Source organism: Rutidosis leptorrhynchoides, chromosome 1 (genome assembly GCF_046630445.1).
Source record: "Rutidosis leptorrhynchoides isolate AG116_Rl617_1_P2 chromosome 1, CSIRO_AGI_Rlap_v1, whole genome shotgun sequence".
Classification (NCBI taxonomy): Eukaryota; Viridiplantae; Streptophyta; class Magnoliopsida; order Asterales; family Asteraceae; genus Rutidosis; species Rutidosis leptorrhynchoides.
In genome coordinates this window covers 75,294,604-75,366,692 of record NC_092333.1, presented here as the reverse complement: position 1 = coordinate 75,366,692, position 72,089 = coordinate 75,294,604, and the positions used below count along the sequence as shown (strand labels likewise).

At 32.9% G+C, this 72,089-nt stretch overlaps 2 long non-coding RNA genes across 4 annotated transcripts; one reads left to right on the top strand and one right to left on the bottom strand.

Moving 5' to 3' along the window:
- Nucleotides 1-39,166: 39,166 nt before the first annotated feature.
- Nucleotides 39,167-45,565, top strand: LOC139886466 (uncharacterized). 3 transcript variants are annotated; one of them, XR_011772460.1, is made up of 7 exons: nucleotides 39,167-39,515; nucleotides 39,753-39,799; nucleotides 39,902-39,960; nucleotides 44,180-44,388; nucleotides 44,541-44,967; nucleotides 45,109-45,191; nucleotides 45,353-45,565. It is a non-coding gene; the product is annotated as an uncharacterized lncRNA (long non-coding RNA). The 3 variants fall into 3 exon arrangements; XR_011772459.1 differs by adding an exon at nucleotides 44,467-44,499 and having other exon boundaries at nucleotides 44,600-45,191; XR_011772458.1 differs by having other exon boundaries at nucleotides 44,541-45,191.
- A 182-nt stretch (nucleotides 45,566-45,747) lies between these two features.
- On the bottom strand, nucleotides 45,748-50,632 carry LOC139861788 (uncharacterized). The gene is made up of 4 exons (XR_011763960.1): nucleotides 50,428-50,632; nucleotides 48,802-48,957; nucleotides 47,027-48,270; nucleotides 45,748-46,926 (listed from the first exon to the last, which is right to left on the bottom strand). It is a non-coding gene; the product is annotated as an uncharacterized lncRNA (long non-coding RNA).
- Nucleotides 50,633-72,089: the final 21,457 nt, after the last annotated feature.

Below are 72,089 nucleotides of genomic sequence, written 5' to 3'. Positions count from 1 at the left end.
ACGAGCGCCTCGAAGCCTTTGGCCATATCAAACAACTCATCAAAAGTCTTTACCACCGTTACACTAATCTTCTCTTGATAGTTGTCATTTAAAATTCGGTAGAAGTCTTCCTTCAACATTTTATCATTGCCGACGTACTCCGGGCAAAATTGGGTTTTGGGCAAAAACACAGATTTGAGAGTGTTCAAATCCATCAACCCTTGCCTCAAGGAACGTAACTCATCCTTAAGCCTAGTAAGATCGGCCGAAGTTCGGTATTCTTTGAAAAATTCGGACTTGAATTCATCCCAAGTGAATTCCATGCATTGCTCTTCACCATAAACTTGGAGCTTTGCGTCCCACCATAACTTAGCATCGCCCCTCAACATACCACACCCGTATCTTGTCTTCTTCTCGGGAGGACATTCACAAGTACGGAAGGCCCCCTCCATGTCGGAGATCCAACGGGCACTCTTTAGAGGGTCTCGTTCACCTTCAAAGGTGGGAGGTTGAGAATCCTTGAAGTTCTTATAGAGAAAGTCCCGTCTTCTCACATTATCTTCATGAAGAACTGCCTTAACTTGCTCCTTTACTACATTGACTAGTTGTTCGTCAATCGTATCTAAAAACATTTTCTTAACATCCTCGAGGAACTTCGCCTTTTGACGTTTAAAGATGGCCTCAACTTTGGCCGTGAACTCAACGTCCTCACTCGTACTTCCATCATTGGTGTCGTGTCCATTTCACATCTTCATTCTATAAAACAGAAAAGATTAAACAACGAAACGAATGACTTAACACATGCGCATATACATATACATCACACTACCCCATCTTGCTTAACATTCGTCGTACATCGCTTGTTTGACACGATTTGCACCCGTAACAATGGTAGCTAATCATTGTTATGCGAGCACGTCGCATTAACTTGCTAGTACAACGCCTATCTCGCTTGATGATTGCTAACACAATACAAAACAATTAGCGCAAGGTTAGTTCACATATATCTAAGCACTAATCAACACCCGGTCCGACCCGTCTCCTACAAGTCCCGCATAAAAATGCATACACAATTAAATCTAAGTCTAGGCACCTATCTCGAGTCGCCTAAATCCCTTAGACCATGCTCTGATACCACTTGTAACGGCCCAACCCTCGTTATAACAAAAACACGACCCAAAAAAAAATTTCAGGGCCTGTACAACTGGACGGCATCCAGATTTCTGGACGGCGTCTAGTACTGAAGACCTGGACGGCGTCCAGCCTTTTTAGACGGCGTCCAATTAGGCTAAAAAATTCTGATCAGTTTTACTTTACGCTTGAACGAAAAACCCGCTTCCCGACAATTTCCAACGAAACCAATTATCACAACATATCAAAATAAATAAAGCTAATGGATTTCCAACATCAAAATGAGTTTTACAAAATGGGGCCCACAACGGCTGTTTTATGAGTTTCGTACAAATCATGAGTTTCGACCACATTAGTTTAATTTCCAAACGACACTATGAGCATGGTGTTTGGGGGTTAAACTACCTAAATCTCGGTCAAACTCCAAAAGCTATCAAATTCCAAAAGCGTCCCCTAAACAACAAGCGGGATCTCTAATCCAATCGAATACCCTTACCCTTATCAACGCCGGAGCCTATAAAAAGATAAACAACGAGAGGATAAGCAAAATGCTTAGTGAATGCAATAATTATACACATACATATATAATATACTTACTTGCAACCACTTACACACATACCGCATACATGCTAGCAACACAATTAGCTTACAATTTCAAGTATAAAGCTAGTAACCTCCAATACCGCAAGCTAGCAACAATAAAGGCATATATATATATGCTACACTACAACACATTAACCATGGTTAACCAATTGAACAGGGGAACGGTGTTTAAAGACCGTCGGAGTTCATAACAACCATTAGTGCACTTAACACGTCGTACACTAACCCCATGGGTGGCATCTTAACACGTCGATACTTCACCCTAGGTGGCGTCTTAACACGTCGACACTTCACCGCGAGTGGTGTCTTAACACTTCGACACTTCACTCTTCATTTTATTTGAGGTGGCATCTTAGCACATCGATACTTCACCTCGAGTGGCGCCTTAACACATCGGCACTTCACCCGTTAATCTCTTGGAGTGGCATCTTAGCACATTGATACTTCACTCCGGGTGGGGTCTTAACACATCGACACTTCACCCCGGATGGCGTCTTAACACATCGACACTTCACCCGTCATAATACTTTGAGTGGTGTCTTAGCACATCGACACTTCACTCGTCACGTGAAATATGGTGTCTTAGCACATCGACACTTCACATCTCACGCTACAACAAATAAATACATTATATACCTACGCATATAATTATTCCACTCACCTCAAAGTCTTTTGTGAAGGATAACCGAGCTTGCAAACTTCAATCTAACGTACCTATTACATTATGCACATAATCAATCACAAGATCAAGTTGGTCAACCAACTCACTTACCATTCTAGTTGTCGTTTTGGCCTATGGTGCAAATTTCGACCCATTTGCACACTTAACCCTAATATTGGGTCAACTTCGCCAAAAACCCTAACCCTAGCCATTTATGGTCTTAACACACATATAATCACAATGTTAACTCATTTTCACACTAACAAGACAACTTAGGTCATCAAAGACCCGTTTTATCCATTCGAGGTTTTCCACACCCATTCGGGTCACCACATGCCCAAAAAGCACCCATTTACTTAACATCTAGGTGTGCTAGTGGTTAACTAATCAATTTAAGACTCATAAACTCATTGATCATTTCAAAACCCTAGGTTAGTCATCCTTTGAGTCTTCATGACTCAAACTTACCCAAAATCCCCAAATCACTAACAAATGGGTTTTATACACATCACTAGCCCAAATCCTAACCCTTAAACACATTAAACTAAGGAAATCAAGTTTAGGACTTACCACCACAATCAAAACGTAGCTAGTGAGGAGATGAACAACTTTAATTCTTGAGCTTTAACCCGAAACAAGCTTCTTCCTCTTCTATTTGAGCTTTCTCACACTTGAAACACACTCTCTCTCTAGAATTGAAGTGGATGAAGTTTGGTGGTTGTAAATGGAGTAAATGAAGCTCCAAAAACTGATCTAAGGCTTTAAATTCGGCCTCCAAGTGAAATTACCAAAATACCCACTTTAAATATCTAAAAACACAAAAGCAGGCTCGCCAGGCAATCTGGACGACGTCCAGAATTTTGGACGGCGTCCAGCCCTTCAATCTGGGACGGCGTCCAACATAACATGGAAAAACTGGTTCATACATGAATGTTAACTACCAAGTCACTAATGGGTATGAGTTAAAGGTTGTGACTTTTCAAGAAACCTTTTGACCCATTATAAATACACCCTTTGTGTATTTGAAAAAGGCTCCAGAATTTAGATCCTTTTTACACACTTTCAATTTCAAACAATTAGAAGATATATCTCTGCAATTGTTTGATTGTTATCTTTTAGCCGAGACGACAATCTTATCTTTATCTTATCTCATTCGAAACTTCATGTAACCCGTGGCTAATAGGGTCGAAATATTCGATTAGGAAAGTGTTCACACGATTCAAAGATCAGTCCGGAGTCATTACCGTTTCAGGCACGAAGGTTTTATAACCCCGATTTCTTACATTTGATTCACTATATTATCACAGTTATTTTTTTGTATATGTTTTCGATTAGAAGTGTTAGTTAATTGTTGCTGCTATTGCTAAGAAGTTACTAAACTTGTATGAATAAAGTGAATATACAATAACTTGCCTTAATATATGTGATGGATACAGATTCCACATTTGAGACCTGCTGAATATAGACGGTCAAGGTTATCTAGGAACCGAAGAACAGTTAATCATGCTTATGGTGGGGTACTGTCTGCGGGTGCTGTACGTGAAAGGTATAATTCTTTTGATGTTCTGTTTATTGCTTTGATTAAATTCTATTATGATTTAAGTTGATTTTGTGTTTTTGGAATGGTTAATAGGATCATCAGAGCGTTTTTGGTTGAAGATCAAAAGATTGTGAAGAAGGTTTTGAAGATCCAAAAAGCCAAAGACCGAACTACATCTAAGAGTTAGATTTCAGAATGTACTTGAGTCAGTATTCTTTAAATCCCTTGGATTAATTTTGGATACAAGCTACTACTGTGAAATGTGAAATAGATTAGTGAGGTGTTATTTTGAGTATGTAATTGAGCTACTTTTGTTCGTCAATTATTAAATCTAAACATGTACAAAGTATGTTTTTATTTTGAGTTATTGAATTATGATCATATTAAGGTTCAAAAGACGAGAAGATTATATGTTGTGAAAAAAGTTGGAAAAATGGATGAAAATGAAAGAAGATAAGAAGAGTAGAAGATGAAAGAAGGTGAAGAAAGGTGAAGAAGGACCAACAATATAATGTTATCTAGAAAAAACAATTGATGTAATATTTGACAAACATGAGGGACCAAAGATGTAATTTTGAAAGTATGGTGACCTACAAGTTACCTGTTACAATAGGTTAAATACATACAATAGGAGAAATATAAAAGTTGAATGCATACAATATGTGATCTAAAAGTTGAATGCATACAATAGGAATTTGGTGAAAGTTCAGTGCATTTTCATATACTTTTCCTTCGAAACTTTGTAACTACCTTTTTGATTATTTCAAACTGTAGTATATCTTAGTTGAGGGAATTTGCATTGTTGTATCTAACTTGGTAACTAGCCAGGGGGCCGTTTGTTAGTAAATGTATTTTAAAATCGCAATTTGGATTCCTAAAAAGATTGTTCAAGATCTGTCATTGGTCGCATTTTAAACCTTGTAGTGTCTGCTTGATTTGTTCATTTCATTTTCGGATACAAGTTTTCTCTCCTTTTTATAATAGTTCGTTTTTTCGAAAAAGAAAACATACTTTGTACATGATTATTTTCTGATGAAGCCCATTTTTCGAAAATAATAATAATAATAATAATAATAATAAAAATAATAATAATAATACTGTAATTAAGTATATTTCAAATTATTTTTCATACATACATCGACACGAATAATACTAGAATGGTAAATAAAGTGGAAAAACGAATTTGCATGTGACCACTTGTCTAAAGTAAAAGTTCCGGGGATCCTTCACATTCATCTTATCTAAATTTTGTATGAAAAATGCTTGGTTTTTGACTCTACCAACTTGTTTTTCTGTAAAATGAATTTTAAAATACTTCACTTTGATCTGCATTTTGAAATTTTTTGTACTCCGTACTTTGAAATCTACAAAATTTATAGCAGTCTCGAAACGTTATGTTATCCTCAGGGCCGATTTCGAAAATTTAAGTATCTAAAATGAGATAAAAATGTATTTAAGCTCTAACTAATAATATAAACTATTTAAAAGTATTTGATCCTAACGAATAATATAATCTATTTCAAAAACGATTTTGAACATTGCTAAAATGCAAGTGGACTTTGATTATATTTTCTTATAAAGCATTTAATTGTTGTTTTTGGGTCTACTGTGTTTTGCTTTCGTTGCTTCAATTGTGTTTTCTCAGTTTCTTTGTTTATCAAATCCCTTATTACCAAACATTAAGATCACATTAAAATATGAATATTTAAAAAATACACTTTGTGATGAATGTTATTATTTGGCAGAAAAACGCTCGAAGAAATAAATGATAATATGCATCATGAGTAATGTTTTAATTAAAGTTTTTTTTCCATCGTTTTTTTCCATCTTATGTGAAGTTTTTTTTTTCAAAATATAGCCCGATTTAGAGTTTAAGATTTAGGGTTAGTGTTTTGGATTTAGTCTCTAAACCCTAAACCTTAAATTCTAAACCGTTAGTGTAAAAAATTAATTCTAAACCTTAATTTCTAAAACCCCAAACCTTAATTTCCATACCCTAAAGCCTAATTTTCAAACCCTAAACCCTAATTTTTATACTCTAATTTCTGAACCCTAATTTTTAAACCCTTAAAAAAAACTAAACTCTAATTAAAACATTACTCATAATGTATGTTATCATTTAATTCTTCGAGCGTTTTCCGCCAAAATAATAACTTTAATCACAAAGTGTCTTTTTTAAATGTTCATATATTCATGTATATTGTCATTTGAAATGAAAAAAAAAAACAAAAAAAGAATTATTTCTCCCAAAAAAAGTGTTTTTCTCTTGATTTAAACAATATATATATATATATATATATATATATATATATATATATATATATATATATACACACACACACACACACACACTATATATATATACACACACACACACACTATATATATATATATATATATATGGATAGGATCTAGTAAGAACTTTTTTAGTGTGAGAAATCTAGGAACTCTAAATACAGTGAAATTCGAGCAAAAAAAAGTTGCGGGCGAGCAAAAAAACAAGGAATTCGAACAAAAAACAAGGAATTCGAGAAAAAAAAATGGCTGGCGAACAAAAATGGAGCAATTCGAGCAAAAAATTGAGATGCTGAAAATGTAGAACACAAAAATGTAGAACATGTTCGAATTCATCAATTTTTGCTCGCCCTTCAATTTTTTTGCTCGACTTTTAAATTTTTATTCGCGCTTCCTTTTTTTTGCTCGGATTACTCCAAAAATTTTCGAATTCAAAATTGTAGAACCAAAAATGTTGAACCAAGCGAAAAATGCATGTAAAAAAAATTGATCGACTAGCTGTTTTTTTGTTCACCCGCCAAAAATTTTGCTCGAATTTCGATTTCTCAGAGTTCTCACACAAAAAAAAATTTCATTTGATCCCTCTACTATATATATATATATATATATATATATATATAGGCAGGATCAATGGGGAAATACCAATCGGGGGGAAGCGGAGGGAAGCAAAAAAAAAAATTTCGTATTTTTTGGAATTATTTTTTTCCGGCATCAAGATCACACAAAAATATGAACATTTAGAAGAGACACTTCGTGATGAATGTTATTATTTAGGCGGAAAAACGATCGACAAAAATAACATTCAAGATAATATTGTTCGTGAAGAATATGAACGTTTTTTTTCTTCATGTTTTGTGAAGTAAAATTTAGCCCGATTTAGAGTTTAGGGTTTACGTTTGGTGTTTTGGGTTTATTCCATAAACCCAAAACACCAAACCCTAAACTCTAAACCGTTCGTGTTAAAAACTCAATCTAAATCCTAAATCTAAAGCCTAAATCTAAACCCTAAACCCTAAATTTCTAAACCCTAATATCTAAACCCTATTACCCCTAATATCTAAACCCTAATATCTAAACCCCAATAGCTAAAACTCAACATACGCTCGAAAAACACGATAATTGTTATATATTACTTTTTCGAGAGTTTTCCCGCCAAAATAAAAACATTTATCACAAAGTGTCTCTACTAAATGTTCATATTTTCATCCCATCTATAATGTTCGTGAACAAAATTTTTTCAAAAAACGAAGAAAAAAAAAGGTTTTGCTTCTCCCCGCTTCCCGCCAATTAGTTACTTCCCTCTTGATATATATATATATATATATATATATATATATATATATATATATATATATATATATATATATATATATATATATATATATATATATATATATATATATATATATATATATATATATATTCGAATTAAAAAGTTGAGGGACTCGGATTACAATTTTGTGTATAAACGAAGGACCAACGAAGCAAAAAAGTCAAAGAAAATAGTAAAAAGACGATTTTACCCTCACATGCATGGTACATGTCAAAGGTTAACGGCCAATTTAGACCGAAGTTAGACGGAGGGACTCGGATTGCAAAATTTTACATTTTTAAGGACTCGAAAATCCAAAAAAAAAACTTGAGGGACTCTGATTGCAATTTCGTGTATAATTAAAGGACCAACGGAGCAAAACAGTCATATATATATATATATATATATATATATATATATATATATATATATATATATATATATATATATATATATATATATATATATATATATATATATATATATATATATATATATATATATGATGTTATTTCTTTTATGTATTGAAAGTTGAGAAAAATTCAAAAATAATTATTGTGGTTTGTTATTTCTTTTACTAATAACCCCATTGATGTTATTTCTTTTACTAATACTAATATATATATATATATATATATATATATATATATATATATATATATATATATATATATATATATATATATATATATATATATATATATATATATATATATATATATATATATATATATATTAGTATTAGTAAAAGAAATAACATCAATGGGGTTATTAGTAAAAGAAATAACAAACCACAATAATATATGATGTTATTTCTTTTATGTATTGAAAGTTGAGAAAAATTCAAAAATAATTCTTGTGGTTTGTTAAAAATATCGGCACTTGTGTTTGAGTGGTATCAGAAAACTTTGTATTGAGCGGAAAGTAAGCGTTTGAATCTTTCTCATGGGAGTTTTTCTTCCAGATCCATTCAGGATCAAACATAGTCCACTTGCCCATATGGATTAATGGATCATGTTCATGTAATGCGGTTCAGTTTTTCTTCCAAAAGCGAGTGTTTGGAAAATGATCTGGTGTATTGTTTCTTATCCGTGAGTGATTACAAAGTCTTGCCTTAAAAACTTCGAAATCGTCTTTAACCATTATTTTAATCATGGATAGTCACGTGATTTACACTTCAATCAAGAATATCCTCTCTATTTAGTGGGCGTCAAATTTTTCTGTTAAATCCAGTCACGTGAAGTTCATGTGGAAGGCATACGAGGGTATGTTTGTCTATTACTCCTTGTTCTTCATAAAGCCAAACCCTAATCAAATCTCAAATTAATAAACCCTAATCAAAACTCTTATCAAACCTTAAACCACTCGAACCCCAAATTATTTTGTTCTTATCAGTGCAAAATTACTCAAAACCCTAATCAAACCCCAATAAAACCCTGATGAAATCCTAATTAAAATCATTGAATACACTGGAGTATTTTCCTAGGCAGCTACCGTCGGAGTGATTTTCAGGTCCGACAGCGGCGGCGGCGGAGAGAATGATGACGTCGCTGCAATTTCGACCACTAACCCATGACTACGGTCGATTCCTTTAGTCTACTACGCTCGGATCTGGCCGATTTACACATGTAATTTCGTCTCTAAAACCCTCTTACCTTCTCTCTTTAAAACCCCCAAAACTTACTTTCTCTTTAGCAAACTCAATAAACTCAGTGAGCCCATGGTGGATTGCAGTAGTTATAGTTATCTAAATTAAATTAAGAAGTTTGTGATTTGGAAAAACACCAGAGAGAGGAAAGTGAAGTCCTTTTAAGGTTTTCTTATATAAATGTATGTTTCTGTTACTGCTGTACTTGCGATATCTTAATGAAATTAAAATGTTACTGATGTGTCTAATTGCAGGTGCAATGTATAAATGAAATTACATGTAAGTATTTGATGGTGAGGTTTGTAACCAAGGTCGTAAAAGTCGCGAGTCGGGGACGCATCGGTCGAGACCTAAAAAGGACGCGTCGGCCGAGTCGGGAACGCATCGATGCATCGGTCGTTGACCAACGTTGACTTTATTAATAATTTCTTAAATATATATTTATATATGTATAAAATAGTTGATTCTGTACTATAAATTTCTTAAATAAGAACTTGAATTTAAAAAAATCAAACTTCAAACTTAATTAATGTTACCGAGTACATAATCAGCAAGGACACAGAGAAAAGAGCGGCCCAAAAAAATGAAAGCAAACCCAAATTTTAAAACATATCACATATTGACGAAAAATTTGAGTGATTTTGACCGTTTTTGACCAATTTTAACGGACTTTGATCGAACTTTTAGCTTTAACCGTCTTTTGAGTCGTTTTCAGAAAAAACGGGACGGAGAACCCAAAAAATCGACGCATCGGCCGACGCATCGGCCGACGCGTCGGCCAAGTCGGCCGACTTTTACAACACTGTTTGTAACAGATGAGCTGGTGGGATGTAATTTTTGGTGGGGTTGTTTGAAGGAGACGATTGGAAGTGAAGATGAGTTTTAATTAGGGGTGGTCAGTATTTGGTTTGAAACTGTGTAACCCGAAAACCAAACCGAAACCAAACAAGAAAAAAACCAAACCGAATTTGAAAAACGGTTTTCGGATCGAGTCAAACCGAAACCGAATGTTGAATTCGGTTTTCGGTTCGGTTTTCGGTTTTGAATATTCTGAATTCGTTTTAACCGAAAACCGAATTCAAAATATTTATATATTTAATTTGTATATTTATGTTTTAATGTCATTATAATTTGGGATCTAATCAATAAAATATGTTCTCACTCATATGACGATTTGGTAACTTACATTATAATTATGTTACTCAAATTATTATGTTCTTTTTCTTAATAACAGAAGCAGTAAACGTCATAATTAAACTGTAAATATTAATAAATCATCGAATTCTTAATAATTTAATAGTACACCATTGTTTTAGGATATAAATAACGAAGAAATCATTAACGCCACAATTGAACTACCATCGTTCTCAGTTTTTCCTTAATATTCGGTTTTAACCGAAAACCGAACCGAATCCAAATTCGAATTCGGTTTTCGGTTCGGTTCGATTTTCGGTTTTGCTCAAAAAAAAATTAAAACCGAATACACCGAACCGAATAAACCGAACAACAGAAAATCGAACCGATGAACACCCCTAGTTTTAATGGAGTAATTTGATTGATGATTTCTCCGATGAAGATGGACGTCAAAGATAAAGGGAGTTGTAAGACAAAAACACCCTCATATGTTTCGCACTTGACTGGATATAATGAGAAAATTTAACGCTTGTTAGTTAGAGGGACTGTCCATGATTGAAGTGCAAATCACATCATAATCCATGATTAAAAAAGGCTTCGGGACAAAACTTGATGTTTTCGACAAACCATGGAGATTATCCTTGAAATTTTGTTTTTTTAAATTTTGAAACTAAACCCACCAAACCCCGGTTTTTCATTCACATACTCATCAAACACCTCTATCATATCATTTAAACGATCAAGTACACACAAGTTAAGCAATTAGTTTTGTAAGCTTATTTTGTTTTAGTCACCTTGTGACTCATTGATTTGGTTAAGTGAGTAACAAACAACTTACGGATAACTATTCAGACAAAATTTCAGGCAAGTGTTCAAGTGTGATAGTACTATTGCTTCGGCCGTTGTATCCTAGAAACAGACTACGTGTAAACGACGGAACTGTTTTAAGAGAACCGTGTCAAACATGAGCCTCGACTCATCATTTGTTGAATAATATCTTTTGGTTCTTTCAATGAGATAATATCCTTTTAATATATTCATCGTGACACATATCCATTCGGCTTCGATCACATCTATCTTTATGTCAATCACATGAACATGATGACATGATGATTTTTTTAATTTAATATGTCCATTTTGACACACTGATTCATGCTTACAGCGGCTGAGATAGAGGGATGTACGTAGATCCTTTATCACCCGGCCTCAAGTTGATCCATAAATTATATATGAGCCTCCATTATATATTTGATAGCCCTTATTTGACTTCGCCTCTACATACTTAATCGCTCCTTTTTAGTGTGAATTAAGGTGCTAATGCAATTCAGGATGTTAACTGTAACTAAGTTGACTTTAAATTTATCATTGGTAGAGTTGCACTTGTAGTGCTTTCGCTCAAAACTACATTTTTAACTTATTTTTTCCAGAAATGTAATATGACGTGAATATATATAGCATTCACACATTGACAGAATTCGCACGTTTGTTTAAGCGATAATCAGAAATATAAATATACATTACGTACTCAATTTTAATGCGGCTTGAGATTCTTACAAGCTAGAGATTTCATGTTCAATTTATGTGGTGGACATGGAATGGTTTGAATACGTTCACATGTTAACTGGTTAGACCACGTACACTAAAGTTAAGTTACTCATCCCTTCATGTCCTATCTATCTTTCGCGATTACTCTAAACTTGAACTCATAATTAATGTTATGATTAATATGACCTTTCACAATAGCGATAGGTCAACGACCAACGACCCTTTTAGTGCTCTCATTCCGATTTTGTTGCTGTTAAATGGCAATTGTTGCTTCATATAAAAGCAAGACGTAAATTAGTAGCTTAAAAAACAGTGGACTAATTGTTGAAGCACACAGATTTAATTGATTGTAAGGTCGGAGAGTCACATGCAAATGGTGTTGGAAGTTGGTAGATGTCCTATATTGTCTCCCTCTACTACCTTACAAAACCACTTTTAATAACATTGATGTGCATTGACATAAAGGCTGATAATCCAATGAATCACCTTCTTATCGATAATATCCGATGATAAAGCATGTGAACCATATAGCTAATATTCAAATTCAAATTAAATACGTGTTTTGATTGACTAATGTTGCGTTTGATAAAATAATGAATGGTCATAAATGATAGATACGTGTTTCGATTAAATAATGTTGTGTTTGATTAAATAAAACTAAACCGTACTTGAATTGTTCAAATGAATGATTGAATTATTTCTGATTGATTTTCAATACTATATATGATATCCAATTTGAATGAAGAAAATGATATAAAATAATTGTATTAACCTTTAATTTTTAAAAATAAAAAATATAGTTTATTAAATATTTTTAATATAAATTAAGAGGTACTACATAAAAATGAAGGTGTTAAATTGTTCAATTATAAATGGTTCACTACACATTTTCTTCATCATTCATCATTTTATTTATATAGAATTTAAAAGCAAGCGCGTTAAATGTTAAACGGTTATTCAATACTTAACCATTTCATTTAGTTGTAATCAAGCACAATTAAAATCTTTTATTATAGAATTTCATGTTTATAAAATCTAAACACATGAAACGTAACACACTTAACCATACGATGAATTAATGAATGCAAGGTCAAAACTGAATAACTGTAAAAAGTACTTTGGAATCGGATGGTAATTTTTCTATTAACAAAATTGTCATATTCACGCATTAATCATTTATACAGTTCAAATATGTAATGGAAATAACCAAATCATTGCTAGTGATATTCAACATGATATTTGATGATACTTGATTATTATGTATTTCTACTTTTGAGATCGCACACAGATAATTTCACTTTTTCAATTTAACATATACGATTTCTAATAGTCATTATTATGTCGTATGAAAATTGTGTTAATGATTTCTAATTTAGAATTATAGGTAACATATGTGTGTCTATTTATGTTATTTATTTAAGAGATGAAGTTATGAATATGTTATATACTTTTATTTTTGTTTCGATGTATGCTATATACTAAAAAAAATAAAAAATTGGCGTAAGCTATGAACTTATCGTTTATGTGTTATTATCAACATATATAAAGTTTTGCTATGATAAATGTTAGTGTATAAATGTAAATCCCTAGTTCTATTGGTTATGTAACATTTAATGCGGTCATTGGACATTATTATAACCGTGCTTTGAATATCGGATGTTGATTATGTTTTGTTAATATTTGATTGTGACCATCTATTGACTATGGAGACAGTCAATCGACTGTGGGAGACAGCCTCGACACTCATCGACTGTCAATAGAGGGTCACTGCATATATATATATATATATATATATATATATATATATATATATATATATATATATATATATATATATATATATATATATATATATATATATATATATATATGGGTTATGGGTTTAATTGTTATGTTACACACTCCATACTAACTCTTGTCGTGATATACCCATTTGTAATCGTCCCAATACACACTCAACACAAATAACAATTCTAAGTGTCGATCTAATCTCTTATAGGTTTGATTCTTCGATCCCAAAAGTTAGTGTTTATTCAATTAAAGCTTGTTATAGTGATTTCCACCTATATTCTCTACGTCTACAAAGTGGTATCACAGCGTAAGGTTGCTGATTCATACGTTTTTAATCGGAAATTTTTATAGTCGTTTGTGGGTTTTCTTGAAAAATTGGGATTTTGATCCAAAAGGTTATTTTACATTTAAAATTCGTGCTTTTGAGTGTGTTTGCGATCATAAGTGTTTTCTATAAGTTCCTATCGTAAAACTTAAGTTTTTCCCATCAAAAGCAGCCGTCTAGGTCGATTTAGGTTCGAAAACCCTAATTTTCTAATCAGATGTCTGACGAACTACCATCGACCGACCAACACCTTCCATCGATCGTTGGACCATAGTGGGTCAATTGTTTGTCTCGTACACTCAATCGATAGTCGACCTTCGATCGTGGGAGAATTAGTTATACCAATTGACAGTTCGTCATAGACCATCGATCGACGTACTTGACCTACTAACGATAGTCCACCATCGACCAAAGGAGATTCTGTAATACCCTTCGATTGTGTGACTTAGTCCATCGACCGTCTGAGTTTTGACCATCGACTGATAGTCTGTGACACACACTCGACCGTAAAATACATAAGCACATTAATTAATCTTAATCAAAATGTCTGAAACAAGTGAATACGCTAACAATGATTACGCAATGGATATCACTGGCACAAGTCTTCAAAAACTGTTGATTTTTTATAATGAAGCAGGACGTGCGAATAAGGTTCCCAAGTTGGAATCACTGAATGATTATGTCCAATGGAAATCATGATTTCCAAAATTTTAGAATTTATTTGATTAAAGCTTGTTCTAGTGATTTCCACCACTATATCGAGTTTACGCTTGTTATAAGATCCTTATCTACGTCTACAATAAATAAGGTATTTATTAAACATGCTAACGTTGTTAATTTTTTCGTTAAAACATAGTCATGTGAAAATCGTCAATGTTAGTCAACATCCATCTCGACCCCGTCTTGACCGTTGCGATGCTCCAAGGTCGCGACCATCTTAACTCCGTCTCGCGTCTTTTTCAACCATGGACTTAACTGACTTTTTAACCACCGTCTACTTCAGGGACTATACATGCCAAACGAGCAAACCACAGAGATTGTACTTGTAATTTTTTAAGTTCAAAAAATGACCCATAATTAGTTTTATTGGTCTAGCAGGTAACCAGTCACATTTTGTTTACATTGACATACATGTTATAAGTTTATGAACAATGGTGAATCCAAAATCAAAACTCAACAGGTTCCTGAATTTTTTTCCCAATACGAATTATGTTTGAAGGGTATTTTAGTCGTCATTTACTTTCAAAAGTCTATAAATCCTAAATATATATGAGGTCCTATAGTTAAATTTAGTGGTGTCTGATAGTCCTCCAAATGAACATATATTTAGGCACAATATCCTTCCAATATGTAAAGCTTTTAGTTGCAATTGTTCTATTTTTATGTAATATTCGTTTAAATAAATAAGTGCGAAGACAAAAGAAGAAAACGACAATTTAAAGACACAAACGACCAAAAAGCTCAAAAGTACAAAGTACAATCCAAGTGGTTCAATTTATTGATAAGAAACGTCTAAAAGTTACAAGAGTACGAGCCGCGAAACACAAAGTACAAGATATCTCCGCGTACGAAAGGACGTTCGAAAATCCGGAACCGGGACCTGAGCCAACTCTCAACGCACGACGCAACGGAGCTAAAATTACAAGTAAACTATGCACATGAATATAATATAATATATAAATAAGTCTTAAAATTATATATATATATATATATATATATATATATATATATATATATATATATATATATATATATATATATATTATATTATATAATAAAACGTCGGAAAACTAGAAAACAAAGTGATGTATGCTGGCCAGCCTGTCCATGCGATCGCATGGAAATAACAAAGGGAACCCATGCGATCGCATGGCTCCCAAACTCAGCTCACATCTATAAAAGGCAGTGAATTGGACGAGTAATATATACCTTTTTCTTTTCCTTTCTATGTAACGTAAATATATATATATATATATATATATATATATATATATATATATATATATATATATATATATATATATATATATATATATATATATATATATATATATATATATAATATAATTTTAATTTTAAGTTAATAATAATATGGTTATTTTAAGAATGTTTTAAGGGTTTTAAAGTCGGAACTCTGACCGGGTAACGCTACGCGATAAATAATCACTGTAAGCTATGTTCTTCCTTTTTAAATTAATGTCTTGTAACTAAGTTATTATTATGCTTATTTGAGCCGAAGTAATCGTGATGTTGGACTAAAAATTAAGATTGGGTTATTGGATTTTGTACCATAATTTGGGTTTGGACAAAAGACCGACACTTGTGAACATTGGACTATGGACTATTAATAGATGGGGGGTATTGTCTAATAACGAATGACAACTCGTTGGAATCTGTCGAACCTATCTTCAAATTAGTTAATCTAATAATTATTAAATGATTATGAATGTCCTATTTAGTGACGTTTATACGACATCTGTTACAATCATTTAATTTAATCAATTGGATTGGGTAATTTATTATTCAGTATGGCCAAGTGAATAAATTAATGTATCATGGACTAATTAAAACAGGGGTGGATTACATACAAGGGTAATTGGTGTAATTGTTAACAAAGTATTAAAATCTTGAATTACACACAGTCGATAACCTGGTGTAATTATTAACAAAGTATTAAGACCTTGTTACAGTTCAAGTCCCTAATTAGTTGGAATATTTGACTTCGGAAATAAGGTTAATTTGACGAGCATTTTATAATTATGACCGATGGACTATTATGGACAAAAACTAGGTAGGTATCAAATAAACCAGGACAAAGGACAATTAACCCGGGTAACAATTAATTAAAATCAAAACGTCAAACATCATGATTACGGAAGTTTAAATAAGCATAATTCTTTTATTGTATTTCTCATCGTACTTTTAATTACTATCATTTTATTATTCGCAATTTTATATTTCCTCATTGTTATTTATTTTACGCATTTTAATTATCGTCATTTATCTTTACGCTTTATTTAAAATCGACAAACCAGTCATTAAACGGTAAAAACCCCCTTTTATAATAATAATAATACTACTATATTACTAATATATATATATATATATATATATATATATATATATATATATATACACACACACACACACACACATATATATATACAAATATAGTTTTAAAAATATAACGTTAAACTTGGATAGTTTCCTGTGGACGAACCGGACTTACTAAAAACTACACTACTCTAAAATTAGGTACACTGCCGATAAGTGTTGTAGCAAAGTTTAAGTATATCCCATCTATATAAATAAATAAAACTTGTGTAAATTGTATCGTATTTAATAATATTTCGTAATAAAAATATAACTATTTCGTATACTACCTCGCAACACATCAAGTTTTTGGCGCCGCTGCTGGGGAACGCCAAAGCGAAATGGTATTAAAAAAAAAGATTTTTATTAAGCTTTAATTCATTTTTATAAAAATACGTTTTGTATAATATAATCAAAAATATAAAAGAAAAAGAAAAATATATATCTATATTTTTAAGTTTAGCTAAATTTAAAAACTTTATATTTCTTTTTATTGTGAAAAGTTATAAAAACTAATAAGTAAATTTTTCTTATTTATAAGTTTTATATAAATATTTTACAAAAATTAAAAACAGAAAAAAAATAAAAATAAAAAAAAACATAAAAAATTTAAAACTGAAACGGGCTGATCACTGTTGCAGCCCAAAACCTTCGGCCTGGTATTCGAGTCCATGCGGTCGCATGGTCAGACCAAAGAAACCTCATACGGTCGCATGAGGTGAAAAGACAGCTCTGAATACCTTAGTCGTACGGATTAGGGTTAGGTTTTACTTATTTAATTAATATTTAATTCTAGCTTTAATATTTAATTTGTAATATTTAGTTTAAATTAGTGTTATTAATTATAAATTGATACTTTTATAAAATACATAATATAAAAATAATATTTTTATAAAATTGTATTTTTATAACTTTAAACTTATTTTATATTTTGTATTTTTTTTATTAGTTAAAGCGTAATTGTATATTTTTCGTTCGTAATTTAGTTTTTGCCGTAGTATTTTATATTTCTAGATTTTTAGGCTTTGCCGTAAAATCCCTTAAGTGCTTTTTCTTTAGATTAAGATTTAGGTGTTTTAGAATTTTGCGACACCATTTTAAGATTTTGGTACTTTTTAAGTTATTGCCGTTTTGGATATAGAATTCCTTTTAAGCTTTAATACCTTTAGACGTAAGTTTTAATTTTTAGTTTTTAGACTTTTAAATTTCGATGCTGCAATTTTTTTATTTTTCGACCTTTTATTTTTCGACGTTTTTCGACGCGCTCTTTTTCTTTCTTATTTCTCGACGCTCTAGTTTTTAGGACAAAGAATTTTCTTTATTTCTTCTCTAAAAATTCAAAACGAAAAATTATTTTAAGCGGTTAAATTTATAGACATCCAAAATTTTCTGATTCGTAGTAATAGTTGGATTTGTTAATGGCGAGTTGTGGGCTTCCGATTTAAAGGGTCCTGGCTACCTGCTGCATCTATTGGCTATTCGAAACGTGGGCAAAATCAGAAAAGTCTATTAATTTGATAACTTATATAATTTTTATATTTATAACTAATAGGATATTCAGTGAATGCACCGAGCAAAACGTTCACCACCTTTCATACGTTCACCACCTGTAACTCGATCAAGACATCTAGCCAACATTGTCGCCGTTGATTTTTCTTTAGAAACATCATCTAGTCGAATAAGTACTCCAATTCAAATTTCCGATAATCTATTTTTTGAACCCGACTTCACTACCGAGAACCCGGAGGATATTCAAGGACAATTCCAAGATCCTGAACCACTAATCATTCCTCCTGAACCACAAACCGTTAAATCAGAATCTTCTAGTGATTCGTATTCAACAATTTCAATTATGGAAGTAACGGAACCTCTAAGTATGGAAGATCGAATGAGAGCCACATGCACGGGCCAAGGTCACGCCATTATTAAGCCAGATATTAATGCGCCAGATTATGAAATCAAAGGACAAATCCTACACATGGTAACTAATCAATGCCAATATTGTGGTACGCCAAAAGAAGATCCAAACGAACATCTTCAAACCTTTAATAGGATATGTACTCTATTCAAAATCAGAGAAGTTGAGGATGAACAGATCTATCTCATGTTATTTCCCTGGACTTTAAAGGGAGAAGCCAAAGATTGGTTAGAATCGTTACCTGAAGGGGCGATTGATACATGGGATGTTTTAGCTGAAAATTTTCTTAAACAATTCTTTCCGGCATCTAAAGCCGTGAGACTTCAAGGAGAAATTGTTACGTTCACACAGAAGCCAAATGAAACTCTATATGAGGCGTGGACAAGATTTGGAAAGTTGTTAAGAGGATTTCCGCAACATGGTTTAGACACTTATCAAATAGTACAAATATTCTACCAAGGATGCGACATTGCTACACGAAAATACATCGACATAACAGCTGGTGGTTCCATTATGAAGAAAACCGCAACTGAAGCTTACAAGATAATTGATAATACAGCCTCCCACTCTCATGAGTGGCACCAAGAAAAAGATATCTTTCGTTCATCTAAAGCGTCTAGAGCCGATTCTAGCCATGACTTTGATTCCGTTTCTGCAAAAATAGATGCTTTCGAGAGACGAATGGAAAAGATGAATAAAGATATTCACGCAATACGAATTAGTTGTGAGCAATGCGGTGGGCCACACTTAACGAAAGATTGTAATGTTGAACAAACGATGGAACAACGTGAGAATGTTTCCTACATGAACCAAATGCCGGGAAATAACTATCAAAATAATTATCAACTGCCAAGGCCAAACTTCAATCGAAATTAAAATATTCTTTACAATCCAAATGGACCCAACAATAACTCGTATAACCAACAAGGTCTGAATAACCAACCAACTCAAAACAACACTTTCAATCAACAAAGACCTAGCTTGTATAAACCACCACAACAAACCGAAGAGAAAAATCCAAATCTGGAAGAAATGATAGCAAAGCTAATGGAATCTCAAACACAATTTATTACATCTCAAACCCAAACAAATAAGAGGCTTGATCAGTCATTAAGAACTCAACAAGCTTCCATTTTGAATCTAGAAAAACACGTAGGTACTCTTGCTAGCTTGATGAGTAAGAGGGAACAAGGAAAGCTACCGAGTGATACTGAAGTAAATCCTCAGAATGAGAATGTTAATATGGTTTCAACGAATTCTGAAAAACCAAGATTAGATGATGGGAAGGTTTTAGATGTGAGTAACAATGAAGAAGTTACAACACCACTACCACCCGAGTATGTAAAGCCAGTGGTGGCACCATACAGACGACCCATCCCGTTTTTAAGAAAAGGAGTTGAGTATGAGCAAGTAATAGGTAATAAAGTTTGTGATACCTCTGGAAAGAAGAAGAAGAAGAATAAGAAAGTACAAGAAACAAAAACCGTAAAGATAAACCCGGTGAAGACAGTTCCACCAAAACCTCCACCCAGGGTGGGTGATCCGGGTGAATTTATTGTTCCTTGTCTACTTAGTGATTGTATCATGTATGATGCACTAGCAGATTTAGATGCGAGTGTGAGTGTTATGCCTCTTTCATTATATAAGAGATTAGGAGAAGGTGAGTTAAGTCCAACAGAGATGAGTGTTCGACTCTTTGATCAAACCATTAGGCACCCAGTTGGAATTGCTGACAACCTACCCGTTCAAGTAGGTAATTTAACCTTTCTAGTCGAATTTATTGTCATTGACATAGAAGAGGACTCAAACATTCCTCTAATTTTAGGTCGACCATTCTTAGCGTCCACCAGGGCGTTATTTGATGTAAGAGAGGGTAGAATGACACGTAGTGATGGTGAAAAATCGGTCACCTTTGTGAATCGAAAGGCTAAATCTCCACCAACCAAAACCGTTGAACCAACAAAGATGATTGGTAAAAACCACATTGTTTTACCAACTCTAACGGTAGTGCTTAGCAATAATAAAACTCCTAAGTGTGGGGAAGATGAAGTAACACCTAATGATGACCTGATAACAAAGAACCCCGTTGTTGATGCGAAATTAAATGACTCCGTTATTAATAGTTTAATGAAGAAACTTATTAAACGGATTCGCGATGCTAGAACTAAGGGGAACGTTAAGTTATGTAACCTGTAACGACCCAACCCGTTATCCTTCCATAAACGTGCCATAAAAAAATTTCTGGGACAGTTCATCTGGACAGCGTCCAGTAATCTGGACGGCGTCCAGTTGTGAAGACCAGGACGGCGTCCAGCCATCTGGGACGGCGTCCAGTTGTACTAAAAAGTTCTGATCAGTTTTTCAAACACACGCGAGCGGAAAACCCGCTTCCCGACACTTTTAAACCAAAGCACTTTCACAATATGTTATAATAATTAAACCTAAGAGTTTTCCTTAATAAAACCGAGTTTTACAACCCCGGGCCCACATCGACCCAAATTACCACAAGTGACCATTTCGACCCAATTTAGTTTATACAAAACATAGACCGAGCATGGGATTGGGGATACGCTACCCAATCCTAATCGAACCAAAAGCAAGTCTTCTAAAGCAAACTACGCAAGCTCACTAGTCTCAACGCTTACCCGAGCCACCGCATCCATGCAATCTATAAAGATGTAAACAACGAGAGGGTAAGCTAACGCTTAGTGAGTGAGAATATACTACATACATATATATACATAAAATGGACACGCCACACAAAATATCAAATTCCGCATACCGGAGCATCCAAGCATAAAGCAAACTAATCTAAGCATACCGTACGATCACTAAGCAAAATGCTAACAAAGTCAACAATAAGGTAAGTTCACCAACGACGATGTGAACAACGCCAATGAGCTACACCCGGAGGGTTAGCTACATCACAACAATACATTAATATATATAACAATATGTAAACGTCCAAGGTTAACCTCTCACAATGAAGATTGGCCGAACTACATGAGCCTTAGTAAATCCGCATACACACGAGACTACTATCTTCAATATCCCAACATCGAGGTTGGCCGAACTACACGAGCCTTAGTGAATCCGAACTACACGAGATCACTACCTCAATAAGATGACCGAACTACACTCGTCATCGTGAATCCGAACTACACGAGACTCACTTCCGATAAGATGACCGAACTACACGCGTCATCGTGAATCCGAACTACACGAGATCCACTTTCACAACTCAAAACCCACGGTCACGGGATTATAAAATCCACCACATCGGGGTTATCCACATCACAACAATATCAACCCTTCGCCATTGGGGTTATATACTCCACATCACAAACACGTGTGATAACGTACACACAAAACGTGTACCTCGCCAAAGGTGGTCAACCAAAACGCACAACCTTGCCAATTGGACCTAAACGCAAGTCCATCAAATCCACCTATATGTGAAGTGAGCTCTATAACCGAGAACCACTTCACCCGACCCGCACCCATCCTACACATACATATGCATATAGGATATTAACACTCACCTTGTCGCCTCGAAGGATGCTACCGAATAATCCGCAACTCGCCGATGAAATGTACCTATTCCATTAACACAATACAAACAACACAATTAGGGTTGACTTACAAACCAACCCAATTGACACTTAGTGCAATTTCGACCCAAATGCACTTCCAAGCACAACAAGCGCCCAAACTAACCAATAATCACTAACACTAGTGAAAATGGTCCTAACACACCGATTAAACCCGAACACAAGTGTTAAACATGTGTCTTACCCATTTTGACACCAAAACCCTAATTTTGACCCATTTCAAAATTAGTTAATCAAACACACCCAAAAGTGTTCCAACACTTCCATAATCACTAATCCTAGTGATTAAACTCAAGATCAAAGCCTAATCAAGGCCAAAACGTCAACCAACCCAAAACCCGCCAAGTGACAAGAATAACTAGTCACCATAAACCCATTTCATCATCTAAGAGGGTTTCACAACAAACCTAGCTCAAACCCTAACTTGAATATCAAATCTAACAAATGAAATTTGGAGTTTGAACTTACCAATACTACCACAACGTAGCTAGGAGCGAGATGAACAACTTTAGAACCCAAGCTTTAGCGAGAATCCGACTCCTTCTTCTCCAAATCAAGCTCTCTCTCTCTCTCTCTAAACCCTTACTCTCTCACTAGAACAAGATGAGAGGGTTTGTGTGTGTGATAATGGAGCAAATGAGGCTCCATGAACTGATCTTGTGGCCTTAACTCGTTCCAAATGTGAAAATACCATTTTGCCCCTATAAATATCTTAAAGTAAAACAGCTGGCCCGTCAAACAAGTTGGACGGCGTCCAACATTTTGGACGGCATCCAACGCTTCATTACTGGACGGCGTCCCCCAAATCTGGACGGCGTCCCACTTAGCTGAACAAAACAGAAACTGAAACAGAGTGTTACAACTCTCCCTCACTTAGAATCGATCACGTCCTCGTGATCTTCGTCACTTAACCCAAACGGACCACACTCCCCGGTCCTCAAACATAAGTCCCAATCTGACTTTCCTAAGCAACTCTTCCCAATGAATCACCTTTAACAACTAAAATCGTCACACGCGATTTATCAAATCATAATTCGAGCACTAAAACCTTCCTCATTCCCTCACATCGGGAAAACTCATCCAATCTCGAACCGAGATATCAACCCTCTAGCGTACCATTACCAAGTACAAATTCCAAAGTAACCACATACCAACATAAGGTCAACCATCTAAACCGACGAAGACCGAACAAAAGCGAACCCTTACGGATAACACTTACCACTTAACATCCTTTGTGCAACACGACCAATACGCAACTACCGTAACATCATAATCCAACGGCTAAAACCGATAGCGCCCAAAACGACTATGGCAACGCTAATCCCAAGGTGTACAAAATCGACTATCGTCACATCCGTAATATCATGTGAGCGAAACACGGCTATCGCATCACTAATCATACAACACGGTCCTCACGACCCCACCATTGGCGTATAAAACAACCAATAGATCAAACAACATGGTCCTTACGACCCCACCATCGGTGTATAAAACAACCGATATATCAAACAACACGAACGCTGGCCGAAAACTACACGCGCCTTAGTGAATCCGAACTACACGCGACTCACTACCTTCCTCGCACAACAATCGGGATTGGCAGAACTACACGCGCCTTAGTGAATCCGAACTACACGAGAGTCACTATCCCAAAAGAATGACCGCAACCACAAGCGTCACTTTGTGAATCCGAACTACACGAGACTCACTTCTCAATACAATGACCGAAACCACACGAGTCATTTGTGAATCCGAACTACACGTGACTCACTTCCACAATAAGATGACCGAAACTACACGCGTCATCGTGAATCCGAAAATACACGCGATCCACTTACAAATCTCAACATCGGATGAAGTCAGTGGACCCCGTCAACGGTCATGCTTCACCGATATAACACTAGTCCCATGATGAAGTCAGCGGACCCTGAAGGTCATGCTTCACCAATCACATAATCCCATGATGAAGTCAGCGGACCCCGAAGGTCATGCTTCACCAATCAACGCCCTTTTGGCCTCGAACAACGAGTAGCGTAACATCGCGCTCTGCTACGCCATAGTGAATCCTAACGGATACCACTAACCATTCACACAATCGAGCAAGAACCACCTATATCAAACATAGGTACAAAACAATAATTCTCTAGAAGAGAATCCGACACACACATCCCTTAACCGAGGGATTTCACCTTGCTCGCCAAACACGTCCATTATCTCTCAACGAGATTACCACATTATCACCTCGGCGATAATTTACATCCACAACCATAAGTACAATTTAACCGAAATTGTACTCTACCACAAATCGACCAAAACTAGGTCTCGACAAAATTTCCGGATCTACCAAAAGCATCATCTGAAATCTCCCACTAAAACTTCCTCGAGCTGGAGTGTAACTCCCCCACTTGGAACTACGTTCCATATCCATAACTCGTACAACCGTACAATGCTACCAAAGGTAGACTTTACAAACAATTGGGTTCACACGACCCATCTCCACATCTTGCTCCAACCTTGAGCACACGAAGGATTTCAATCAATCCTTAAACACTTTGAACGAAAAGTGTACCACGATTACACAAACCATACCCTCACAATCATCCAATTGCTTTAGTTTGTCAAATTTCACCCAGTCACTCATGTACCTAAGGGTTTCACTTCGGTACCCTAAGTACAATGTAACCACAACACATTCGGAGTCGAACACCACGCTAGTAGGTATAAAAAAGGCATCTAATGTCGCGTCACGTAGACTCCTTTACCAACATACATCGAGATCCAAAACACTAGATCTCAAGGGTTTCAATCCACCCGACGAACCTCATGGTTCATCAACTTCAACACAAAAGCGAACACGCGCTTAACTACCGAACACCAAAACTCATTTCCATGGCTTGGTAGAAACATTTCCTAAATACCAAGGAATGCTTGGTTCTGTAATGACCCGGACTTTTTCGATCAATTTATACTTATAAGATTAATATTTACATAAATTAAACCTTACCAACATGATAAGCAATCCAAATTGTTGAAACTTATGTTTTCGAAAAGAGTTTTACACAACGTTTGACCGTCTAGTTGACCGATGATATCACGAACTATATAACATATGATAATTATACGTTTGTGTATATATATGTATATATACATATTTAACATGATTTATGGATGTTTTAATATCTCATTTTGTATTAATAACAATAAGTTATAAGTATATTTTGAAACTACTAACTTAAGTTTTCAAAACAATAACCATACGTAACGTTATTTGACATAAATACTTATGACCTATAATGTTTATACATATATCGTATAAGTAATGTATTTAATCACTTTTTAAGGATTTAAATACATAAAACAATATAAGTATATTCACAAAAGATAGCTATATTTGAATCCTCGTTCCGTTTTCACAAGATTTCTATACGTATATCTAGAGTATATGTACCCGTATCATACCTAACTTCTATACGTATTTACTATTGGTACATACACATCAAATCACCACCAACCAGCCCTTGTTCACGCCTTATGTATAAGGTAATTACTTTTGTATGATTGCTTGACTAATTACATAAAAATACAACATGAAAACTTGTCTTTGTCTCCCTTGATTCACGTTTTTAAGACCATGGGGGGGGGGGATCATCATTTGATTCAAATTCTATCTTCATTTCTTAGTTAAACACCCACACACTTATAAGCCTTAAACCCTTAATCAATTCAGCAAAGTTACCATGAAGATCTAGCTTCAAAAACATCACTTAATCACCATAAGAAAACCCTTACAAAAACACTTCAAGAATCCTTCCAAGAACACAAGTTTACTTTCAATCTTTCATCCAACTCCATCACTCTTTTGGTTCTAGATTTTTACTCCTCTTTTACAGCAATCTTGTCCAAGTAACTTGAGGTAGTAACTTTGTTCATAACCTTATTCGATTATATAGCGATCTTATTTTATGGTATAAAATTTTAACAACAAGAACATAGTTTGAATGTTTTCAAACTTGTTTGCAAACTAAATAGATCCTTCTAACTTAACTTTTAAAATACTTCAAGACCTGTAATATATCATAAATATATGCTAACTTAACAAGGTAAAACTTGGTTTTTCAAAGAACACCTTAAAAACTGAATTTACGACGTCGGAGTGCAACCGGGGGCTGTTTTGGGTTGGATAATTAAAAACTATTTTGAACTTTGAATTGGAGGCTTATTTTCTGGAAAATTGATATTTACTATGAATATGTTAACACATAAAAATTTCATGATTTAACTCAAAGTATAAGTATTTTTAGAAAAATAATCATTTAAGGTTGTTTACATGATGGAAAATGATCAACTTCATGAGTTTCACTAAAGTTTGACCTATGACCTGTGATTTCGAATACAAACTAAGGTATTTACAGTTCATATTATTAAAGAAGGACTCGATCCAAGGAAGTGTTAAGTTGAACCAACGAAAACGGAGTTGTAACGAAGAAACTATGACCAAAACAAGATCGGATATCCAAAACTAGTTTAGCCACGAAAATAATTGGAGAAAAATTTAATAAATCACATCTTTTTAAAATAACATGATATTTTATATATATGTACTCATAATTTAATTTTATATATTTCAGGATCACCCGTAAACAATACGAGAAGATTAATCATAAGATCCCATGATTGTACGCAACACGTCATTTGACAACACCGGTACTTTATGTACGCAACACGTCATTTGACAACACCGGTACCGTGGGTCAAGATTAATCCCGACCAATATGAATACAATGGGGTTTTATTTATTTCGATGGGGGTTTTATTTATTTACTAAACACCTAAATATGAACCATTAAAATTGAATTGCTAACTACGGACTAAGAAGACATTAAAAGTATTATAAGTATATATATGTGACGATTGTTTAAAATGAAAATATATTGATATATTATATATGGATAGGTTCGTGATATCAACCGGAGACCAAGTCAAAATATATATATCTTCAAGGCAAAGTGAGTATATAGTCCCACTTTTAAACTCTAAGTATTTCGGGATGAGAATACATGTATTTTATGTTTTACGTTATGGACACAAGTAACTGAAAAATATATTCTACGTTGAGTTGTACCACTGGCATACTTCCCTGTAGCTTGGTAACTATTATTTACAGCGGTATTGTAAACGTGAATCCTGTTGATAGATCTATCGGGCCTGACAACCCCAACCGGACTGGACGACCAGTATTCAACGGTTGCACAGTACTTCGTTTCGTGACTACACTTGGTACGGTGTAGTAAGATTTCATAATAAAGGGAATATGCGACGTGATTAAATGTTAAGTATGGTTACCAAGTGCTCAACCACTTAGAATATTTTTATTAAAATGTTTACATATGAAATCTTGTGGTCTATATTTATACCGCTGCCGGCATTAAACCTATATCTCACCAACTTTATGTTGACGTTTTAAACATGTCTATTCTCAGGTGATAACTAAAAGCTTCCGCTGCAACATGTTGAATTTAAGCAAGATCTTGAGTATGCATATTTGTGTCAAAAATAAAACTGCATATCCGAGGAATTGTAATATAAAATATGCTAGAAATCGTATTGTTATCATCACATGTAAAGTTTGTAAGTCTAAGATTATCGCTAAACGATAATCATCTTTATATTGTCTAAAGCTTGTATTAACATAAGAGTTATGGTTTGTAATGTAAAATAAATGCAGTTGTTCTTTTAAAAATGTCGCATATAGAGGTCAATACCTCGCAATGAAATCATACGTTATCTAACTCGTTCTTATGGTTAAGGACGGGTTATGACATGTGGTATCAGAGCGTTGGTCTTAGAGAACCAGAGAATTTGCATTAGTGTGTCTTATCGAGTTTGTTAGGATGCATTAGTGAGTCTGGACTTTGACCGTGTTTGATTTCGAAAACTATTGCTTATCCTTGTTGGTTAAAAATTAATATGTAAATATTATGTAGTATTAACGTGCTAGTTGTTATGTGATAGATGTCTGGCTTAGAACTTATTATCACATTTAGCGACTCCGAACCAGACTCTTCAGATGGTGTTCCAGTCATTAATCTATCCGATGATGAAAACGACACCTTTGGGGAAGACTCACAAGTTCCAGATGAATCAATTGAAGAGGAACCGGAAAGTGATCCTGAGGAGGAAGAAATACAGGAAATTACGAAAGACAAGTTCGAACGAGGAAAGAAACGAAAGGCTACTGAAATGGAAATCTAAATTCCGAGTCTAGAGAGGATGTTGTGGAACCAACTCCACCAGATACTTCCACACCTATTCCCGCTATTCCTATTAGTTCTATCCCGACATCCAGTTCTTCGGTTCCTCAGCCAAAACGCAGGGAGACAACCAGGATAACCTTTAAGCGATTTCTTTGAACACGAACGCTTTGGGTTAAATGATGCGCTGTTGTTTTAAACCATGAGATTATATAATGTTTTGTATAATATTACTAGTGTGGTTTGCTTAATGTTTGATGCAAGATAAGCATATGTAAAATAGTGAAGTGTGAAATGCAATAATTTTCCATGGTTAAGTATTATTTGGGTGGTAGTAATTGATTTTCGTACTAAGCTATTAAGTATGAACTTTAACGGGTAGGTACTACCCTAGATATAATTATAAAATGCTAATAAGAAGAAAAGGCTTTTATAATAATAACTGGTTCATATTATTAATAAGCTACGATGTACTGTAAATACATACTACATCTATAATATTCCATGTGAATAATTATTTTTTTCATTCTTATTGAAGATTATGGCGTGATTGAACCGAATGACGGAACAAGAAATCCAGGAACTCATCAATCAGCGAGTGAACGACAGAATGTTATGGGTCGAGGCTGCAAGAGGTGCTGCAGTTAACCCAAATCCTCGTGTGAGGTGCACTTACAAAACTTTTCAAGGTTGCAAGCCCTCATCATTCAGTGGAACAGAAGGACCGGTCGGTTTAACCCGGTGGATCGAAAAGATTGAGTCTGTGTTTAAAATCAGTGGTTGTATTGAGAAGGACATGACCAAATATGCATCGTGCACCCTACAAGATAGTGCACTCACGTGGTGGAAAAACTATGTGAAGGCCGTAGGAGGAGATGTAGCTTATGATACTCCTTGGGAAGAATTCAAAACAATGCTAATCAACGAATATTGTCCAAGGAACGAGGTTAGGAAGTTGGAAGCTGAATTACGAAGCCTGAAAGCTGTTGGTACTAAACTCACCAACTACAATCAGCGATTCATGGAATTAGCTTTGCTATGTCCCGAATTGGTACCAACCGAAGAACGGAAGATTGAACTGTACAAAGACGGTTTGCCTAAAAAGGTCAAGGCAAATGTTACAGCATCCAAACCCAAGACTATTCATGAAGCTATCATCATGGCGAACGAATTGATGGACCAGATTATTCTGGATAAGAACACCGATGTCAAGACATCGGGAAACAAAAGAAAGTGGGAAGGTAATCATCAACAATCTAACAAGAAACAAGAAACCACGCAAGGTGCGGGTAGCGGTTCAAACTCAGGTTACAAAGGACGAAATCCTTTATGTAACAGATGCCACAAACATCACTCTGGTTATTGTAATGTGGTGTGCAACAATTGTAATCGAAAAGGTCATCTTGCTGAAGATTGTAGGGTTCCCGCTACAAATACAAACGGTACCAAGACTCCTGCCACCAATGCAAATAGAACTGCCTTGGCCACTGTTACTTGTTATGGGTGTGGGAAATAGGGTCATTATAAGAGCCAGTGTCCGAATCCAGAGAAGAATAATGGATCTGCACGTGGAAGAGCATTTGTTATTAATGCTAGAGAGGCGTGTGAAGACCCGGAGCTTGTTACGGGTACGTTTACCATTAATAACTTATCCGCATCTATTATATTTGATACTGGTGCTAATAGAAGTTACGTGTGTAGAGACTTTCACACTAAATTGAATTGTTCATCATTACCTCTAGATGCTAAGTACATGATTGAGTTAGCTAATGGTAAACTAATTAAAGCCGATAAAATTTGCCGTGATTGTAAAATAAATTTAGCCGGAGAAACATTTAAGATTGATTTGATACCCGTAGAATTAGGAAGTTTTGATGTAATAGTCGGCATGGACTGGATGTCCAAAGTAGGAGCTGAAGTTGTGTGTGCCAAGAAGGCAATTCGCATTCCTTGTAAGGATAAAATGCCGGTGATGATTTATGGAGAGAAGGGTAACTCAAAGCTAAAACTCATTAACTGTTTGAAAGCCAAGAAGTGTTTAGAAAAGGGATGTTATGCTATTCTAGCACATGTTAATAAAGTCGAAAAGAAAGAAAAAGAGAAGTGCATCAACGACGTGCCTGTGGCAAGAGATTTTCCTGAAGTTTTTCCGGAAGAGTTGCCGGGATTACCTCCATTTAGATCTGTAGAATTTCAAATAGATTTAGTATCAGGAGCTGCACCAGTTGCCCGTGCTCCATATAGACTTGCACCGTCCGAGTTAAAAGAACTTCAGAGTCAGTTAAAAGAATTACTGGATCGTGGATTCATACGACCAAGTACTTCACCGTGGGGAGCTCCAATTTTGTTTGTTAAGAAGAAAGATGGATCTTTTAGGATGTGTATAGATTATCGTGAATTAAATAAGTTAACTATCAAGAATCGGTATCCACTACCGAGAATTGATGACTTATTTGATCAACTGCAAGGATCATGTGTTTATTCGAAAATCGACCTAAGATCGGGCTATCATCAATTACGTGTCAAAGAAGAAGATATACCGAAAACTGCTTTTCGAACACGTTACGGTCATTACGAATTTTTGGTCATGCCGTTTGTATTGACGAATGCGCCAGCTGTATTCATGGACCTCATGAATCGAGTTTGTAATCCATATTTAGATAAGTTTGTTATTGTTTTCATTGATGACATTCTTATCTATTCCAAGAGTGAGCAAGAGCATGAGCAGCATTTAAGGTTGATATTAGAGTTGTTGAGAAAAGAACAGCTATATGCTAAATTTTCTAAGTGTGCTTTTTGGTTGAAAGAAGTGCAATTTCTTGGCCACGTTGTTAGTAGCAAAGGAATTCAGGTTGATCCAGCAAAAATTGAAGCCATTGAAAAATGGGAGACTCCTAAGACACCAATGCAGATACGCCAATTTTTGGGTTTAGCCGGTTATTATAGAAGGTTTATTCAAGATTTTTCCCGAATAGCTAAGCCGTTGACAGCGTTAACGCAAAAAGGGAAGAAATATGAATGGACTTCTGAGCAGGAGAGTGCATTTCAATTACTGAAAAAGAAGTTGACTACGGCGCCTATTTTATCGTTACCAGAAGGGAACGATGATTTTGAAATATATTGTGACGCTTCGCGACAAGGTTTTGGTTGCGTTCTTATGCAATGGAAGAAAGTTATTGCATACGCATCCCGACAATTGAAGATTCACGAGCGGAATTATACGACGCATGATCTAGAACTGGGAGCAGTCGTGTTTGCATTGAAGATATGGAGACACTACTTGTATGGGGTTAAATGCACTGTGTTTACTGATCATAAAAGCCTTCAACATATTTTTGATCAGAAACAGCTGAACATGAGGCAACGTAGGTGGGTCGAGTTAATAAACGACTATGATTGTGAATTTCGTTATCATCCCGGGAAAGCGAATGTGGTGGCTGACGCACTAAGCAGAAAGGAACGAGAACCAATTCGAGTACGAGCGATGAACATAAAAATTCGCATGAATCTCAACTCACAAATCAAAGAAGTTCAACGAGAAGCACTTACTAAAGAAAATATAGGAAATGAAATAATGAAGAAGTATGAGAAGCAACTCGTTATACGGGAAGATGGAATTCGATATTTTGCAAATCGTATTTGGGTACCAAAGTTGGGAGGATTAAGGAAGTTGATATTGAATGAGGCACATAAGACAAGATACTCGATACATCCTGGAGTTGGAAAGATGTATCAAGATCTTAAGACACATTATTGGTGGCCTAATTTAAAGACAGACGTTGCAACATATGTTGGGGAGTGTTTAACTTGTTCCAAAGTCAAAGCAGAACACCAGAAGCCGTCAGGGTTACTTCAACAACCAGAAATCCCAGAATGGAAATGGGATGGTATTACCATGGATTTCATCACGAAGTTACCAAAGACTGCCTGGGGATACGATACCATTTGGGTAATTGTTGATCGTCTTACCAAATCTGCACATTTCTTGCCTATAAAGGAAACGGATAGAATGGAGAAACTATTACGATTATATATAAAGGAAATTGTTTCAAGGCATGGAATACCTATTTCCATTATATCTGATCGTGATAGTAGATTTACCTCAAAGTTCTGGCAATCACTACAGGAGGCACTAGGAACTCGTTTGGATATGAGCACCGCATTTCATCCGCAAACCGATGGGCAGAGTGAAAGAACGATTCAGACTCTTGAAGACATGCTCAGGGCATGTGTGAACGATTTTGGAAACGGATGGGATAAATATCTACCATTAGCAGAATTCTCGTATAATAATAGTTATCATGCGAGCATTAAAGCTGTGCCATTTGAAGCATTGTACGGAAGGAAGTGTAGATCTCCTATTTGTTGGAATGAAGTAGGAGATCGACAATTAACTGGTTCCGAGATCATACACGAAACGACTGAGAAGATAGTACAAATCAAGGAGAGGTTGAAAACAGCCCGTAGTCGCCAAAAGAGCTACGCCGATGTCCGAAGGAAACCATTAGAGTTTCAGATCGGTGACATGGTTATGCTAAAGGTGTCACCTTGGAAAGGTGTAATACGTTTCGGTAAAAGAGGTAAACTGAACCCAAGATATGTAGGCCCGTTCAAGATCATCGAACGCATTGGACCGGTAGCTTATCGACTCGAGTTACCGCAACAACTCGCCGGAGTACATAATACCTTTCACGTCTCAAACCTTAAGAAGTGTCTTGCAAAGGAAGACCTCACCATTCCTCTTGAAGAAATCCAAGTTGACGAGAAATTACAATTCGTAGAAGAACCAGTCGAAATCATGGACCGTGAAGTTAAACAACTCAAGCAGAGCAACATACCAATCGTTAAGGTTCGTTGGAATGCTCGAAGAGGTCCTGAGTTTACTTGGGAACGAGAGGATCAGATGAAACAAAAGTATCCACACTTGTTTCCCGATGATGCAAAATAGGTACAATTTTAAAATTTCGGGACGAAATTTATTTAACGGGTAGGTACTGTAATGACCCGGACTTTTTCGATCAATTTATACTTATAAGATTAATATTTACATAAATTAAACCTTACCAACATGATAAGCAATCCAAATTGTTGAAACTTATGTTTTCGAAAAGAGTTTTACACAACGTTTGACCGTCTAGTTGACCGATGATATCACTAACTATATAACATATGATAATTATACGTTTGTGTATATATATGTATATATACATATTTAACATGATTTATGGATGTTTTAATATCTCATTTTGTATTAATAACAATAAGTTATAAGTATATTTTGAAACTACTAACTTAAGTTTTCAAAACAATAACCATACGTAACGTTATTTGACATAAATACTTATGACCTATAATGTTTATACATATATCGTATAAGTAATGTATTTAATCACTTTTTAAGGATTTAAATACATAAAACAATATAAGTATATTCACAAAAGATAGCTATATTTGAATCCTCGTTCCGTTTTCACAAGATTTCTATACGTATATCTAGAGTATATGTACCCGTATCATACCTAACTTCTATACGTATTTACTATTGGTACATACACATCAAATCACCACCAACCAGCCCTTGTTCATGCCTTATGTATAAGGTAATTACTTTTGTATGATTGCTTGACTAATTACATAAAAATACAACATGAAAACTTGTCTTTGTCTCCCTTGATTCACGTTTTTAAGACCATGGGGGGGGATCATCATTTGATTCAAATTCTATCTTCATTTCTTAGTTAAACACCCACACACTTATAAGCCTTAAACCCTTAATCAATTCAGCAAAGTTACCATGAAGATCTAGCTTCAAAAACATCACTTAATCACCATAAGAAAACCCTTACAAAAACACTTCAAGAATCCTTCCAAGAACACAAGTTTACTTTCAATCTTTCATCCAACTCCATCACTCTTTTGGTTCTAGACTTTTACTCCTCTTTTACAGCAATCTTGTCCAAGTAACTTGAGGTAGTAACTTTGTTCATAACCTTATTCGATTCATATATATATAGCTATCTTATTTTATGGTATAAAATTTTAACAACAAGAACATAGTTTGAATGTTTTCAAACTTGTTTGCAAACTAAATAGATCCTTCTAACTTAAATTTTAAAATACTTCAAGACCTGTAATATATCATAAATATATGCTAACTTAACAAGGTAAAACTTGGTTTTTCAAAGAACACCTTAAAAACTGAATTTACGACGTCGGAGTGCAACCGGGGGCTGTTTTGGGTTGGATAATTAAAAACTATTTTGAACTTTGAATTGGAGGCTTATTTTCTGGAAAATTGATATTTACTATGAATATGTTAACACATAAAAATTTCATGATTTAACTCAAAGTATAAGTATTTTTAGAAAAATAATCATTTAAGGTTGTTTACATGATGGAAAATGATCAACTTCATGAGTTTCACTAAAGTTTAACCTATGACCTGTGATTTCGAATACAAACTAAGGTATTTACAGTTCATATTCTTAAAGAAGGACTCGATCCAAGGAAGTGGCAAGTTGAACCAACGAAAAAGGAGTTGTAACGAAGAAACTATGACCAAAACAAGATCGGATATCCAAAACTAGTTTAGTCACGAAAATAATTGGAGAAAAATTTAATAAATCACATCTTTTTAAAATAACATGATATTTTATATATATGTACTCATAATTTAATTTTATATATTTCAGGATCACCCGTAAACAATACGAGAAGATTAATCATAAGATCCCATGATTGTACGCAACACGTCATTTGACAACACCGGTACTTTATGTACGCAACACGTCATTTGACAACACCGGTACCGTGGGTCAAGATTAATCCCGACCAATATGAATACAATGGGGTTTTATTTATTTCGATGGGGGTTTTATTTATTTACTAAACACCTAAATATGAACCATTAAAATTGAATTGCTAACTACGGACTAAGAAGACATTAAAAGTATTATAAGTATATATATGTGACGATTGTTTAAAATGAAAATATATTGATATATTATATATGGATAGGTTCGTGATATCAACCGGAGACCAAGTCAAAATATATATATATATCTTCAAGGCAAAGTGAGTATATAGTCCCACTTTTAAACTCTAAGTATTTCGGGATGAGAATACATGTATTTTATGTTTTACGTTATGGACACAAGTAACTGAAAAATATATTCTACGTTGAGTTGTACCACTGGCATACTTCCCTGTAGCTTGGTAACTATTATTTACAGCGGTATTGTAAACGCGAATCCTGTTGATAGATCTATCGGGCCTGACAACCCCAACCGGACTGGACGACCAGTATTCAACGGTTGCACAGTACTTCGTTTCGTGACTACACTTGGTACGGTGTAGTAAGATTTCATAATAAAGGGAATATGCGACGTGATTAAATGTTAAGTATGGTTACCAAGTGCTCAACCACTTAGAATATTTTTATTAAAATGTTTACATATGAAATCTTGTGGTCTATATTTATACCGCTGCCGGCATTAAACCTATATCTCACCAACTTTATGTTGACGTTTTAAACATGTCTATTCTCAGGTGATAACTAAAAGCTTCCGCTGCAACATGTTGAATTTAAGCAAGATCTTGAGTATGCATATTTGTGTCAAAAATAAAACTGCATATCCGAGGAATTGTAATGTAAAATATGCTAGAAATCGTATTGTTATCATCACATGTAAAGTTTGTAAGTCTAAGATTATCGCTAAATGATAATCATCTTTATATTGTCTAAAGCTTGTATTAACATAAGAGTTATGGTTTGTAATGTAAAATAAATGCAGTTGTTCTTTTAAAAATGTCGCATATAGAGGTCAATACCTCGCAATGAAATCATACGTTATCTAACTCGTTCTTATGGTTAAGGACGGGTTATGACAGGTTGCACCAAGTCTTACGCCCTTCGCCCATTAATCAAAACGTCACCATAGGGTACTTCCATTAGGAACGTCACCTATATCAATAATATGCACAACACAATGCATCTGATAAACCCAAACTCAACGGCGCATAATAAATAATCAAAGGACATATTTATTAAAACGAAACGTACCTTAACGTCTCCTTGCCGCACCCGTCCCCGCCAACTTGGGACATTCCGACTTACGATGTCCTTCTTCTTGGCAATTGAAGTACACCATGCCATCACCCTTCGGCACCGAACATTCCCAAGACTTGTGACCCCTCATGCCACAATTGTAACATCTAAACGCACTATAATCCGATATACCCATCCGTGTACCACCCGTGCTCACACTCGGACCCTTAGTTCTCTTACTCGGAGCACCATACGAAACAACTCTTCTCTCACTTGAAGGTTCACCAATCTTTGATCGCGTATACGACTCGAAACCTCTAGCCACGGCGAATAATTCTGCAAACGATTTTGCGTGACCCCGTCTAATCTTATTCTTCATGTCATCATTCAAGGTTCGATAGAAATCTTGCATCAATAAATTATCATTCCCCAAATACTCCGGGCAAAAACGAGCCTTCGCCATAAGGGTCGTCTTGAGAGTATTCAAATCCATAGAACCCTGTTGCAAATTTCGCAACTCATTACGCATTTTCGACAAATCGGCTGAAGTTCGGAACTCCTCGAAGAATTCCTTCTTAAACTCGTCCCACGATAACGCGATAAACGGTTCACCACCAACAAGATCAATCTTACCGTCTAACCAATCCTTTGCCCTACCCCGCAACAAACTAGTAGCGAGTCTTGTCCTCTTCTCGGGAGGGCATTCAATAGTACGAAAACACCCTTCGACATCCGAGATCCAAGTTGTGCTTATCAAAGGATCCGGTTTCCCGTCATATATAGGGGGTTTAGTCCTCATGAAGCTCTTAAGACAACGCTCCATTTCACCACTACCTTGAAGTTCGGAATACTTCCTATCCATTTCTTCTCGTAACGCACTCATTTGCTCCGCAACGGCGGCCGCAACTCTAGCGTTAAACTCCACGTCGTTCGTATCGATCCCGTTTCCCGTCGCCATTCTAAGGAATGCAAAGCGATTAGATCACGAACGTATAAAGCACATATACAACACCGCCCCATCTTGCTAAACACTCGTCGTACATCACTTGTTAGACACGATTTGCACCCGTAATAAGGTTTGCAAGTCCTTATTACGCACACATGCCGTATCAACTCGTTAGTACAACGACCGCCTCGCTCGATGATATAAACAATCACAAACAAAATCCTACGCGATATAAGCACACGCAAGAATTATCATCACAACACAATTACATATTAATAATATCCGCATTACTAATATAAACGTTAGTCCACCTATAAACAAGGCACTAACTATAACTCATTCCGACCCGTAATCCTACAAGTCCCGCAACAAATAAGCACACACAAAAAGTCTAAGTCTAGGCACCTATCTCAAGTCACTTAAATCTCTTAGACCATGCTCTGATACTACTTGTAACGACCCAACCCGTTATCCTTCCATAAACGTGCCATAAAAAAAATTTATGGGACAGTTCATCTGGACGGCGTCCAGTAATCTGGACGGCGTCCAGTAATCTGGACGGCGCCCAGTTGTGAAGACCAGGACGGTGTCCAATCGTACTAAAAAGTTCTGATCAGTTTTTCAAACACACGCGAGCGGAAAACCCGCTTCCCGACACTTTTAAACCAAAGCACTTTCACAATATGTTATAATAATTAAACCTAAGAGTTTTCCATAATAAAACCGAGTTTTACAACCCCGGGCCCACATCGAACCAAAATACCACAAGTGACCATTTTGACCCAATTTAGTTTATACAAAACATAGACCGAGCATGAGATTGGGGATACGCTACCCAATCCTAATCGAACCAAAAGCAAGTCTTCTAAAGCAAACTACGCAAGCTCACTAGTCTCCACGCTTACCCGAGCCACCGCATCCATGCAATCTATAAAAATGTAAACAACGAGAGGGTAACTTAACGCTTAGTGAGTGAAAATATACTACACATATATATACATAAAACGGACACGCCACACAAAATATCAAATACCGCATACCGGAGCATCCAAGCATAAATCAAACTAATCTAAGCATACCGTACGATCACTAAGCATAAAACAAACTAATTTAGGTACATTTGAAGAATCAGTTGTAAAATCAGTTGAAGAAATTATTAGATATAATATTCAACTAGAAAACTAATGAACAGTAACTTTCACTTACACACATACTAATAGCAAAATCCCTGCACTCTCATTGGTCCACGTCTGCATCTTTTTAACTACTCACGATTTACACACACTTTTCACACACTATTTTCACACACTTTGGTTTTTCACACACTATTTTCACACACTTTGGTTTTTAAGTAAAAAAAAAAAAACTGACGAATCAAGAATCAGACAATGGTACAACCATCCATTCTTCCTCTCCATACCTTCTATTCTTATCTGTAACCACCACTACTTCTGGTCAAAAAACAAAAGAAAAAAAAGGGCATTTTGACGTTCTATTTCGATATCATATGAGTTGAATCAATCAAATATACCTAATTCGATTCATCCCCTTTTGATCGGTAATTCTATTTCATTTTATTCTGATGTGTTCGTCATACCTTTGGCACCCACCATTGCCAGATGCCGCTGCAACCGCTCGCTTTTGTCACCATCTTCTACCACCGGTCACACCTCCCTTCACCTGAGGTATTTTCTAGGGTTTGTGTGTTTGGTTTTTATTGCAAACCAGCTTTTATTTGCGATTATAATGAATTTGGAACAAAGTAACAATTACCAATGATCATACAGTCACGGCGTGAAGTATATGAAAGTTTTTGATATATTTAGGTTTGCTTAGGGTTTGTTTATTACTTGAATTATTTCTTACAAATTGAAAAAAAAAAAAAAAAACTAATTGCTCTATTGTATCTTAAATTTGAAAAGGAAAAATGAAAGAGAAAGCAAGACGCTATTCGTTTGCAATCCAGAAGGTAAATGACAGTGATTTGAGTATTTTTATAATTTGATACATGTTTTAGCATTTGGGGGTTATATGGTTTCTTATAATCTGATTTGTGTTTTTTTTTTTTCAGTTTGTTCATGGGGTTTTCATCAAAGCTTAATCTGTTGTTCGTGTGTTCTGTTGGTAACGGTACTTCATTTTATTATAATGTTGTTTCTCTTATTTTGATTCCTTAAGGCTCTAGTTATTGAGTCGACATCAAGCGTCGATTTATTGGCGACTTGACTGACTCTTAGAGCCTAAATTAAATTTCAGGCAGGATTTAAAACCCATGGAAATTTGATTTTACCATTTTCATGGTGTCTCAATTTTATTTTTAATTTTATTTAATTTTATTTTTAAAAACTTTTTCCTACTTATTGGCCGGAGGTCCACTCGGAAGCAATCTCTCTATCCGTCGAATAGAGAGAGGGATGACTTTCTCTACTTTTGAGGGTGTTTTCACTCTGGGTGGAGAAATGACTTGTCTTTATTCTCGGATAGGGGAAGGATTGTCTACATCTCACCTCCCCATACACCACTTATGTGGTATTGGGTTTTGTTGTAGTTGTTGTTGTTCTTATTTTGATTCCTTTTGTGTTTGTTTGATGTTTGTTTCTCACATGTTGTGCTATGTTCGCTATACTAGCTTTTAAGAGCCCGTGCGTTGCACGGAGGACCCTAATCAAAACTAAGTATAAAATATGAATGAAGTTAGTAACAAACAACACAACATCTTCTATATAAAACATATAGGTTGACATTTATAAAAAAAAAATATTTTGCATTCAACCAATCTACTTAAGTTTATCTAATGAATGTTGTAATATTTATTAAAGTCCATCAAAGTTGTTTGGAAAATAAAATGAAATGTACGCGTAACACTTTAGTCGTTGGAACAATCAAAGTAAAGTGGTCTGCCGCGCTTCGCTGCGTTTAAACGTTTGTATGCATTCGATAATATTACGCATATATAAAATAGAGTTGATATACAATTGATAATAAGAAATATTTGTAGAAATATGACTCAATTCAAATGCATAAACATGGCTGGCACATAAAAAAAAAAAAAAATAGTATTGATAAATAGTAAGTCAATACATAAAATACATTCAAGAGAATAATAAAAAGAAAGGAAAAAAATAGGTACTCGTGTATTATTTTATCAGCCTCGCCAACATGCGGATTGAGATAACAATAAGTTGATGTACCATTGAGTTGGATTTAGCCTGAAATGATATAAAAGTACTTGCTAGCTTTGGTGCATAACCATTAAAGGCTTAGCTACAAGAGAAGGGGCACACACACTATTTGGTAGTGGCTGCTTATATCTGGATTTGGCATCGGGTTCATACAAAGCGGGTGCTGCCATTTCAGGATACAATCCAGAACTAAATATCAAAGAGAAGCCCTGAAAGAGGAAACTAAAAAGCATGGCAACAATTGATAAGATATGAACCTCTGGTTAATAAGTGTTCGCAGTCTAGAATGTTGTTTTAATCAATGTCTTCAGCTCACCAACCATTATACCCCTAACAGACTTGGTGTCCCCATATTTTGATAGTTGTTCATAGTCCCTGTAAGCAACTATCTTTTAAGAAAATAATGACTTCATAAAACAAAAACTTTGAAGGTACAAAATTAATATCACTGATTGCAAAATCCTCACAAACATGAAGTACTCAGAGTCAAAAGTTATCTCCTTAAAAAGATCCTATTAAAAGCGAAAACACTTACATGTCCTGCACCAAAATTTCAACAGCTTTAGCACGATCATTCCTACAAATTACTCATAACCAATTAACCATAACCATGCATAAAGTTTGAAAATACAACTGGTACATGTTCAGTAGCTTCAAGATCAATAGATGCAATATAAGGTGTGTACATAATAACATGTTTCAACTTGTATTACTATATACTTAAAGTCAACAAAATCAGAACGTATACATCTATTATCTATGCATATATACCTAATTTGCACATCTATGACTTTTCAAGGCATCATAAAACTTAAAACTATGCATCAATGAGTATAATGTAGACTTTGTGAATATGCCAATTTATATGGTTATTAAATAAAAACTTGATTGTTCTTACAATTCTGAATTGTATTTAAAACAACACTACATCATATAATATACATAATAATGAAATAACATTCACACAAGCAGGCAAGTTCTAATGTTCTACTCGACAAGATATCAACCCATTTTAATAATATAAGTTCAAAGGTTGCCTCATCTATTTTTGTTGTTATAGTCTAATCCCACCATTACAAACAATAGAATGCATTAAATAGATTGCATAACAGTATAACACATACTCATACATGTTCAACATGTCATTAAGAGTAGTTGAGAAAACATATAATACCATACAATTACATTAAGATCATGCAGCTGAGCCACTTTTTATACCAACATTTTTCCCTCTGTAGAATCAAATAAAAAAAAAACCAAAAAGATGTAAAGCTCTGATGTGGTGAACGTATATTAGTCAGAATCATCATTACAGTTAGAATGGCATATGCAAATCATGTCTAAAAAGGTGTAATAGATTGCAAACTAACTTCATTCAGACATTTCATAAAACACCTTTAGTGCATTCTCATATAATCACTATATATCTTGAACTTGCAACACCTACATTCAATTTAACTTTCTTATTCTTCATCTTCATCACAAACAAACCAAATGTAAATTATTTCTCCCCATTCCAACTAACCATTCAATCTATTAACATCTATTATAAAATTTGAACCTAATTTAATTATTGAAGCCTACGATTCAATGCAATTTTCAATCATAATATTTAAAATTATTTCTTATCTTATACGGAGTATTTCCTAATAATGAGCTAACAGCCACTAATTAGATATCCGGATTAAGCAAAAAAAAAAAAAAAAAATGTAATCGTTACCTGTAGATACGACGGCAAAAAAAAAACCCCAACTAAAGCAGTTTAAGCTGTGTAAAAGATTCAGATGAAAGAGGTAACGGAAGTCATTAACAAAAATTAGCTGAACTTGAACAAAAAAAAAAAAACACAACAAAATCTAACAATCAATTGCAAGATACCAGATGAGGATGAATGGGTCTTTGCAGCAAATGAAGAGGGCAAAAAAGGCAGTGTTTAGGATGTAAACAATGGAGATTTCAGCCGATTTGATTGCCAACCGAAAAGATAGAAAGAAAGTAAACCCTAATTTTTTCACCAATCGCCACAAATGAAAAAACATAAATTGATCCGATGTTTTGAATATGAATCGATGGTGAACGTGAATCGATGTTTTGATCCGATCAATTGGCAACTGAATATGAATGGATTTTTGATGGGGGAATTTTTTTGGCCATGTGTCGTACAATTAGGGGTGAGTAGGTGGATTAATATAGCCAATAGTATAGTGACATGTAAGCGATAAGAGAAAAGGGGAATGGCTGTGTGACATGTGGCACTATGCCACATGCTTTGTAAGATGTAGAGATTATTGTACGTTCGTTATACTGTTAAATAGTAGAATGTCAACTAGGAAACGCATAAAAAAGATAATTCATGGATCTTTCCAGAGTGCTCCCATTGTTTAAATGGCAACTACAACAACAATATATAAGTTCGGTTAAATATAATTTATGTACATAGATGTAGCTATAAATGTTACTGAATTGACCTTCACATGATTATGCTGTTACCTTATTATATAATCTGAAAAGTAAATTGTAGTTTGTGTTTTTGTTCGACACTATAAACGTATAGGTATTTAATTTTCTTTGTCGTGAACATCACACTCTGCATTTGCATAGTTTTGATAAAGTTGTGTGTTTTAGTCATTTGGTCTGATTTTATATGTTATGTCGTGTAGTTGAGAAAGCTTCTTTAGTGTTTGCCGTATAGCTCAATAATGGGCACACGTTACTCTGCACATAGGACATCCTAAAGCTGAATAATGACAGAAGTTTAGCTAAAAAGTGGAGACAAGTTAACTTTCTGCTACTAAGGGTTACAACTTAATTTATAATATATATCTCAAGGCATAGGTTTTACAAAATGTCCGAGATGAATTACGAATACTTAGAGTGACAAGGAACTGAAGAAATCAAGAACTTAAATTACAACTTTGTGGGTCAAGTAATTTCTATTGCATTACAATCAATTTTACTTTTTAATTACATCAGACCTTTAGTTTGAATAAAGGTTCATTTATGTCATTGTTTGTAACTTTTGATATCATTCAAGTTTTGTTCTATCTCTAAAGATACATGCTCGAGGTATGAAAACACAAAGTGTTTAAACGTGAGTCAATAACATCACAGTAAATTCGCTTTCGAACTTTTATGTTAGTAATTTTTTTGTTCTTATAAACTTGCAGTGGTTTCGCCAAAAGGTTCATGACATTATGACAAAATTTCAGACGTTGAGACAAAAGATCGCTGAAGAATACACAAATGGGTCAGTCTGATTTGACCTGTAACCTAACTCAGTGCCTAACTCGCCCATTTTACCACATATAGTTCTAATTTCACCACATAATCTGCACCAATGATTGTGCCAGTTGATTTGAATGCATTCGTAGTTAAGGTAGGAATTTCACTTTTTGTAAATCATTTTTTTTCTGCAGTGTGATTATTTGGTTAAATGTGTTTTTTGTGTTTTTAGAGATGGAACTTGACATTTCTTATTTGGCAACAGGTATTTGAGAAGTTCTTTTGTTTTTGTTTATCTTTTTTTAGGTAACATGAGTATGAACTTTTTGTTAATTTGTCTCATTTATCACCAACAATGATCTAAGGCTTTAGAGGAGCGCAAGAGAAACATAAGGATTGCATGGAATTTTTGAAATATTATGTCCTCCTGAAGATAACTTCTCAAGCTTATTTAAGAAGTAAGTTCTGTTTTAATGCTTCAATTGCTATATATTTTAGTCACATAAATGGTTGACATGTTGATACATTTCGTGGACTTGCATTCTGCTACCGAGAATGGTTAATTTTAAATATTTGCATAAATTTTAGATGAAGTCACACTATTAAACAATTGCAGTTGTTGAATGTCTTTATTTTGCTGACAATATTGTATATTGTATAATTTTGGCTTTTTGTAGTACCCGATAACGAAAAAACGCAGGTATAAATGGAAGGTAGCGAAATTAATCGTAAGGTGTTCTGATATTTAATCGCTTTTTTTATGTGTATCGTTTAATTTTTTAAAAGTGATTGGTAGCAACACTGAGAATATTATTGAAACTAAAAGAAACATAATTACAGAGTTTACATATTCTCTTTATTTGGTTGAATGCAGGTGTTGCAAGTTCATGATATATAGTGATTATGGAAATGCACGAAAGGTGTTTGATGAAATGTCTGAGAAAACTTATTTATAAGGTATGAATTCTATTACACGTTTTTTAGATATGATTTGCATATGCCATTCTATCTGTAACGATGAATTTGAGTAATTTAGGTTCAACACGTTAGAGCTTTACATTTTGTGGTATTTATTATAATTTTGTTTTTTTTTTTGGTGTTCTTATATGATTTTGCAGAGGGAAACATGTTGGTTTAAAAAGTCAATCAACTCCATGATTTTAATGTAATTGTATGGTATTATATTTTTTTCTCAACTACTCTTAATGACATGTTGAACATATATGAGTATGTCTTATGCAATCTATATAGTGTGTTCTATTGTTTATAATGGTGGGATTAAACTATATATAACAAAAAAAAGGTGAAACGAACTGAACTTGTATTATTAAAAAGGGTTGTTATCCTATTGAGTAAACATTAGAACTTGATTGTCTGTGAATGTGAATGTTATTTGGTTATTCAATATATTATATAATATAGGGTTGTTTCAAAAACCCATCAGAATGGTATGAACACTCAAAATTTTTATATTATAACCATACTAGTTTATAACCCGCGCATTCGCGGGTATTTTATCATACACGATTCTAAAAATATATATTTTTAATAAGTTACTTATGTTAATATAAGTAATAGTAGTGCAATATATGTGCATAATAAATCGACAAATATCAAGAACATAAAAATTAGGCACACAAGTAAATGACTATAAATTGTGACATGTTATAATTATCAAAGCAATTCACCCAAACGATCCGACATTTCAATCCTCGAGACATGTTTGGTGTATCGATGCTTTGCTTGAATAGATCAACTGGAAGTCCATATGTTGCAGTGTTTTCCCTTTTTATCATGTCGCCGATCTCACTGATATAAGAAAAAATGATACAAAACATGATATTAAAAATTCATTTTTGCGTTGCAACACATAATTAATGATGTAATGATGAAGATAGTGTCAGTTATAATTGAGCTATCACCATATCATACTATTTAAGCATACAGTTACATTGTGATGCTAAGTTAGTTCGATAAGTTTTATACATACCAGAAGAATCGGGTTGTCGAAGGGTAACGCTGGAAAATACACTATTAGTAGAAATAATAGTAGAAAGAATGCATGTTGCACGTGGTCCTTTTGAGGAGAACGATATAACCTTCATCGTCACATCCTCATTGAACGAAACAAAAATATAAAAATAAAAACTAAAAAATAATAAACTCCGGACGAATATATTGTAAGAATATACAAATTTGCATCACCTCAATTAATAAAAAATGTTTATTTTACCTCCCCTGTATTGATAGTTTGATACTAATGATATGAGGCATAAATATTAGCACCAAGAGAACTTTAAACCCTATCGCCTAAGCAAAAAACGTTGAAATGTATATCTCGTTATTGAGTAATGTAATATAACCTGAATAGTTAGATCTAGATCAAAATTACACTTGCAGCCGAATCTGTCATCTCCACATTCAAGGGTAGCCTTGCTTTCAACTCCATATCTTTTGTAACGTTAGATCTTCTCAAGTTGCTAAGAATCAATGTAAAAATTTTCATACGGTTTTCAATATTAGCACATATTCACAGAAATTTCAATTGCAAGCATTCACGAACGGGGTATATCTCTTGACATGTTGACTGATTCCCATAGTTGCGGACTTGCGGTAAAGCCTCCTTGACGTAGTGGATGCTTACCAAGGTGTAGTCTGCACCTTTCTTACATTGTGACAACCAAACCTTTTTCTAGCCACAAAAAAAGAGCACACAATATCAGCAATAGAAACTATCAATTTATCCAATTAGTGCAGTCTACAAAATTAACTTTCCAACACAGTGGTGATACCTTTGATTTTTGGAGTCTGTATATTGTGAAAGCTATCATCAAAGAACAACTGAAAAGCCATAAATTAATCAATGACAACCTACTGTTTTATGAGGGTTAAATTCTCCATCTTAAATGCCTACTGAAAGGCATTTTCAAATGGTTTGCAGATAATAGGAGCCTTTTCTAGTAAACCAACAGGTTCTTTGTCGTTAAAACCCCATTAAATTTAGCTGTGAGGCATCAATTACCCTACGAAAAACGCATTCGACATCAGGTTCTTTTTAGCTGAAGTTCAACATTTGAAAAAAGTGTACATACGTTAAATCTAATTAGTAGGGTTACAAATGAAAAATTAAATGAAACTAAATAGTAGTTTGACCTGTAAAAGTCAAACTGATATGTACAGCGAGTTTCAATTCGTGCTTACAGGTTTCCTTATCTAGAAATAACTCAAACTCCTTCAATTCCATGATCTTCACATTCGAATGCCCAACTCACTCTATTCCATCTTTCACTCCCATTATCAAATATCATAACCATTTTCCACCATTTTGCAATGTACAATTTGACTTAAAGTTAAAATCCACATATTTAAAACTATTGCAACTACCTCAACTTACATTCCATTTGGCTTCTAAAATTTCACACTTGCTTACACATCACTATATCAAAAAGTACTTTTCAAGCCATACCTAAAAGCCTTACTGTGCCCACAAACAATATGTACACTGTTTTGACCAGTTTGACCACATGATGTCAAGTCAAACTGACCCGATTTTTCTTGTTTGTCTTATATACTACTCGACATTAATAATTCAAGCTTGTCCTATAATTTAGGATACCATAATGCATCAAACATGAAAGATTATATTAATACTTTAATATAAGTGCAAGACACCAAACAAAAAAAAAAATTTAGTACCCATCCATTTAATCGACCATAATCACTGACCATAAGTGTTCTGTATACCATAACTATTTTTTACCTTTTGAAGAGGCATGATACCAAAGTTAGTGACCATGCGTGTTTTGGACAAACATGGTGTTACCAAAAGTTTACCATCAGCAATTGTCTAACCCATCACAGAATCAAACATGACATATTAAAATAGCCAATAACCAAAAAGAGAATAATCATTGCAATGAAAATGAGAACTGACATCAAAAGAGCATGATACCTGAAATTAAATGGTAACAATCACGTAGACCACAACTTATTTTATATTTAAACAACCGTAATAAGTGCTTAAATAGTCAATAAACTGCAAATTATCAATAATAAAAAAATGTTAGTTTACTTTAGACAGAATATTTCTTTCCAACATACTATTCAAACTATGTAATTCATTATAGTAGTTACAGTTTATTACTAACTGAGAGTTACTTTTTAGCTAACAGTATCAAATGGTGCGATAGAACCATACAAAAGCGTCATTTACATATTATTTATAAAGAGATAAAGAAGCTTTGATCAGTAAGTGCTGCATGAATAAAACAGTATCAAACAAATACTTTGTAAACTGCCACATCTTGAACCAAAATATTATATTTATGCAAAGAAGTAATCATTTTGATCGTATCACCTATTTATCAGCAATGCGTAGGTATTTATAGTTTAGAGATATAATTTGTGAACTATAAACCATACGTGCTCATCCATGTCATATCTAATTCCCCACTTGAAGAACTTTCATCTTAAAGGCAAACTTAATTCGCAAGGACCAAGAGACCACAAGTAAACCACAAACTACTATTTTGGTTATTAAGTCGACTTTGGCAGTTTAGCACATTACCTTAAAGTCGAGTATGAAAATGCAGAGTAGAACAACCATCATAATGTATGCAGCTTCCACTTGACCAATGTTGGTATAAATGTAATTGTTGTAGTCCTGAACTGCGTAAATGCTTCAAATATGGGGATTGTGATGCTTATAATGTTCCCATGACTCCTGAAATCGAATAAAGTATATGAATGAGCTATTTCAGGAATCAAAACAATAAGTTGTAGCAAAAAAAAAAAAAATACTTACGGGTACATACAATTAACAATTCAAACCATGAAATTTCTATTTAAGAAATGCATAGGATCATGTGTTCCTTATATTCTTTGTTTAGTTATTAAACTAGAGTTAATAAGACCTAATGACCCACAATGACAAATGGAATGCTGTAATTTGACAAATGATTACAGAAACCATATTATTATTACAATTATAATCGAAACATCAGTTATTTATATAACCCATTTGACCCCTTTTGAGTTAATGACTTCATATAACTTATCACAGTTGACCCGTATGATGTGAAAACATAACCCATATTTGCGCATCTGTGTATTAATGACTTATCCAATAAGCTACTATAACGAATAACTAACAAAACTCTCTCGTCTTTATGCTTATTGAGGTTCTGTGTATTAATTTTTATCCTTTAAGCATATCAATCAGTTAGGACAACTAACAGATCAACCCACATGTTATTTATTAAGCAACTCATAATCAAGTTATAAACTTTACACAAAATCTCAACTAATAAAAACAATAAGTTAGATCTCACCTAAATATAATATCCTAAATATAATATAAGCATAACAATAACAGATCAACCCACATGTTATTTATTAAGCAACTCATAATCAAGTTATAAACTTTACACAAAATCTCAACTAATAAAAACAATAAGTTAGATCTCACCTCATAAACAGATCAATATCCTAAATATAATATAAGCATAACAATAACAGATCAACCCACATGTTATTTATTAAGCATCTCATAATCAAGTTATAAACATTACACAAAATCTCAACTAATAAAAACAATAAGTTAGATCTCACCTCATAAGAAAGCAAATTGAATAAAAGCAATATCATTAAATCCATCACACCCCGAAAGCAAATAGAAAAAGAATTGTACCTCCATTAATAAGCATAAGAATAAATGAACACTGCATACAATAAGCATAACGATAACGAATCAATCAACATGTTAATTGTTAGGCATAGCAGAGTCAGAGTAACGTGATAAACTTTACACAGAACCTCAACACATAAGGTTGTTATCAAGTCATTAAAAATAAGGTTCTTATCAAGGTTTTAGCACATTTAGAATTACGAATTCATATAAACACTGAATAAAGTCTTACCTGACAATCAATAAATATGATACTCCGTAAATATTTTTAAAACGTAGTTATTTTGGTGGGTTCATACCCAACTGGTTTTGGGGTAGAACCTTATTATGGTTTTTTTTTACATGCTCATATCAAGCAAATCAAATACTCCGTATCAAGAATGATCTTCAAATGTTCATTATTTTAGAGGATGATATCAAACTAATCAATTAGAAAAAATGAACTACAAAATTTAATAAACAATGAACAACAAACTTTCATTATCAGTTAATCTGAAAAGCAAGGACCTTTATTATCATTTTCGAGACGATTCATAATCTTGTGCAATAAAATAGATACACACCGAAATAGGCACCATTGACCAATACTTGTAAAAAGGCAATAAATTCGCCATCACCATCGGCGTCGTTGAAGCAAAATAGCATCTGATTTGTGAGTTTTGAAACCCTAATTAAGAATGGTGGAAACCGATACAAGGGTTATTAGGGCTAAAATAGCATTTTCAATTAGGGCTAAAGGGTAATTAGGCATCCTAACTGCCGAGGTTAATCCTTAATGACGCCATAAGTATTTTAAATGGCTGAGATTAAATGTTTGGAAAGTCATCTAAGGGTGAGATTTTGCCATGTGGACTTTTTTCCTGGCTAATGATATCATAATAGTTTTCTTATCATAGATAAGAGAGATAAATTGGCATATTCACAAAGTCTACATTTTCATACTTCAAATACTCGTATACTCATTAATGCATAGTTTAAAGTTTTATGGTGACTTGAAAGTAACAAATGTGCAAATTAGGTATATATGCATAGATAATAGATGCATAAGTTCTGATTTTGTTGACGTTAATGCTTCATATGATATTAAACACTTCAATGGAGACTTAAGTATACACTACACAGGAATTGTCCACCTACATGATTCAAATCAAAATGCTTGAACGTCCTTATAGTTTGTATTAACTATTTTTATTTGATCGTCCATCTTTACATATATGCATATAAATTAACAATTGGCAACTTTTGGTCATGATACGCTGTTTTTGTATACGATGTATTATCTCTGCTATTTTAGGTTAGAGAAAGAATTAGGATATGTCTTCAATACATGTTTCTTATAAGAAATGGTGACGAGCGAGATTGGGATCAGCTGGAAAAGTACCTTTCTGGATTCACAAAGGTTGATGATGATGGGTACTCAATGAAAATCTTCCTTGAGATAGGGAAGCAAAAGTACCTAGAAGTTATGAGATAGGGTAGACAGGTTGTACGGTTAACACCTTTGAATTCATCCGTACACCGCTCAAAAGTTTAGAAATGTTTTGCATCGTTAGGTTGTTGTATACAGGTAATATTCTTCTTCATTTTCTTTTTATATTGTTATGTATTTTTTTATTCATTGTTTCTTTCTGACCGTGATATGTGATTGTTAATGTTTTGTCGGAGGTTGTTTTTTTTATTGAATTCTATGTTTTATGGATAAGTATTTTCATGTCCTATAATTGATATCGATAACTTCGTACTCAAACGACATCTAAGAAAAAGGGAAAGAAATAGTTTTCATGAAGACGGTATTGCTTGCAAGTTTTTCACGCTTTGGGTTCGTGTCGTGTCTTCTAGACTGCTATTAGGCTAGCAATGTTATATCGTAAAAACTGGTGACAACCGTCCTATTTTGGGTTTTCCATTGGTGCAAACATGGCTGCAAATTGTAAGAGTTGCACTGCAGTTTAATAAAAAAAATTGGTGTTTGGTTTCCTTTTTAGATGTAGCATGTAGTTTAAGTGAAGCCTTCGTTGAAAACGGATATCCTTCCAGTCATTGCCTTTATAAGTTACTCCGTATTTGTTTGATACTTATTGTGGTTTGATTTGTTTATGTTATCAGATATCTTCTGTATTGGGAATGATTGCACTGTGCTATTTTCTCAATAATCTTGGAAGGAAAGTTTAACCAGGTATGTTGATTAGTAGTTTTTGATGTACATATTGCAGGTTTAAGAATAGAACCTTGCAGCAACAAGCAGCAAAAGATATAATGATGTTCGTATGAGACAATATTTTGTAACTAGAACAGCTCCTTATAGCAACTGAAAATCTATTATGATTATTTAGTATGAAGCTTTTGTAAACACCACCAACTGCAGCCTTATAATGTTCATATAGTAAGAGTAGCCTTATCGGTGTGGGGGTAGAAAAAAATGTAGTCGAGAGCATGGCTAATTTATTTGGGTGCAATGTGGGATCAATCCCATATTTATATATTGGCCTCCCCGTTGGTGGTAATTTGAAAAAGATTGAAAATTGGAAACCGGTTATTGATAAGTTTGAGAAGCGTATATTGTATAATTTTGGCTTTTTGTAGTACCCGATGAGTAGCAGTTTTTACTTGAGGAAAATTGCTTATCCTTTCTGATAAACACCAGAAGGCACAGTTCGGTCGCACATCTCTTTGCTCACAAATTGAAGGTTACATGGATGTCATTGTTTTAGATGCTCTTTAGCTGTAGATAGCATTCAGTTTTAAATATTAGCATTCAGTTCTTGGATTTAAGATATTTAAGAAAATATAGTGTCACATATATATTATCAATTTTGACTTTTGATTGTGAACAACGGTTGTTTTTTTATTGTTAGGGTTGTGATATCTCTGTGTTCCGTGGAGGTGTTCGCCAAAAAGAGTTCCATTACAGGGGGTGAACGCCCATTGGCAGGTACACATGCTTCTTAATGAGGTAACCTATTATATTTAATAATTTAATCAATTAGGTGCTGAATTTATTTGTGCTTAATTAGGTCTACAATGTGTTTAATTTGATCAGCAATTGCTCATACTTGAGTTTTTAGATATAAAATGTGCTCAACCAGAAAGACGTGATGTTGATGGCTCTGCTGCAATCGTTATGTTCAAGTGCGGTTTTGAAGGTAGATATGGGACGTGCTATTCAACAAGTGGTACTTCGTAATACTTGATAAACATTTATGTTCAAGAACCTCTGTCAAAAGGCTTGAAGTCAGCTACAAAAGGATGTTAGATAAATATCTAAAGGCCCATAAAATATTTCCGCATTATGATCACAAATATATTTTACTTTTTACTATGCTAGCCACTTATTTTATGTATACTATATAGAACATAATATTTCTATCCTTACTCTATTGGATTAGCTGGGTGTAAATTGTTTTTTCATATATAGTGTTTGTTAGCTAGCTGTGTAAAATGTGCAGTGGGAATTGCTAGCTAGCGTTAAAATCGCATAAACCTTAGAGCAGCAACGCGCGAACTCTCAATTCTTGTTAGATTTCAATTCTAAAAAATCGATTTTTTTAAATGTTATAAACAAACTTTCCTAAATATAAATAAGTGAAAGGATGGAGCAATGGTTAAATATGGATTCACTTAATCAAATGATCACCAGTTCGAGTGTTTGTAGCTTATTCCATTTCTCATTTTCATTTCTCTTTTAGTTTTTATACCTTTTAATCCTCCCCCTTTTAGTCAAGTTTTACCCTTTTAATCCTCCCCCTTTTTAGTTTTTCATAATGCACCATTTCATGTTTTTTTATTTTTTATTTAGTTCTCCCACTCTCATTCTTTTATTTTTAAATTATTTTTCTAATCTAACCTTTCTTAAAATAATTATATGACATTTTTTTTTTAATTTTTCCTTGACCATTGTTTATATATTTTTTATTTAAAAACTTCAGTGTTACTTCTTTTTTTCTCCCTTTTTCTTTATAATTTTTTTTCTACTCCCACACTTTACTACGGAGTATTAAATAACAATAATATTCAAATTAGATTGATTTTAATTATTGATTTGTAACATATATTCTCTTTGATTTTGTTAGGGTTATCAACGTTTAGTACAACGAAAAGCTGATTAATTATGTTATACATAAAAAATGAGAGGTTGGCCGCCGCAGCGCGCGGCTAACCTCGAAACTTGTTATAGTACATTTCATAGAAAATCAATTTGTCATATATAACTTTAATATCACCGAACGTGTTTGTTATGAAGAAAAATCAGTCACTAATTTTTGTTGAAGAAGAGTCAGTTTCCACTTTTTGTTGAAGAAAAAGATTAAATGAAAGAATTCTACTTGGAATGCAACTCAACGCCAATTAGAATGACATGTCATCACGTGTTTTTTTAAACCAGGTTAAAAGGCTTAGTCGTTTATATTAATACAATTATATAAAAGTGAAAGTATATCATCTATTCGTAACTTTAACCTATAAAATTAAATTCTCCAACTTACATTTTATGCATTTTTTTGTTGTTGCCAAAATACAAAATCAAATAATTCAATACGGGCAACAAAACGTATACCAATTTCTAGCATTTTTATCTTTGTCTTGTTAGTTTTTGTTTAGGTCTTTTTTGTTGAATAGTTCGGCTCGAGCAGATTAGGTGTGACAACCCGGAAATTTCCAATCAAATTTAAACTTTACCTTTATATTATTCCGACACGATAAGCAAAGTTTGTTAAGTTAAATCTCAAGAATTTTAAATTGTGTTCATACATTCATTATAACCTCGACCAAATTCAGACGATTCACGAACCGTTATATATAAATAAATATGTATATATATGTATATATATATATTATAACTTGAGAATATTAATAAAGTATTAAACGTATAATACTTTACATGATCGTATTTATTTCAATATGTTTATCGATGGAATTAGAAGATAATATCAAATTGTTGATTTATCAGATACATTATGATATGATTACGGGTCTATGTTATGAGGTCCACTGTGATTTAAGAAATCTATTCTTTTTGACAACATTCGAAAAATGGTAAAGTGATTTATAAGTAAGAACGTGAAGTGTAAATAACTTAGATGTTGGATATCGACAAGTTAAGTAACTCGACATTTTTCATTAAGATGATTTCATACGTTTATTTAACCTTTGAACTTTATCACATGCTTCACCAACAAACTGTAATTTAAAAACTTGAAACCTATTATGAATATATATGATTCTACTTTTTTAAAACATTTTATGATATAACGATTTCCATTATTTTAACCTTTAAACAAAATGATTCTTAAAAATATATTTGGTTTTGGAAAACAAAATTATTATATTTATTTGATTTAGTTTCAAACGTACAAAAACGTTTTCAGTTTAAAAAGAACTTTATTATTAAAACGTATATAACTTTTATAAATATCTAGAACCACTTTTGACAACTCATTACTTAACCAGTATGATAAAGATAATGATATTTATATTTTATTTTATTAAATATATATAACGATTTAAATTAATATTATATATATTTATACGCGTATTATACGTACATAGTTTTATGCTTTTACTATACTTAAACTTTACCTTTACTTTATTTTTACTTTACTTTAACTTTAATAATTTACTTTAATAATTCATACTTTAATAATTCACTTTAATAATTCATACTTTAATAATTCACTTTAATAATTCATACTTTAATAATTCACTTTAATAATTCATACTTTAATAATTCACTTTAATAATTCATACTTTAATAATTCACTTTAATAATTCAAAAATCTATTATAAATAGAATTCAATAGGTTTCATTATTTCATAGAAACTTGAAAATATTTTTCTCTAAACTCTCTCAATCGATTTACATATATATATTTACTCTGTATTATTTCAAGATATTATTAGTATACATAAAATATTACGTCAGAGTGCTGTCCGAGTGATTTCGAAATTGTTTTTCGAGTGGGATTGGATTAAGGAAATTATGGGTTATAGCTATGGAGGTGATTGGTATGGTTCATGGGTATGCTCGTGAGGTCAATATAGTGTTTATCATCTCCGTTGCGTCTACGTACCTTTCCTGCAATATTGAATCTCAATATTGATACGTGAGTACTCATAATTTAACTTTTACATACTAATAGTGTATCCCTGACTAGTGCTCGAGTATATAGGATTATGCATGTTTGTACTTTTGATATTGCCTTTAGTTAGGTTATGTTGAATCCTGAATTAGTTATATATGCGACTGAGATAAGGTATAAGCTATGCATGTCGTTGGAAAGCTAGTGAAAAATTAAGAACTTTTCATTTAGATATCGAATGATTTCGATGAACGGATTTGAAGTTATAGTCCATCGAATTTTTGTATTATTATTAAAAATGATTATTATTATCGTCGTTATTATCGTCGTTCTAGTTTTATCTTATTATTATTATTATTATTATTATCTTTATCAATAAAGGGATTTATCATTAAAAATTATTATTTTTTTTATTATTACTATCGTTATTATCGTTAAAGTTATAATTAGTATTATTATTATTATCCAATTATTATTATTATTATTATTATTATTATTATTATTATTATTATTATTATTATTATTATTATGGTATTATTATTATTATTATCATTATTAATATATATATCATTATTTAAAAATGGTTATTGTTATTTTTATTATTATTATTACTATATTATCATTAAGATAATTATTAGTATTATCGTTAATAATGTTATAGTAACTATCATTATTAATATTAGTGTAATTAAAACAAATATTTGTAACACCTAATTATTTTGATTACTATTATTATCATTATTACGAACACGATATAAAAGACGATTAAAAGCTATTAAACGAAACGATTAGGAAATAATGGGTAAGAGTATCATGATGAAATTAAAATATTATAAGATATTGATTTAGATAAAATTATTATTCTTATTATTTTTATCATTACTATTATTATTAAAATTATCGTTAGTATTAAAACTATCATTTTAACAAAAATTATCATTTTAATAGAAATGTCATTGTTACTATAAAATATCATTATTATTATTATTTTAAATAGAATTATTATTTTAAAGATAATATTAAAAATTATCGTAAATATTAAAGTTATCATAATTAGAATTATCGTTTTATCATAATGTCATCTTAGTAATTATAAATATTGATATAATTATTATTACAAAATAATACAACTTTTACTTACTATCATTATAGATATTATTTTATCAAATAAATATTTGATACAAACATATTTTACTACGCGTAATAACTTACTTTAATAATACGTATCATATTATCTTTATAATATTAAATGAACCCTATAAATTTTATTACTTAATATATATAAAAGTATATTTTATTATATAAATATAATATAAAATTTTATTTATTAATAAATAAATTATATTATTTACTCTAATAAATCTTTTAAAAATATTTAAAAATATAAAACGACGATATTTAAACTATATATTAATCATGTATAAATTATTGGAAATTATTTTGAGTCAAATTTACTTTTGTTGACTTTTGCATATTAGTCTCGAGCATTAGGATTGTGGTACACTATGACTTGACCTAATTTGTTAGACAAATATTGACCAACACATAAATATATATAATTAATTTAGGTTCGTGAATCCGAGGCCAACCTTGCACTTGTTCAATGACGTTATATGTATTTTTACTACAAAATACAGTATGGTGAGTTTCATTTGTCTTTTTACCCTTTATATTTTTGGGACTGAGAATACATGCGCTTTTATAAATGTTTGACGAAATAGACACAAGTAATTGAAACTACATTCTATGGTTGAATTATCGAAATCGAATATGCCCCTTTTTATTAAAGTCTGGTAATCTAAGAATTAGGGAACAGACACCCTAATTGACGCGAATCCTAAAGATAGATCTATTGGGCCTAACAAACCCCATCCAGAGTACCGGATGCTTTAGTACTTCGAAATTATATCATGTCCGAAGGAGGATCCCGGAATGATAGGGGATATTCTTATATGTATCTAGTTAATGTCGGTTACCAGGTGTTCACCATATGAATGATTATTTTTTGTCTCTATGCATGGGACGTATATTTATGAGAACTGGAAATGAAATTCTTGTGGTCTATTAAAATGATGGAAATAAATGATTATGATAAACTAATGAACTCACCAACCTTTTGGTTGACACTTTAAAGCATGTTTATTCTCAGGTGTTAAAGAAATCTTCCGCTGTGCATTTGCTCATTTTAAAGATATTACTTGGAGTCTTTCATAGCATATTTCGAAGAACGTTGCATTCGAGTCATTGAGTTCATCAAAGATTATTATTAAATCAATTTATAGTTGGATAGTGAATATTATGAAATGGTATGCATGCCTGTCAATTTTTGATGTAAAGAAAGATTGTTTTTTAATAACGAATGCAATGTTTGTAAAATGTATCATATAGAGGTCAAATACCTCGCAATGTAATCAACTATTGTGAATCGTTTATAATGTATATGAACGGGTTCTTTCAGTTGGTATCAGAGCGGTGGTCTTAGCGAACCAGGTCTGCATTAGTGTGTCTAACTGATAAGTCGTTAGGATGCATTAGTGAGTCTGGACTTCGACCGTGTCTGCATGTCAAAAGTTTTGCTTATCATTTCTAGTCGGAAATCATCTGCTTATCATCCATAGGAAATTACCTGCTTATCATTATTAGTCTAGACACGTCTTGCTACATTAATTGCATGAGTAGTGTATAGAAAAACTTCATATCTTAGCGTATCTGCTAAATCATATCTTATCGTATCTGTTACTTTAAACTTTACCTGACATACCCCGCAAATTCCTCCGTAATCTATGAAATCTTTTGATCTCTATATATAGATATCCTATGTAAATAGAATACCACCCGATAGCCGAAAAATCATTTTTATATCGAAAATCCTTTATCCAATCGTACGAAATGGAATTTGTCATCAGTTCAAGTCACTCGGATTCCGAAATGGAATCTCACTCAAGCTCCGAAAGCAGTGTGATCGGAATGGATCAACCAATCAGTCATCACCTATTCTAGATGAATTGGGGATGGGTTCGTAGCCTCCTCAATCATTGGAAACAAGAAGAAGGCGATCCTTTCCATCCACCACATTGCCCTCTTGGCGAAGAACCTGAAGCACTTACCGGCGAACCTTTTCGAGACACCATTTTCTCTCTCATTTCCAGGGTATCTCGTCACGATTATATACTACTTCAAATTCTAGATTTTATTTATCCGCTCGTTCCGACCGACAATCATCCTGGAATAATAGAAGAAGTCAACGAACTTCGCGCTCGGGTAGTGGCTTTGGAGAATATGGTGCAGAGATTACAAACACCAACAGCAGCACCAGCAGCATAACCAGTACCACCATCATCAACGCCAACAGTACCATTACCACCTCCAACCACAACCGCGTTGTAAACCTCAACTTCACAATCTGTCCCACGAGCATCAACGTCATACGCACCATAGATACCAAGGAGTACCAACAACAATAACTGACGAAGTATTAATTCATAACTTCATTGGAGAAACATTCCGCGGCGATTATATAATCTCTAAAGTCTTAGAGATTATCTAATCTAGCCCTAACCATAAATCAGTTAAGCGAACCAAAATGATAGAAGGAAGAGTAGAAACCCTGACAAAAATGGTGTGTGATTAACAAGTTAAACTTGTTTTACCAACATCATCAACAGTACCGTCAACGTCACCAGCATCGTCAGTACAGTCAACATCAGAATCAACAACACCTATAACATCACAAACTCCGTCAGTTCAAGAATCACTGTGGACATCATTACGAATCAATAACGTGTATATTGTATCAACAAGTTATGAAGAATTAACTCATTCCCTCTGAAGAAATTATATATATATTTTATATATATATATATATATATATATATATATATATATATATATATATATATATATATATATATATTTTTTTTTTTTTGAAATAAAAAAATAAATCTTTCCGTGCTAAGCTATTGTGTGTGAATCTTAACTACTCAGTTAATTCATATTACAAATATGCAATAATGTACGTCCCTCACCCGCGACTTAACCATCGTTAACTACAATCTCTGTCTCAATTCAACAAATTCCAATTCCTAATAAATCAAGTATATATTTGATTTTACACTTCATCATTGATGTAACCGAAACTTTTCAGATAACATCATTCGTACTTTGCGAAGTTCACAAGAATTTAACGAAAACCAACATCACATCTCAACAAATAACGAAGTATTGATTCATAATTTCAATATTATTGAAGAAATACTTATGTAACCTCTAAACCTTCAAGAAATTATTCAATTCTAGTTCCAACCGTAAATCGAATGAGTTTAATTTAGTATTAACTCATTAAAATCTATGTTACATCTGATGAGAATATATACATATATATTTTCATAAAGACTGTAATAAAATTCTTATGTACAAAATATTAATTGTGAAAATTTTTTAACGGGTAGGTAATACCCGAGAGATATATATAAATTCACAATTAATATATTACATTCTTCGAATTAGATTAAGCAAATTATCAATTATACTTCCTACTTTCACAATAATATACATTCTTTCATAGAAATCAAAACAACCATACTCATTCAAACCCAATTACGTATTCTGATTTTAAAATCTCAGAATTCAATTCGAGATATAACCGGTACCATTACTTTTAGATTCCTAAATCTTTCAAAGCTATACTTTGACTTCAAAAGTGTGTTAGAACATCAAATGTATACAAACGATTACAATCTATGTTCAAACCCTTCGAAAATCTCTGAAGACACTTTAAATAATAAGCAATCGAGATGATGATCCAACCACATATTACCCACAGTTATGTACTTAAAAAGCTCTCGAAACCAAAGTCATAATTCAACACATATCTGTGTCAGATCTTTTGGCATTTATTAGCAAAAATAACTTTGCAATTCCTTTGCAAAGTAGCAAATTATATCACAGCTCCAGCAAGACAACTTCAATTTTTTCATTCTGAGTAGCCTTATCATAATTTTGATATATGTGATTACCCTTTTTGTTACCGGAGAACCTTTCATATTCCACCACATTAGCAATAAACTTACCAACAACTTCACTGATCTTGGACATTCTGAAGAATCTTTATATTTATCGAAACCTCATCATTTACTTATCTGCCTCTTGTAACGAGAATTGTCATAAGAATCATTGGGAGTTAGCAATCAGTATTTTGAAATCTCACAGCATGTTGACGCCAACAGTTATACATAACGTCTGTAACGACCCGTCCTAATCCTCCTGGACGAGGTCATCAACATTTGGTCCCATTACGATGATCGACTCCAAGTAATGTCCTTAAAATAAGCAAATGCACAGCGGAAGACTTAATTCGTACCTGAGAATAAACATGCTTAAAAGTGTCAACCAAAAGGTTGGTGAGTTCATAGGTTCATCATAACAATCATTTCAATATTTTAATAGACCACAAGATTTCCGTTTATAAATATATGTACACTCGCAAGTGTATAAAAGTATTCTATAAATTGTAGGCACCTGGTAACAAGCCTTAACGTTCATGTTTGACCCTCTGAAGTACACCAGATCAGGTGTGTTTAAAATAACCTCGAAGTACTAAAGCATCCCATAGTCAGGATGGGGTTTGTCAGACCCAATAGATCTATCTTTAGGATTCGCGCCTACCGTACATAGACAAGTAGTTTAATGTTACCAAGCTAAGGGTATATTTCTGGTTTAAACCCACATAGAATTAGTTTCAGTACTTGTGCCTATTTCGTAAAACATTTATAAAACAGCGCATGTATTCTCAACCCAAAAATATATATTGCAAAAGCAATTAAAAAGGGAGCAAATGAAACTCACCTAATGTATTTTGTAGTAAAAATACATATGACGATATTGAACAAATGTTGGGTTGGCCTCGAATTCACGAACCTATACCATTTATATATTTATTAACACCTATAATTGTAATCAAATAAATTCATATATTATATCTTAAATTATATATTTTATATATATTTAATTTGTATATATTTAAAATAGTTTATATTTATATAGTTTAATATTATATTTAAAATCTATAAGTTGTCATATGTAACTATTTATATAAATAATTTTAATATATATATAATTATATGTAATATTATAGTAGTTGTAATATATATACTCTTATATAGAAAATATTTATTTGTTATAATAATATTGTTAATATAAAAGTAGTAGTAGTAGTAACAATAATAATAATAATAATAATAATAATAATAATAATAATAATAATAATAATAATAATAATTATAATAATAATAATAATAATAATAATAATAATAATAATAATAACAATAATAATATTAGTGATATTACTTGTAACAATAATAATGATATATATGACATTAATAATTATAAATATATTGGTAATACTAATATTTGTAAAATTATACTAATATAAATATCAATGAAAATAATCATAAATTTTTATTATTTACATAATAATAATAATAATAATAATAATAATAATAATAATAATAATAATAATAATAATAATAATTTAAACAATAACAATAATAATGATAATAAATAAAAATTTTATCATTATCATAATAATAATATCAAATTAATAATAATAATAATACCTTTAGTAGTAACAAATGGGCTTAGTCCAACATCTTAAATTAAGAAGCCCAATTCATCAACCCATTTAATTGTTCAAGTGGATCTAAGTCCAACACTGTTTAAATAAACCGATTAAGTGGGTAGGATCTGATCAGATTCATCTCATCAGATTCATCATCATCATCGCGATTATCCTTACCATCATACTATATACTTCACTTCTGTATCTTAATCATCATCATCGAACACCCAATTTCTATCGGTATAGTTACAGGTTCGAATTTCAATTAAAGTTTCCCTCGAGTCCGTATGATTTTGTGTAAGCCCTAACCGTAATTTATCATGAATTTGTTTATAGTTAGGGTTTTTAAGTGGATTCAGTTGAATGTCAGGTGTATCGAGCTATTTCACAGCAGAGGGATTTGTTTTGGTGCTCGTAATGAAGACTTCAACTGTACACCATTTGATCCACCTCTAACCAACGCCATAAGTATTGCCAAAATCTTAACTAATTAAATCCTTTCCATAATTGTAAACTCTGTAAGTGCAGAATCAACATCGAGGTTACATCATCATATATTTTCAGGTTTGATGGGTGAGGTTCTGTAAAATTCTATGTTACTTATCTATTAAAGTTTATATATGTATATTGTTATAAAACGAAGCTGTATAATAGCAGTTAAAGGTTAGCACAATAGCAGTCCTTTTCTGGTTTTAAAAGGATTTCGAGTAGGAAGATAAATTGTAGGTGATTGAAGATGGTTTTGGTTTGAAGTTGAACAGATTACAGAAAAGCAAGCAGGTAAGAGTATGGTGTGGTGGTTTAAGATGGTAATAGGCCTTATTAATATATATATATTTTTTTTTTCCGTATACCTTGCATCAAATTGTCAACAACATCTCTTCGACAACATGGGTGTTTGATTTTCGTTGTAGATTAGACAGGAGCAACCAAGAATGATTCAAATAATATAGATTAGTTGTACCCGTATAACACAAGGGTTCGGTTTTGAGTTAGAGCAGGAACATAACAGGAACCTATCATTAGTCTTGCACAAAGATGGTGTTCGGGTTGGATTGTGATCACAGCAATCAGAAATTGGCGAGTAACAAGGTTCAATGATGGTTTGATAGATGAGGTCACGAAGAAAACAAAATACAGAAGTGGGTTTGTGAATTGCCATGTATATATTATCATAATCATGTTTATCAAGCATGGTGATTGTGATGGTGTACCGAAGGTAGTTTGATTGGGTGATGGTCTCGGTTAACAACTAATGGTGATCGAGTGGTAGTGTAGTAGCTAAAGTTTGGTGATTTAATGAAGATGGTGGGTTGGGTTTTTAAGAAGCAAGAAGATGTAGATTGGTAAAATAGGAGAAAGATTAGGAAGACTTTATGTTTTATCACTATCTATCGTATGTATATACCTTTATATATAAAATTTGAAGTAATTGAATCACCTTTGCAATCAGTAATAGTATATAGATATCAATCATCTTTTTCTTTGTTCTTTTATGGTGAAGGTTTTTTTTTTTTTCATCAAGGAGGTTACATTTACAAAGTGATATATGGTAATTGACAAAACAGAAACAGTTTCAATGATGTGTGGTTTGTGTCGAGTAGCAAAGGTAATCAACAAGGAGAATATATGTAGGTTCATATTCTCATAATATATATATATATATATATATATATATATATATATATATATATATATATATATATATATATTTTTAATATACTCCAATAATGATATATTTTAAATGATAATTATTATAGTATCATATATTATTTTATTTTACATAATATATTCTAATGATTAAATCATATCATATGTTAAATTATATATATAATCTTATATTTAAATATTAATGTATCTATTTACAAATAGTGGTTCGTGAATCGTCGGGAAAGGACAAAGGTTAGCTGAATCTATATAAACAGTTCAAAAATTTTGAGACGCAACATTACAGGCTTTGCTTATTGTGTCGAAATCATATAAAATTAAGTTTAAATTTGGTCGGAAATTTCCGGGTCGTCACAGTACCTACCCGTTAAAGAAATTTCGTCCCGAAATTTGAGTGAGGTGGTCATGGCTAACAATAAAAATGTTTCCATGACGAATATGAGTTGATAACTAAAGTTTTATCAATATTGTTTAATATAGATAAAATGATTCGGCTGCTTGAAGCGTACGAGTGAAGATTGAGATAGAGATTTAGCTTTTGACGGAGTCACATTTGAATTTAGAAAATAAGACGCGTCTAACTTTTTATGTTGTCTTGATTGAATTCCGGAATTCAAGGGATTTGAAGAAAATTTTCGAAATCTAAAAGATTTGATTTTTCTTCGAATAAGGAAATTATGATCTCTATAATTAAATGCGGAAATCTGCCTTGATTGATTTGTCTGGTATTTTCACTATAAATGAACTACTTCCGTTCCATTACTTCCCACCGCTCCCATTTTCTATACTTTAATTCATATTTTCAAATCATCAGTCAATATGCTTCATCCAGTTTTAATTCTGGATATATTCCTGACTTTCATATCGATCATTCTCCTTTTTCATTTACCACCGGAGGAATCTGTTTACTTCTATTTCGCCTTTGGGGTTATAGTGTTTTTAATTCTCCCGTGCCTTCATGTTGCGATAAACATTGATATACACGGTTTGTATTTTATGTGTTTGTGATCGACTTTATATTTCTTGTTATGTTTCGGAGCCCCATGCTCTTGTTTTCTCTTCCCGACTTCAATTAAAGCGAATAATGGTCCAGAATTTGTAGGTACAAAGTTTTGAATTATCATAATATACTAAGCAGAAAGAAATTAAATAGCATGATTTGATTTGGTATATTATCAGAATCACTGAGGATAGAACTATCAAGAATATATTTTCTTGATATGTGCAAAGGTTAATTAGAATGAAAGAGTTATGTAACATGGTACATGATGACGGTATTATCTGTGAATCATCACGTTCCATTAGAAATTCCATGACTTACTGTAATATAATCACGTTGGCCAAGCGTCATTATATTATACTAACCCATGCTTCAATTCCCAACACTTCTCCACAATTCATTCATATTTTGTACTTAGATTTTACAGAAGTTTCCAATATAATGGAATACAGAAAACACAAAGAGGTAGATAATTTCGGACAAGAATATTTATGAAAATATCCTCAGAAATATCGAAAATATTTATGATGATATTCTGGAATTTCTAAGTTCGAAGGTTGATGAAGAAAAATTTCCCGCAAGATTTTAACATGACTTCGGAGCAGGATATTCTCTAAAGATTTCCTCGGGCATTGAATCATTTGGATTCTTTGAAGGCAAGTTCAGTCTTTGTGATTTGTCCACAGCTTCCTTCATAGTTTCGCATAATCCGCTTTTTGGTACTAAATTTTCTATTGGGCGTTTCCAACATTCCATTCTTTATTATCAAACTTTTGGCCGTTTAGACCATCTACGATTTTGCTGTTTCCTCTACATTTAATGCTACCATATCTAAATCAACGGCTATCAATCCGAGGTGGTTTCAAGAAAATTGTGTTTTTAGATGATTAAATGCTGATGGTATTATGGTGGAATATAAAAGGTTCTCCGGTAACGATAAAAGAGTACGCATATATATAAAGGTCATAATAAGGTTGTTTCGAACGAATAGTCGAAGTTGTCTTGTTGGAGCTGTGACAAAATTTGCTACTTTGAAAGGGATTATCAAGTTATTTTGGGTAATAATAACACTAAGGAATTAGCACAACTACGTGTTAAACGTTTACTCAGTTTCTGAGAGTTTTTCAGATGCATAACTATATTCATAAATCTTTCCTTCTGTAGATAAAGTGTGCTTGGTTCATCCTCTCGATTGAGATGTTCTCAAGAATCATGAAAGGTTTGAACGCAGATAGTAATCGTCAAAATACAAATGAGGTTTAAGATGAAACCAAGTGGCAAACTTGAAGAATTGTTTAGTTTCATATGTTATAATCAATATTTTAATTCATTTTAATTATCCAATCTTGATAGTCCACAGTCGATAGTCCACAGTTAACAGTCCAATAATTCATATATAGTTTAATTTATAATATTCAAATTAATACGTATCGTGACCCGTGTACATGTCTCAGACTCGATCACAACTCAAAGTATATATATTATTATAGAATCAACCTCAACCCTGTATAGAGAACTCGATCATTACTGCATATAGAGTGTCTATGGTTATTCCAAGTAATATATATAGATGGGTCGATATGATATGTCAAAACCTTGTATACGTGTCCCGATATTTAAAGTGCGAAAAAAATAAATAACAGAAATTAAATGACGATAAATAAAGTGCGTAAAGTAAATAACAGAAATTAAATGACGATAAATAAACTTGCGAGAATGTAAATTGCGATAAATAAAATGCAGTAAATAAATTGCGATAAATAAATTGCGATACGGAATTAACAGTTAGCTAGGAACAGTTAGCTAGGATTTTGTTAGCGTGGATTCTTAATAGAATTTCTCATAGTTAATTCGTTTGTTTCTAACAAATTTTATTTTGTCCAATGTATTCTTCATTATGCCACTTGTTGAATTCTGATAGATCAAAATTCAAATATGAAATTGTATGAAATTGGATATTCTGCGGTGGACGGATATGTATATCTGTGGATGTAAATAGGATAGTGAATGACTATTAAATCAGATTCGAAGAATGTACAATGTAACTTATTAATGTGAAATTTAAATATTTCTAGGGTATTACCTACCCGTTAAAATATTTTCACCATTAACAGTTTGTACAAAAGAATTTTTAATTACAATCTTTATGAAAATATACTTGCATATATATTTTTCTCAGATGTAATCATGGATTTAATGAGTCAATATGATATTACTCATTTGATTTACCGTTAGAATAAGAATATATAATCTCTAAAACATTAAAGATTATATAATTGCCATGTCGATCGAAGATAAATAATGTAGAATGATTCGTAGAACGATGATTATACTCCAGGTACAGAATGAGATGATGAGCATGTAATGTTGAAACTTATGTTGTTGGTTGTACTGTTGATGCAGGTAATGTTGTTGAAGCTGGTACGTTTTGCACCATATTCTCCAAATTGATTACTCGAGCGCGAAGTTCGTTGACTTCTTGTATTACTCCGGGATGATTGTCGGTCGGAACGAGCGAATGAATAAGATCTAGGATTTGAGATAGTATCTAGTCGTGACGAGATACTCTAGAAATGAGGCTGCAAATAGTGTTTCGAATAGCTTCGCCAGTAAGTGCTTCAGGTTCCTCGCCAAGAGGGAAATTTGGTTGATGGAAAGGATAGTCTTCTTCTCATCTCCATTGGTTAAGTCGACTACGAATCCATCCCCATTTCATCCAAAATAGGTGATGGCTAAGTGGTTGATCCATTCCGGTTACACTGCTTTCGGAGCTCAAGTGGGTATCCATGTCGGAATAGCTGTCGGAATCTGAGGAACTCGAACTGGTTGAGGAATCCATTTCGTACGATCAGATGAAGGATTTTCGATAAGAAATAGATTATAGGATGTAGATTAGTATCCTGCATTACAAAATTTATATATGCATATATAATACTAAAATTCCATAAGTTACGGAGGAATCTACGGAAACTGCCAGACAAAGTCTACAGTAACAGATACGCTAAGATACAAATTTTGTCTATACACTTTCGATGTAATAGTGGCAGTAAGACGTGTCTAAACTTAAGGATGATAAGCAAGTAATTTCCGACAAGAAATGATAAGCAAAACTTATGATATGCGGCTAAGGTCGAAGTCCAGACTCGCTAATGCATCCTAACAACTATCAGTTAGACACACTAATGCAAGACCTGGTTCGCTACGACCACCGCTCTGATACCACCTGTAACGACCCGTCCTAATCCTCCTGGACGAGGTCATCAACATTTGGTCCCATTACGATGATCGACTCCAAGTAATGTCCTTAAAATAAGCAAATGCACAGCGGAAGACTTAATTCGTACCTGAGAATAAACATGCTTAAAAGTGTCAACCAAAAGGTTGGTGAGTTCATAGGTTCATCATAACAATCATTTCAATATTTTAATAGACCACAAGATTTCCGTTTATAAATATATGTACACTCGCAAGTGTATAAAAGTATTCTATAAATTGTAGGCACCTGGTAACAAGCCTTAACGTTCATGTTTGACCCTCTGAAGTACACCAGATCAGGTGTGTTTAAAATAAACTCGAAGTACTAAAGCATCCCATAGTCAGGATGGGGTTTGTCAGACCCAATAGATCTATCTTTAGGATTCGCGCCTACCGTACATAGACAAGTAGTTTAATGTTACCAAGCTAAGGGTATATTTCTGGTTTAAACCCACATAGAATTAGTTTCAGTACTTGTGCCTATTTCGTAAAACATTTATAAAACAGCGCATGTATTCTCAGCCCAAAAATATATATTGCAAAAGCAATTAAAAAGGGAGCAAATGAAACTCACCTAATGTATTTTGTAGTAAAAATACATATGACGATATTGAACAAATGTTGGGTTGGCCTCGAATTCACGAACCTATACCATTTATATATTTATTAACACCTATAATTGTAATCAAATAAATTCATATATTATATCTTAAATTATATATTTTATATATATTTAATTTGTATATATTTAAAATAGTTTATATTTATATAGTTTAATATTATATTTAAAATCTATAAGTTGTCATATGTAACTATTTATATAAATAATCTTAATATATATATAATTATATGTAATATTATAGTAGTTGTAATATATATACTCTTATATAGAAAATATTTATTTGTTATAATAAAATTGTTAATATAAAAGTAGTAGTAGTAGTAACAATAATAATAATAATAATAATAATAATAATAATAATAATAATAATAATAATAATAATAATAATAATAATAATAATAATAATAATAATAACAATAATAATATTAGTGATATTACTTGTAACAATAATAATGATATATATGACATTAATAATTATAAATATATTGGTAATACTAATATTTGTAAAATTATACTAATATAAATATCAATGAAAATAATCATAAATTTTTATTATTTACATAATAATAATAATAATAATAATAATAATAATAATAATAATTTAAACAATAACAATAATAATGATAATAAATAAAAATTTTATCATTATCATAATAATAATATCAAATTAATAATAATAATAATACCTTTAGTAGTAACAAATGGGCTTAGTCCAACATCTTAAATTAAGAAGCCCAATTCATCAACCCATTTAATTGTTCAAGTGGATCTAAGTCCAACACTGTTTAAATAAACCGATTAAGTGGGTAGGATCTGATCAGATTCATCTCATCAGATTCATCGTCATCATCGCGATTATCCTTACCATCATACTATATACTTCACTTCTGTATCTTAATCATCATCATCGAACACCCAATTTCTATCGGTATAGTTACAGGTTCGAATTTCAATTAAAGTTTCCCGCGAGTCCGTATGATTTTGTGTAAGCCCTAACCGTAATTTATCATGAATTTGTTTATAGTTAGGGTTTTTAAGTGGATTCAGTTGAATGTCAGGTGTATCGAGCTATTTCACAGCAGAGGGATTTGTTTTGGTGCTCGTAATGAAGACTTCAACTGTACACCATTTGATCCACCTCTAATCAACGCCATAAGTATTGCCAAAATCTTAACTAATTAAATCCTTTCCATAATTGTAAACTCTGTAAGTGCAGAATCAACATCGAGGTTACATCATCATATATTTTCAGGTTTGATGGGTGAGGTTCTGTAAAATTCTATGTTACTTATCTATTAAAGTTTATATATGTATATTGTTATAAAACGAAGCTGTATAATAGCAGTTAAAGGTTAGCACAATAGCAGTCCTTTTCTGGTTTTAAAAGGATTTCGAGTAGGAAGATAAATTGTAGGTGATTGAAGATGGTTTTGGTTTAAATTTGAACAGATTACAGAAAAGCAAGCAGGTAAGAGTATGGTGTGGTGGTTTAAGATGGTAATAGGCCTTATTAATATATATATTTTTTTTCCGTATACCTTGCATCAAATTGTCAACAACATCTCTCCGACAACATGGGTGTTTGATTTTCGTTGTAGATTAGACAGGAGCAACCAAGAATGATTCAAATAATATAGATTAGTTGTACCCGTATAACACAAGGGTTCGGTTTTGAGTTAGAGCAGGAACATAACAGGAACCTATCATTAGTCTTGCACAAAGATGGTGTTCGGGTTGGATTGTGATCACAGCAATCAGAAATTGGCGAGTAACAAGGTTCAATGATGGTTTGATAGATGAGGTCACGAAGAAAACAAAATACAGAAGTGGGTTTGTGAATTGCCATGTATATATTATCATAATCATGTTTATCAAGCATGGTGATTGTGATGGTGTACCGAAGGTAGTTTGATTGGGTGATGGTCTCGGTTAACAACTAATGGTGATCGAGTGGTAGTGTAGTAGCTAAAGTTTGGTGATTTAATGAAGATGGTGGGTTGGGTTTTTAAGAAGCAAGAAGATGTAGATTGGTAAAATAGGAGAAAGATTAGGAAGACTTTATGTTTTATCACTATCTATCGTATGTATATACCTTTATATATAAAATTTGAAGTAATTGAATCACCTTTGCAATCAGTAATAGTATATAGATATCAATCATCTTTTTCTTTGTTCTTTTATGGTGAAGGTTTTTTTTTTTTTCATCAAGGAGGTTACATTTACAAAGTGATATATGGTAATTGACAAAACAGAAACAGTTTCAATGATGTGTGGTTTGTGTCGAGTAGCAAAGGTAATCAACAAGGAGAATATATGTAGGTTCATATTCTCATAATATATATATATATATATATATATATATATATATATATATATATATATATATATATATATATATATATATATATATATATATTTTTAATATACTCCAATAATGATATATTTTAAATGATAATTATTATAGTATCATATATTATTTTATTTTACATAATATATTCTAATGATTAAATCATATCATATGTTAAATTATATATATAATCTTATATTTAAATATTAATGTATCTATTTACAAATAATGGTTCGTGAATCGTCGGGAAAGGACAAAGGTTAGCTGAATCTATATAAACAGTTCAAAAATTTTGAGACGCAACATTACAGGCTTTGCTTATTGTGTCAAAATCATATAAAATTAAGTTTAAATTTGGTCGGAAATTTCCGGGTCGTCACAACGTCTATTTCCAAGGCTTACATACTTCGAATGTGAAGTTTCTGAAAAACACTCTGAACCGCGAACTAGTTCTCGAAATGCTGATGAAGCAACAAAAACTGTAAACGACCTTAGCAGTAAAAAGTTTGATGATAAAGATTAGTGTATTAACAAAGCTCAGAAATAGAGAAGTTTTGGAACTGGAAAACGGATTGAGCAAAGTATGA